The sequence below is a fragment of the Babylonia areolata genome, chromosome 5 (genome assembly GCF_041734735.1).
Source record: "Babylonia areolata isolate BAREFJ2019XMU chromosome 5, ASM4173473v1, whole genome shotgun sequence".
Classification (NCBI taxonomy): Eukaryota; Metazoa; Mollusca; class Gastropoda; order Neogastropoda; family Buccinidae; genus Babylonia; species Babylonia areolata.
In genome coordinates, this window is record NC_134880.1 from 51,244,278 (window position 1) to 51,316,366 (window position 72,089).

Below are 72,089 nucleotides of genomic sequence, written 5' to 3' on the forward strand. Positions count from 1 at the left end.
ATTATTATTATTATTATTATTATATGTACCTATCAAGAGTGGATTTCTTCAACAGAATTTTGCCAGAGGACAACAGTTTTGTTACCATGGGTTCTTTTCCAGTGCGCCAAATGCATGCAGCACACAGGACCTCCGGTTTATCGTCTCATCTGAATGACTAGAAGCTCAGTTTGATGGAAACAAGAACATACCCAGCAATCACACCCCCGAAAACGGAGTATGGCTGCCTACATGGCGGGGTAAAAACGGTCATACACGTAAAAGCCCACTCGTGTACATACGAGTGAACGTGGGAGTTGCAGCCCACGAACGAAGAAGAAGAAGAAGAAGATTTTCCAGTCAAACTTGTGAGAGAAGGGAGAGAGCGGGAATCGAACCCAGACCCTCAACAGACACTGTATGGACAGATAAGCGTCTTATCCATTGTGCCAAATTCCTTCTTTAGGAAAGAAGAAGAGCTAAAGGAAACCAAAAATGTGGGCCAGGGGGGACAACTAACAGGGACAAAAAAAAAAAAACACAGGGTACAACACAACAGTAAGGGCGAGAGACAGGGCACCCACAACACCTAGAGAGCGAAGCCACACAGAGAAAGATGTCGAGGCTTAACGAGATTTATCCCTGCCTGCCCAAGCTCTCTCACTGGTGCCAGAGTCTTCTTCCAGACTTTTCTGGAGCTTTCACGGCACAGCGGTGTGATGCGCTGTGATAGCCGTGTGGCTCTTCCCTTGATTGGACACACGCCTGCACTTTGGACACTTGGCTGTTCCACTGATTGGACACACGCCTGCACTTTGGACACCGGGCTGTTCCACTGATTGTACACACTCCTGCACTTTGGACACTTGGCTGTTCCGTTGATTGGACACAGTTCTGCTCTCTGGCTGCGGGTAATGTACGTAGCGTGTGGTCTGCGTCCTGACTGATTGGTTCTGGATCTGGTCTGGGACACGGCGCTGTCCCCTTCACTCTGCGTTAAGGGTTGTTTGTGTGGTGGTGGTAATAGGGGTGTGGAATCCCTCTCTCTCTCTCTCTCTCTCTCTCTCTCTCTCTCTCTCTTTGAATAGGTTTACATCTATCTTGCTGTCATGGATAATTTCTTTCTCCTTTTTTTCTCATTTTTTTAATGTCTTTCTTTTACTTTTTTTTTTTTTTTTTTTTTTTTTTGCATAGAGGATCGGATGTTTAAAAAATATTGTGCTTATTCCCATACCCTCTCAAGTTCTCTCTCTCTCTCTCTCTCTCTCTCTCTCTCTATCTATCTATCTATCTATCTGTCTGTCTGTCTATCTACCTATATAACTCTCTATCTATCTGTCTATCTTTATATCGACAAACAAAAACAATATGAGGAGGGACAGACACTACCATCCCTCATTCATTCCACGTTTGGACTTTACGCGATGCATTTTTTCATCTGTAGAGCAAAGATCAACGCGAGCCAATTGATATGTGGTTTGTCGCCCCTAGCAAAAAAAAAAAAAGACGTACAGTTTAGTCCAGTGAACAAAAACAAATGTCGCGCTTATTTTGTCGTATTTTGTAACTCAGAAACTCATATAGTATTGGGGCAAGAGCTTTATTTCTCAGATAAAGATGCGTACCCCCTTCTCTTCCCTTTCCCCTTCCCATCCATTCCTTGGCTTTACTACCACCAGTCTCTGTGTCCTTGAAAATTCCACTGGCATGTGGACATCTGTGTGAGGGCTTTGGACTAAAACGATGTCTGCAGGGAGTGACTGGCTCCATTTTACACAGGGTTCCATCCTTTCACAGTACTGGAAGGAAGCTTCTTTGAATGATGGCTTCCAGCTGGAGAGACGGGTGGACAGGGTTGGAATCGACTGGGAGGAGAGCTGTGGAGAGGAGATAGGGGTGGGGGGGAAAGTAATGGTCCCCAGAGGGGAGATAAGTGGCCAGGGTTTCTCTCCCTTGCAGTGGACTCCATGAGGTGAGGACAGAGGGCGGGGTGCTCTTCCCCACAGCGGGCTGCCAGACGGAGGGGGGGTGCAGCAGTGTGGAGCGGCAGGACAGACTGCAGTGGAGGATGTCAGTGGGGGGGTTGCTGTTTGTTCTGGGTCTGTCTGGGAAACAGTCTCTCCAAATATGGGCTTGTGTTGTGCTGATAACTACGGTTCTAGCCTTGCAGCATTTACGTGAATGAACAGCTGACAAGTTTTACTGTTTTCCCCACCGTAACCCCTGTCTTTGAAGTTCGGAGTTCAGTTGTATGGGTTTGTGCTGCGTTGATATTCAGTTCTAGTCTGTCAGTCTCTGCGAATTCATACCCGATGTGTTGTTCTCTTGCCATAAATGTGAGCGAGCGTAGCTGTTTGACAGTGTTTTGAACCAAGACTTTTAAAGTAACAGGGAAATCAAATCCGAAATAATGCGATATTAGTAACATATTACATATGTTGTAAAAGTTAAAAAAAGTTTCACATCAAGGTCCCTATACGCACAATACAACTTCACCCTGGATGACATTACTTTCGTGGCCATACGTATTTCATAGTGTGTTGAGATAACAAGCTGATGAGATGCTAATATATGGTTAATCTGTAATCATTTTCTTTATCGTATCTTCTGAATCATGTGTGTGCAAATAGTTTTTGTTTGTACTGTTTTGTTTGGGAGGCGGGGAGGTTCTTTGGTTAAATTCTTTATTGGACAGATTCTTTGTCAACTAATTACCGATAGTTTTTAGAAGAGCAGATTCAATTACGGTTTTAACAAACATATTTGGTAAATTTTCTACATTGCCCAAAACAGGGCATAGTCCTTCAGCAGTGTTATTCATAGTATCAGTTTCAGCAGCTCAAGGAGGCGTCACTGCGTTCGAACAAATCCATATACGCTACACCACATCTGCCAAGCAGATGCCTGACCAGCAGCGTAACCCAACGTGCTTTGTCAGGCCTCGAGACACAGACTACGCTTAAGAAGACAACTACATTCAGTATAAGGTCTGCACATCTGTTGACCTGGGAGATCGGGAAATTCTCCACCCTTCACCCACAAGGCGCCGTGACCGAGATTCGAACCCGGCAGCCTAAATTTGAAAGTCCAACGATTTAACCACATGGCTGTTGCGCCCGTTAACCTTTGTGGATGAGGCGGTGCCATTTTGAGCGGTCCTGTACAAGGGATTCCCAGGTGGCGGTGTCAGTGTCAGCAGACGTCAGAACGGCCCCCAGAGTGTCTTTGAAACGCCTTTTTGTCCTCCAGTAGCACGCTTTCCTTGTGACAGTTCACATCTGAGGAGTTGCTTTGGCATACACCCGTATGCTATTGCAGTTTTCTACTGAAAGCGGTCATATCTTGCTTCTTGAGCATAGACTGCCCAGTGATCACCAGATCCTTCCCTTTAATAACGTGTGAAACCACCCAGACTGTAGACCTCCATGAGGTTCAACACAAGCCACGGAAATTAACTCACTCAGTACGGCCAGTCCTCTCTTCTCCTCTACACAGACCCCTCGGATGTCCAGTGGGTGTCTGAATGACCCAACCTTTAGCTTCCGTCGTCAGAATTGTGGTATTCTTTGTCAACATTCACCTCTTCAGTATAAGAGCCTTCCGCTTGCAATATTTTGATGATGGTAACTGGGGTGAAACGCTGGTAACGTCGTCTCTTTTGCCGTTCGTATGGGGAGAGTTAAATCAAAACTAAGGTCACAATGAAGACAAGACAAAAAGGTTCACATAAACTGTAACATTTGTTTCTGTTTTATGACGATGTGCCATTACGCACTGTGCATTAACACCTGAACAGATACCCCTCAATGACCAATCAAACACCTATGTATGCATCACAGTCATCATATTCTGTCTTCACTCATGTACTTTTTCGTTTGTGTACTGAATATTTGCGAAATTTGATTAACAAATGGTAAAGAGTGGTAACTTTCTCCACACATAAGGTACATAACTTCAAGCCAATGCTGCTTACACTACCAATTCAGATAGCACACCGGTAAATGAAAGGCACATTGAAACAAACCCAGACACTTCCCCAAAAAAGGAAGCGCTGGCTTGCTCTTATACCGATCATTTGCGAAATTTGATTTTCTTTTCAAGACTAAAAAAATAGGTTTTATCACGGGAAAGTAGTAGCTAGCCTCGGGCTTCATTGGAGTTGGTACATTATCATTAATTTTTAGCAAATTTTCGTTTCATGATGTCTGATTGTTGGTTTGGTTTGGCTTGGTTTGGTTTAATTATGACATTAACTGTTTCCTTACCACAGGCAGAAGTGGGGATACTCTCCACTTCGAAATACATATGTTGGATCCAGGTTACTCAGTGAGTTTGTTTCAGCTCTACCCCCCCCCCCCCCCCACCCCCCCCCACACCCCCTCCGCCCCCCTCTCCACTCCACCTATTCTCCGCCCTCTTCCCATGCTCCCTCTCCTCACTTCCCCCACCCGACCCCCACCCCACCCCACCACCTCCTGATTACACTAACTACCAGAGACGTTGATGCAAGCTTTCCATCTAACTCTCGTCGTCTGTCGAAATCAACACCGTGAGCACCAAAGTTGAACTCACCGTAGAACACGCAGTTCAACAGACAGCACAATGTCTCTTCAGGGCCACACACACAAACAAAACAAAAAGAAAGAAAGAAAGAAAGGAAAAGAAAACCCAACGCCAGCAGATCGGGCAGTGATGTAGAATAAATCACTGAAAGCCATTACAGAGGTGTCAGCCATTGTTCCACAGTCCTCGCATAAACCCTCCCTGCCTATTTCCCGCCATGGCGAGGGGAGGTAATGTTCGTCAATAAATCAAGATCTTCACCGGCCGGGTTGTCGCTCTTGCTGTCCCCATAATGATCTTCATCGTCCAGGCCGCGTTGGAAACCTGAACTTAAAACGTAAAGCCGCTGGATAAATAATGGAGGTGGCTTTTTTTTTTTCCTCTCTCTCCTGAAAGGTGTAACAAATAGGATGGCGGAGATAGAGTGATGGGCAGGTCAGCTAGTACCTGTGTAAACTTCAAGTTACATAAAGTTGTCAAAACTTTGAAACGAAAGAAAAGTTGGTGAAAACAAGCAAGTTGTATGCAAGTTTAGATTTATCTTTCCCATCATTTGGTTGGCTGGTTGATTTTATCGTGAATGTATTATGAGAAATAAAGTGCTCACATTGAACCAGCACACAACTCCATTTTCATTCACACTTTAGACTTGTCTTGTTCAGGTTTCTTCATTTCACACCAAAACGACAGAGATCAATTACTCGGGAGAGTCGGGGAAGTATACGCGTGTCGCACGTGCGCATGCACACACACACACACACACACACACACAGGGATAGAGAGAGAGAGGGTGGAAGAGGTTAACAAACAAAACTTCACGAATAAACCACAATATGAAGACCAGTCGGGAGTGTCTAGGCTTCTGTCTGTCACTCGTCAGACAACAGATTTACACCTTGAACTGCCTCTGTGATGTCTGAACATTCTGACACCCTGGAACGACATTCTCTGTCTCTAATTCAGTTTCAGAACAGGGCGTCACTGCGTTCGGGCCAGTCTAGAAACGCTACACCACATCTGCCAAGCAATATGTCAGCCAGGGTTTGAATGCGTGCATGTTTATCTGTGTACCTTTTAGAGTGGGTTTCTTCTACAGGATTCTGCCAGAGGACATCTCCTTTGTTGCAGAGGGTTCTTCTGTAGTGCGCCAAGTGCGGTTTTTCGTCTCATTCGAATGAGTAAGTTTAATGATCCAGTCCAACTTGGAAGAGACGGCGAGAGCGGGAATCGAACCCAGACCCTCACGGACACTGTATTGGCAGACAAGCAGCATCTTGACCATTTCGCCACCTTCCTCTCCCGGACATTCTCTGTGGCAGACTCACTTTTTCATGGGACTCGTGAGGTGGTCGATGTACTCCTTTTTTTCACGGTCCTCGGCCAGTTTTCTGGCGTCACTCCATCGTCTGCTGGTGACAGGTCTGAGTCCTCGCTGCACTGTTTGCCGCCACTTCATCTTGGGCCGTCCTCTCTTCCTTGTTGCGGACCTTGCATCGGAAAGTTGATGGAGCTCGACAGGCAGCGGCATGTACCTTTCTCCGCCACTTCCTTTTCTTGACAAGTTCTATTATATTATATTATATTATATTATATTATATTATATTATATTATATTTTTGGTCACAACAGACTTCTCTGTGTCAAATTCTGGTTGGGTAAGTCGCTACATTACAGTACCACCTTTTGTTGTTGTTGTTTTTTTTCTTTTCTTTGTCTTCAATGTGTTTGTTCTACTATCACAGTGGGATTTTCAACATGATTTCACTGAGCAGGGATAACCCTTTTGCTGCCGCGTGTTCTTTTACGTGCGCTAAGTGCTTGTTGTACACAGGACCTCGGTTCATCGTCTCATTCCAAAAACTAGCTCCAACACCACCGCTCAAGGTCTAGCCAGTGATGGGGGCCGGGGAGTTGGGGGGGGGGGGGTAGGGAGTATAAATCCTGGTCTGTGTGGGAATCGAACCTGTAAATATTAACGCTTCCCAGTCGGGTTCATTGCCTTAACTCTCTCCATACCAACGGCGAAAGAGACGACGTCAACAGCGTTTCACCCCAATTACCATCATCAAAATATTGCAAGCGGAAGGCTCTTATACTGAAGAGGTGAATGTTGACAAAGAATACCACAATTCTGACGACGGAAGCTAAAGGTTGGGTCATTCAGACACCCACTGGACATCCGAGGGGTCTATGTAGAGGAGAAGAGAGGACTGGCCGTACTGAGTGAGTTAATGCCACTGCTTGACTGGCGTTGTGTGGTGCGCTTTTCCATCTGCTTGCTTGATCCCCCCTCCGCCCCTTCCCTCCCCCTCCCCCGCACCCTCTCGCCTCCACCTCCCGAACAGAAATAAAGCAAACATAGGGAGCCTTGTCATACTTCCGGGACTTAAGTCTCAGCCTTTAACCAGCTAAATAAGATGTTCGCCATTGACAGGAAGTGACGAAATAGTGAAAAACCGGAAACGTTTAAAACGAAAGTATAAAGTCATTTACGTAGAACAAATATTACGACATTCCTGACACGTTTCTGAGAAAAGAAATGTAGATGGGTTGAACTGAATGGCAGAAAGGAAAAGATACCAGAAATGAAATGAAATAATGCATTATAATAAAGAACTGTAGAGAACTGGGACCAGGGGGGGGGGGACACACGATTTCATGAAAGCGGAGACACCATTGATAACTTCAAGAACACCCTCTGCGTATGAAAGGGATTGTTGAAACAGATCGATGGTAATAAATATACAACTCAGGCGTTTAGCTCTTCTTGTATTTTACGATAGTGATTGCCATGACGCCACTGGCAGTAGTAGTGAAAAAGGCTGAACGAGTTACAACTGAACAGTATCCCACAGAGACCACACAGAATCGCTGGCTGGGTCATAAACCACTAACGCCCTATTGTCCTCCCATCCTCCCACCGCACACACACCCCGGCCCCCTCCCCCCCGCTATGAGGAGAGGTGGTTTCACGTTGCAGCCTGTCTCGTTCTGTGTGACTGCCCTGCCTTTCCCTCCCTCCGTGGATGGCGTTGTGTTTCCTGCAACATGATTTCTTCATCCGGCCTTTTGACAGCCCCGTTTTTAACCGACAAGCTTTGCCAATTAAGCCGATTGCGCGCCAACGGCCGTTTGCCCTTTTCCGTGTCCACGCCGTTAGAGTTAAATCCCTTCTGCACTGACAGCCAATGAAATCGTCGCGTTCTGGGGGGCAGCGGGCAAGGTTTGGAGAGTGAGAGAGAGAAATGGAAGGATTGTCTCCCTTTTTCTTTTTTAATTGAGTGAGAAATGGTCAGGGGAGACAGTGGTTGTTCTCCCAGGTCTGTTCTTCATTTCTAAATTGACCCAGGATCGCTGGGGAATAGGGGCAGGGGAAGGTTTTTCGAAGTGCAAATATGGAAACAATGAGAGAAAATAGTGGGTGATCGACGAGGCGAGAAATGAGCCGTCACTCTCAACATACACCCTTGTCTTCCTTTTTTTTTTTTTTTATCTCCCCTCTCTCTCTCTCTCTCTCTCTATCTTTTTCTACTCCTTGTCGCTCTTTGTTTCTGAGTCATTATTTTTCTTCCGGTCGTTGGATGTTTTTGAGATGCTCTTTATTTGTTTGAGTGGTTGTGTTTTTTTTTATGCTGCCAGAATTTATGGCTCCTTCTGCTCTCCAATATCCGCTCCGTTCTACTGTAATTGCCTCGACCTCTTCATTTCTTGAACAAGCTATCACGGATACATTTTGACGAGTTTCCCCAGAGATTCTTGCAAGAAGAATGGGGGAGGGAGGGATGTTAAGGGGAAACAATCAAAGTCAGGACACGATTTTTTTTTTTCTTCTTCTTCTTCTTTTTTCCCTCTAAGTTACCGATCTCATCCAGACTGTTTCACATTAACACATCCAGGAAATTGTGCGTGTGTGTGTGTGTGTGTGTGTGTGTGTGTGTGTGTGTGTGTGTGTGTGTGTGTGTGTGTTTGTTTGTGTGTGTGTGTGTGTGTGTGTTTGTGTGTGTGTTTGTGTGTGTGTGTGTTTGTGTGTGTGTTTGTGTGTGTGTGTGTTTGTGTGTGTGTTTGTGTGTGTGTGTGCGTGTGTGTTTGTGTGTGTGTGTTTGTGTGTGTGTGTGTGTGTGTTTGTGTGTGTGTGTGTGTTTGTGTGTGTGCGTGTGAGTGTGTTTGTGTGTGTGTGTGTGTTTGTGTGTGTGTTTGTGTGTGTGTGTGTGTGTGTGTGTGTGTGTGTGTGTTTGTGTGTGTGTGTGTGTGTCACGTGTGTGTGTGTGTGTCACGTGTGTGTGTGTGTGTGTGTGTGTGTGTGTGCGTGTGTGACAATCACATCAGTGTTCTGTAAGCGAGCACAAAACTTCTTTTCATTCGCTACCTTTGCTTCCAAGTTTTTGAAGATCGAAACAGCTAAGCAGGAAAATTCTATTTTGTTGGATACTTGCTCTAGAAAACTATACATACCCTTGGAAACAAAATCAATACATTAAATATAAAAGACGAGTGTCCCTCCTTTTCAACAATTAAGAATTATTGAATTATTACTTAGGCCCACATTGTTTACACAAGTGAGTCAAAAAAGCATTTCGTTCAGTCATAATTGCCGGGTATGGGGGGCCGTAATACAATTGATGACTCACAACTCAACAAAGGTTAACTCTCTCCATACGAACGGCGAAAGAGAATACGTTAACAGCGTTTCACCCCAATTACCACCATCAAAATATTGCAAGCGGAAGGCTCTCATACTGAAGAGGTGAATGTTGACAAAGAATACCACAGTTCTGACGACGTAAGCTAAAGGTTGGGTCATTGAGACACCCACTGGACATCCGAGGGGTCTGTGTAGAGGAGAAGAGAGGACTGGCCGTACTGAGTGAGTTAAACATCCCATAGCCTTTTACGGCCATCGGGGCAGTGAATCCATATCCACTGTGTCTAGGTCTCGGTATAGTAAGGCGGGGCCCAATCCTCTCCTTCCGCCGTTTTAACCTTCCCCAACTTAGTCAGGTGCCCATTCACACCCGGGTGGAGTGAGAAAAATCGGAGTAAAGTGCCTTTCCCAAGGGACAGAAGACCAGGCCGAAACGGGGGGTTCGAACCCTGACCACTGGATCAGAAGTGCAACGCCTTTACCCATTCTACCACGGTGCCTCCAAGAAAGGAAACCAAAGAAGAAGAAGAGGGGAAAAAAAGAATGAGTGAGTGGGGTGCGGGGGTGGGGGGTGGGGTCAACGCCTGGAGGTCAACGAAACAAGGCATCATAGCCGAGTGGTTAAAGCGTTGGACTTTCAATGTGAGGGTGCCGGGTTCGAGTCCCTATAACGGCGCCTGGTGGGTAAAGGGTGGAGATTTTTCCGATCTCCCAGTTCAATATATGTGCGGACCTGCTAGTGCCTGAACCCCCTTCATGTGTATACGCACGCAGAAGATCAGATACGAACGTATGCCCAGCATGCACACCCCCGAAAACGGAGTATGGCTGCTTGCATGGCTGGGTAAATAAACAAAATGGTCATACACGTGAAATGTTACATGTGTTTCTGAGTGTGTATGTGTGTGTGTGCCTGAAATGTGATTGAATGACACAGGAAACGAAATGATGAGCGCCCAATGGCAACTGTCAGTCGGCTCTACCCAGGCAGACAGCCTGTTGTGCAAATGACCCCGTGTTTGTCAGTAAAGCGCTTAGAGCTTGGTCACCGACCGAGGATAGTCGCTATGTAAGTATCCATATCAAATCAGATCAAATCATTTCATCCTGGATCAAAGACACGTGTGACTGTTCTAAGCAGAACCCAGCACTGGTTACTGGTTACATGGTCTGTTCTTATGTTTCGGCAGACACCTTTGGAAAGAATACGCCCGTTTTACTAATCGAAGACGTCTTAAAACCCCGTACAGGTTATCTCAAGCTGTTTTAACTCTTTCCATACGAACGGCGAAAGAGACGACGTTAACAGCGTTTCACCCCAATTACCATCATCAAAATATTGCAAGCGGAAGGCTCTTATACTGAAGAGGTGAATGTTGACAAAGAATACCACAATTCTGACGACGGAAGCTGAAGGTTGGGTCATTCAGACACCCACTGGACATCCGAGGGGTCTGTGTAGAGGAGAAGAGAGGACTGGCCATACTGAGTGAGTTAAACACCGTGCTCACATTTCCAGTGGTTGGGGCAGATAGCATGGAATACAAGCCATCTCACTGCCCCTCGTGATCACTGCACTGCCACCCGTGCTGGCGTCTGTGTAGTGTAGGAGGGATGCTTTGATAATCATTATTATTTTCTCCCTTGGTTCGTTGATCCAACCACTCTGCCGTTGCTGGGGGTTTGGGGTTTTTTTTTCTGTGGCTGAAACCAGTTTCGGTTTCAAGGAGGTGTGAAAGCGTGTGGACTGATCCATTTTCGCTACACCACAGCTGATGTTAAAAAAAATAATAATATAAAAAAGGAAGAATTACACTTAAACCAATGAAAAGTGAGGGTGCGTGTATGTGGAAAAAAAAAAATAATAATAATAATAATAATTAAACCACTGAAGAGTGAGGGGCGCGTGTATGTGGTAAAAAACATAAATAAAATATTAATAATAATAATGATAAAACTAATGAAGAGTGAGGGGTGCGTTATGTGGTAAAAAATTAATAATAATAATAATAATAATAAAACCAATGAAGAGTGAGGGGTGCGTTATGTGGTAAAAAATTAATAATAATAATAATAATAATAAAACCAATGAAGAGTGAGGGGTGCGTGTATGTGGTAAGGGGGATGGATGGTTGATGTGGGAGCATGACAGAGAAATGGAACGTACGGCCAGTGGATGGCAAGTGGAAGCTTACTTCTCTGTGAAGATTTTTTATGTTGATGATGTTGTTAATGATGATGATGTTGTTGTTGTTGTTAATGATGATGACGATTTTTTCCTTATCTGTTTCAGTTTGGGTTTTTTGTATTTATTTGTATTTATATTTCTTTTTATCACAACAGATTTCTCTGTGTAAAATTCGGGCTGCTCTCCCCAGGGAGAACGCGTCGGTACACTACAGCGCCACCCTTTTTTCTTTTTTTTTCTTTCTTTCTTTCTTCTTCTTTTTTTTTTTTTTTTTCGGGGGGGGGGGGGTTGCATTTTTTCCTGCGTGCAGTTTTATTTGTTTTTCCTACGATTTTCTTCTACCATCCAGACCCGCTTCCATGTGTTATTTTTGCCTCCCTCAATGTACTGGGGCGACATAACATCGTTTTTATGCTTGCTTGCCTTTGAAGACAGGATACGAACACTGTCTCTCTGTCTCTGTCTCTGTCTCTCTCTGTGTCTCTCTCTCTCTCCACACTGTACTTACGAATATGAAATAAATTATAAATCTACACTGATGTTTTCTCGGCTTCTGGGTTTCGGTTAAATGCAACCGTTTGTGTCTGTCAACCTTGGACACCCCACAAACAACCTTCCTGCAAATGCAGAAAAGCAGACGTGAATAATCTAATATAGTGGCGCGCTGGATGGGGTCTTGGGGAGAAATTATTTCATTTTCAATTACAACCCATCATTCAATTCGGAGCTGAAGTTTGGGGTCTTTCCTATGCTGCGCCGTTTTGTGAAATGTGGGTTTGTTGGCGTTGAAGTTTTGTTGTTGTTGTTTGTTGTTGTTGTTGTTTGTTGCTGCTTTCTGTCTGGAGGCCTAACCATGAAAACGTTTAATGATTTGACCTATGGTGAGACGGGCGTAATAGCCGAGTGGTTATAGCGTTGGACTTTCAATCTGAGGGTTCCGGGTTCGAATCAAAGTGACGGCGCCTGGTGGGTAAAGGGTGGAGATTTTTACGATCTCCCAGGTCAACATATGTGCAGACCTGCTAGTGCCTGAACCCCCTTCGTGTGTATATGCTAGCAGAAGATCAAATACGCACGTTAAAGATCCTGTAATCCATGTCAGCGTTCGGTGGGTTATGGAAACAAGAACATACCCAGCATGCACACCCCCGAAAACGGAGTATGGCTGCCTACATGGCGGGGTAAAAACGGTCATGCACGTAAAAGCCCACTCGTGTGCATACGAGTGAACGTGGGAGTTGCAGCCCACGAAGGAGGAAGAAGAAGAAGACCTATGGTGAGACAAATAGATACTATTCAATATATCTGAATTATATGTAAGGATGTCTCGTACTGGTTGAAAACAACACAAATGGAAGTTTGTAGGTTGCCAAGAAAAATGCATGATACATTATCTGGATGCTGGGGGCAAGACAAACTGGATGTCGAGGGTGAGAATTAAGTTAAACTTAACTGGTAACGTATGGTTACAACAGGGAGTTGGAGGCATACATGGATTCATTCGTACATTTCGAACTAGACTGATCGTAGATGGCACGTATGGTCATGTTACGAACAAGATAGAGATCGATTTGGGTTCTGTATGTAGTTCGGTTCTATGCATTCATTTCCGGTTTATCTATCAATGACAATGGATAGGCATTTGAAATATATCATGACAGTGTTTAGATTTGGGACGCCTTCTCTCTCTCTCTCTCTCTCTCTCTCTCTCTCTCTCTCTCTCTCTCTCTCTCTCTCTTCATCATCGTTATAGCAAATTTTATTATCACGATATTATTTGTCCCTTGCGCAGATGTCCTGAAGAAAACGACGAACCACACTTTGTGTAATGTTGCCCTGCCTTGAACGGATTATAGGCATCGGTTAGTTTAACAAAAAATATTTCAGACACCCCGACATCTCTGTTTCGACTTGCCTTGCTCATGTCATCACAAAGGGTACACTACTCAGTTGTAAAACATTTCACTGTTTACTTGTATAAAGCATTCAAAATCTGCAGTTTGGTATGTAGTTAATAAATGATCATTGTCATGTTGTGTGCTTTGCGGTGTTTGTAGCTAATTGTTTCCTGTTGTTGGACACTGTTCTAAATAAATATAAACAAGAGAGGCAAGGCCTTCAAGACTCACTTGTGATACACTTTTTTTTTTAAATCCAAGCATTTTATGTATTGAGTATAATTTCAAAATGTAATGTTTAAGATGAGAAAGATCAGTTTACAGCAAATTAAGTCCCCTCGCATTAATTACAGAGTAATTTCCCTTTTTTACTATCTGCACCAAAACGTTTGCAAGATAAATAAAACTTCCGTGCTTAGCAAAAGAAGTTCCTGTTTGAACAAAAAATGATAATAATGACTGCTCTTGTTGTTGGGTCAGAATATCAGATCAAAGTGCCAAGTTTAGAGGATACAAAAAATATTTATTTTTAAAAAAATGCAGTTTGCATATAATTAGGCTTCTTTTTTTTCTTTTTTCTTTTTTTTTTTTTGTGCCCATCCCAGAGGTGCAATATTGTTTTAAACAAGATGACTGGAAAGAACTGAATTTTTCCTATTTTTATGCCTAATTTGGTGTCAACTGACAAAGTATTTGCAGAGAAAATGTCAATATTAAAGTTTACCACGGACACACACACACACACACACACACACACACAACCGAACACCGGGTTAAAACATAGACTCACTTTGTTTACACAAGTGAGTCAAAAAAGTTACTACTTGGTCTTTTGCTTTGTGTGTTCCCTGCTCCCCTTTCGTGAGGAGCCTCAGCCTTTATTGAATAAAAACTCTCTCTCTCTCTCTCTCTCTCTCTCTCTGTCTGTCTGTGTGTCTGTCTGTCTGTCTCTCTCTCTCTCTCTGGGAAAATTGGGTGTCTTTGTGAGTATGGTTTTGGTTTTGTATGGTTGAACCAAGGTGTCAAAGATATCAGCGAATTTATTCATGTATTTCGTAGAACATTAATTGATTGTGGATGGCAAAACTGGAATTCTCATATTCAGAATAGCGACAGATTTGATTTGTGTCGAATGTTTTGTCATATACCTTATAATATGCCAGTTTATATGTCAATGAGACTTGATAGACACCTGAAATACACTTTGATAAGGTTTGGATTGGATGTTACTGAAATATTTTACGCATTATTATCGATATGGAAAGTCATGTGTCCAAAATATATTTTGTCCATTGTGTCAACAATCTACAGAAGCTGAAGTTCATTTTCTCACTCTGAACTGTAGTTTCCTCAGAAAGTACGGGCGTTGGCTGGCTTTATTGCATCAGGCGTCGATGTTGGGGGTCCACTCTAGCTTGTCATCGATGACGGTTTAGGGGGAGATTACTGCTGTTGCTGTTGCTGCTGCCGGTGTTGCTGCTGCTGCTGGTGCTGCTGGATATAATCATAATAATCTCATCGTGCAGGTTTAATCGGTTTTCATAACACTATACCCATTGCATGATTTTGGAAACAAACCGTTCTCATTCAAATTATAATCTGAAGAAGACCATTCAAAACAAACGAGTAGCAGTAGTAGTAATAGTAGTAGTAGTAGTTGTTGTTGTTGTTTCATTCTTTCTTTTTTCTTTTGTTTCCCCTAACATGAATTGTTTCTTTCTGTGGCCTCGGTTGGCAGTACAGGGGAGATAATCCAAATCCAAATAACTACAGCACAACTTTAGCAAGCGAGTTACTTCCCGTAGTCAGTAAATTTGCAGCTGGATCAAATTCTGGCACAAATTGTCCATTGACACATTGACTTGTAAAAAAAATTTTCCTCTCGCATGCTGAATACATTAACTGAATGTTTTCATTTACAAATACACAAAAATGACTGGTTACTTAAAATCAAACAGATTCTAGATGAAAATGGCCTGTCTTTTGTGTGGTACTATCCACAATCTGTATCAACCGCATGGCTGATAAACAATCTGACCCAAAGGCTTAAAGATAGTTATACACAAAAATGGGTAGAAACTTGTCATAACTCTACAAAAGCCAATAACTACAGTCTATTTAAAAGCCAAATAGCTTTTGAAGATTATCCAGACATTTTGCCATTGTGCTTTTGCATCCCAATGTTGAAACTCAGAACAAGTAATCACAAACTACCAATTGAGAAAGGGAGACACATGAACATACCACAAGAAGCAAGATTGTGTCATCTTTGCGACACAAATCGAGTAGAAGACGAATACCACTTTGTCATGGAATGTCCTGCAATTCAAAATCTCCGCAATCAGTATTTACCAAAGTATTTCAGAACACGTCCCAACTTCCACAAATATGCAACATTAATGTCTATTAGTAGTCAGAAAAAGTTGCAAAATTTTGCTAAATTCATTGAAGAAGGTTTTAATGTGTTTCGTTAGGAGCCAGTTTCAGTCTGGATTCTTTGCCACTTATGCCTTAACTCTCTCCATACGAACGGCGGAAGAGACGACGTTAACAGCGTTTCACCCCAATTACCATCATCAAAATATTGCAAGCGGAAGGCTCTTATACTGAAGAGGTGAATGTTGACAAAGAATACCACAGTTCTGACGACGGAAGCTAAAGGTTGGGTCATTCAGACACCCACTGGACATCCGAGGTGTCTGTGCAAAGGAGAAGAGAGGACTGGCCGTACTGAGTGAGTTAACTGTACTTGTTGAATAGGAATTAGAACAATGACATGTGTTCATCTTGACACTGCATCCCGTACATATCCATTTGTAATTGCATGGTCATATTTTTTATATGTCTTTTTCTCTCCTGTATATATCAAACCAATTCTAGTATTACTGGCAAATGGGTGCTAAAATAACGAATTATTGTGTATTTTATTTTGTTACACCATGTCATTGTTATTGCTATGCTCCAACTAACCCCTCAGTTTCCCAGTTCAGGCTCAACTAGTCAGATACAGAGCCGTATTGTAAATCTAAGTTGTGATCTGTGCATTTGTCTATGGAGTATTGCTTTCGCTATTCCTATTGCATTGTATCAGACTGATGATTACATTGGCCTTTTATTTTATTTCATTTTATTTTTTCCCCATTTGTATTACCCCCCGCTTTGTTTCTTCTTTTTAAATTATCTTCGCTCTTCCTCTGTGGCCATCATCCTCTTATTGTCATGTTTCCTCGTTTCTCTATGACTCAAAAGAGTTAATTGGAATAAACAAACTCTGAAAAACTCTGAAGGCCTCTGTTGTTGGCACAGGTGCAGTTCAGATCAGTTCAGTTTTGTTTCAAGGGAGATGGTGTGTATGTGTGTGTGTGTGTGTGTTGGGGCTCCTGTGCATTTATGTGTAGTGTTGGGCCTGTGCACTTCTGTTTGTGGTTTCAAATATATCTGTGAAAATGCATGCTTGTTGCATATCTGTTGACAAGTGTGTGTGTGTGTGTGTGTGTGTGTGTGTGTGTGTGTGTGAGTGTGTGTAATTGTGTGTGTGTGTTTATTGACATGTATTTGCTTATTTGTATATTTAATTCATTTCTTCTTCTTTTTCCGCAATTTATCTTATTTTATTGTCTATCTGGTCTTTTTTTTTTCAATTCATTAATTTAATGATGTATCTATTTGTTTTATGCTATTTTTTCCCCTCAAGGCCGGACTACGCGCATTGGGTAGTAGAAGAAAACCAGTCTGATATGGACACACATATAATTATATGCATGCACTCAAGATGTGACAAAGCATGTTGGGTAATGCTGCTGGTCAGGCATCTGCTTAGCAGATGTGGTGTAGCGTACATGGATTTGTCTGAACGCAGTGACGGAGAGGAGAGGAGAGAGCAGCCCAAATTTCACACAGAGAAATTTGTTGTGATAAAAAGAGCAATACAATACAATACAGTACAGTTCAATACAATAAAGTTTTAAGGTCCTCGAGGATACATCACAGTCATGATCCATTTCAAGCAACAACATTCTGTTAAGTATTATCAATCACACACACACTCATAAATCTACATAACTCATTTCAAGAGAACAAATGCACACCCTCTTTCCAGAAAAAAACAAAAATATGGAAAATCAACGCTTACAATGTTTATAAAATTTGCATTGAACCAGTTTCATACTACCATTTGGGCAGCTTTTTTCAGTTGTTTTTTGCGCGGGGATGGGGAACACTTTGCCACAGCAGCAGCACCACAACCACTCCCGTTTTTGTTGGGGTTTTTTTGTTTTTGTTTTTGTTTTTTGTTTTTTTGTTTTTTGTTTTTTTGTTGGTTTTGTTGTTGTTGTTTTTTCTTCCATGTTCTCAAGTGTACATGTTTTGCTATAAAAGTGATTATTCTATGAAATTTTGCCAGGGACAACTCTCTTGTTGCCATACAATGGATACATTCTTTTAAAAGTGCATGGTACACACTGGGGCCCCATTTCATTGCCCCATCCAAACAATTAGCACCCAGGTCACCACTCAAGGAAAGAGACTGCAAATGTGTGAGTTTGGTCTCTGCGAAGCCAAGGAAGCTAACTTGCCCAGAACAAAAAGTAACACCACACTGACACTGTTTTGCCTAGCTTCTGTTTCCACTTTTTCTCTTATACTTAATATAACTAAGAAAGGGTATAGTCTGGATCATTCAACATAGAATCAGTCACTGCATCAGCATAGCTGAATGAAATACAGTCTCTCACACATGCAACAGACACATATTAAGAAGTGCAGAAACCAGGGTAAACAATGTTGTTGTTCTTTTTATTATAATTCTAAACAATGAATTTTATGACTATTTGAAATAAAATTAAGACCATATGGCCAGACCTTGAAAACATTTTTTTTTAAATACAGCAGTCACACAAAATCAGAAAACTAAAATGAAATACTGAGTAAAGGCTTATCTTCTTTTTAACTAAAAATACTGATGTTATGTGTGAGGGTTAACTCACTCAGTACGGCCAGTCCTCTCTTCTCCTCTACACAGTTTCAGTCACTCTACACAGACCCCTCGGATGTCCAGTGGGTGTCTGAATGACCCAACCTTTAGCTTCCGTCGTCACAATTGTGGTATTCTTTGTCAACATTCACCTCTTCAGTATAAGAGCCTTCCGCTTGCAATATTTTGATGATGGTAATTGGGGTGAAACGCCGTTAACGTCGTCTCTTTCGCCGTTCGTATGGAGAGAGTTAAAAATGTTGTACATATGTATATTTCCGAATGCATATTATTGTGGGAGCAGTGCATGTTAAACTATGAGTTACTAACTTACAGAGTAAGCAAGCTACAAACAGGACAGAGGCAGAAGCATGTAACACTGAGAGGGGGGTAGGGGTGAGAGGTAAATAGATTACAAATTAACTAAGACAAATATGGTCATGTAGTCGGTGCACAGAGGATGACCTGAAGACATACTCATGATACTGCTTTTGAAGCCAGTCACTAACAAAGTAACATGTCTTTTGTGATGTCTGATGTAAAATGTTTATTTTTTGCACTCTCCCCTCACTTGCTATTGACCAAGCCATGTGTTGTGCAATACAGATCATTCTTTGACAATTATTAATGATAAATGACCCATTCAAGGGACATTGTTTTGTCCACCAACTGTCCATTGCATGAATCAGCATCTCCTGCAGAATATTGATTTCTGTTGGAAAGATACTGTGGATTTTTTTTCATCCATTCGAAACTAGACAGCAAAAAATCTTAAATTTACAAACCAAGAACATTTGTTATAGATTTTTATAGACATAAAAAAATATGACTTTTTTTTTTCTTTTTTTTACAAAAAAACTTGCAAGAATCCTGTAAACTGTTTCACACGTAGAAAGAAAATGAGATGAGGTGCTCAGTTGGTTTTTGTTGGAAGAACAGTGGGGTGTGTGTGGGGGGAGGGACGGGGGGGTTGAGGGGAAGGGAAAGGGAGGGAGGAAAGAGGGAAGGGGTATATTTTCCCTCACCCACTGATTCTGAAAAATATTTTCTATGGTGCATGCCAAATGATGCATGGTGTGCTGAACCAAACCTCTAACTAAGAGTGTACAATGCTGTAAAGTTCAGTTTGGTGATTGTTAAATCACTCCTCCAGATGCGTAATAAAATAAGTTACAAACTATGTGGTGTTTGAACCAAATTACATTTACAAACTTTGAGATATTTCAACCAAATTTACCTTCACAAACTTAATGATGTCTGAACTTAAGACAAAAAAAAATGTGTAAGATCCTTCCGCTCCACCATCAATCACCCATTGCTTATACTGGAAGATATACCCAGATATAAATATAAACAGCACTGCACCAACAACTCAGTGGTTACAACAACTTAAATTCCACAACAACTGTTACTGCTACAGACACTGTTGATACCATTCAAGCAAACTGGGTTTTCCTGTTTTTGTTTTGTTTTCATTTTGTTTTGTTTTGTTTTGTTTTTTTGTTGTTTTTTCTTCCCATTATCTGCCTCCACCTGTCTACTTTTCTTTCAAAATGTTCAGTTTGAATTAACCTCCAGCAACAGTTCCTATGGCTGCACGGCGTCGCTGTCGCTCTCGCTGCCTTTTCAGCCTGAGAACTTGGGCCGTGACCTCTGGGTGCTTGCGCAGCAAAGCCACAATCTCAGTGTGGGAATGTGGTTTACTTCTCAAAATCTGCAGCAGCTGAGAGATAGTGGGTGGCTGAGGCTTGGCAGGTTGCTGGCCTGCTCCCTGTCGCTGCCTTTTCAGCCTGAGAACTTGGGCCATGACCTCTGGGTGCTTGCGCAGCAAAGCCACAATCTCAGTGTGGGAATGTGGTTTACTTCTCAAAATCTGCAGCAGCTGAGAGATAGTGGATGGCTGAGGCTTGGCAGGTTGCTGGCCTGCTCCCTCCACAACAGACACTGTTTGTGAGTGGGGCTGTGGGGCCACAGGATGGGACTGGGGAACCCCGGGGACATTGGGGTGCCTCAACATGTGACGGGATTCTGAAGGATTTTCTTGCTCCATCTTGTGGGGGTGACTTCCACATTTACAGCCGTTGACGCAGAAATCAAAGTCCTGAAACAGAGACATACATAACTTTCACTGAATGCATAAGGGATATTGGTTAGGGACATCTGTTTATATAGGGATATGGGTTAGGGATGTAGGTTAGGGAAATACTATTTATGACTGACCGTGTAGGGCTGTCTCTGAGCTGAAAACTGTCCACAATTAAATCATATGCATTGAACTACAGCCCTGACAAATCTGGAGCGGAAAAAAAATGAAAAAGAATACTGGGCACAATATCAGTTGTCATACACTTCACAGTACTCATGTGTTATTTGCTACTACTCAAGTCACTTATACTGAAATATCAACCCAACAAATGCTTACTTTTTTGCATTGTTTAAAGACCAGTCCATGATCAAAACCAAGTTTTTCTCTATGTGAAGTCTGAAGCTAGTTTTTCCCATTCTGGTTAATGTCCATTTTCTAGAATAAATAGGACAAGCTGATCAGTTACAAGATAAAATTTTGTCAGGATTTATATAAAACAACCTGTTGAGCAAGGGAAACATACCAGCTGACAAAGAACAGTTTCAAACCAGATTTTGTGGTATGAAACACTGGTTAACCACACTGTACATTAGATGACAAAGAACAGTATAAATCCAGCTCTACTTCCTGGTGGAAGAACACTGGCAGACTAACTTTATACAGAAAAATGATACAATATATTTATATTATTTTCATGTTTTTTCAAACACACAGACCTCAAAATTCCTTTGTTACCTTGGTCTGTATCTAATATATTTTTACTTGCTACAGGATCTATAATATAAAAAAAGGTGTTAGTAATTTTTATGTGATATCTATGAGGGGGATGGGGGAGGGTTCTGGTAGAAAGATAAAAGTGTGAGAAGGGAGGCAATTCTGTAGGACAGAGGAGGTAATTCAGGTGATTCACGAGACACAACTTCAATTTCAGTTTCTCAAAGAGGCGTCACTGCGTTCGGACAAATCCATATAAGCTACTCCACATCTGCTAGGCAGGTGCCTGACCAGCAGCGTGACCAACCGTGCTTAGTCAGGCCTTGAGAAAAAAAAGTGAATAAATAATAGATAAGCTTACATAAATAAATAAATAAATAAATAATAATAATGATATAAAAAAAAAAAAAGGGTAGTAGTAATGTAAAGTGCAATGTAAAGTCCCACTTGTGTACCTACAGAAGTACTGACGATGCTATCCTAACTCTCCTTCATAATGCTTCCCTTCATTTGAATAACACGGGATCTTTTGTTCGTATCCTTTTTGTTGACTTCTCTTCTGCTTTTAACACAATACAACCTCATCTCCTTGCCCTCAAACTGCTAGGCATGGATGTTGATCCGAAGCTTACTCTTTGGATAGTAAGTTTTCTTCTCAATAGAACTCGGTCCGTCCGCTTTCATTCTGCCCACTCTTCTCTAAAATCTACTTCTACTGGTGCACCCCAAGATACAGTGCTGTCCCCTGTTCTTTTTACACTGTACACAAATGACTGCAGAGGCACGGAGGAAACTCCTGTCATAAAATATTCTGATGATTCAGCAATTGAAGATCTGTCCAACTCTGATGCTATTTATTTCAGTGAAATTAAAAAGTTCTGTTCCTGGTGTGAGAAAAATTATCTGGATCTCAACGTATTGAAAACAAAAGAAATGTTAATAGATTTTCGGAAAGACCCCTTGCCTGTAGCTAACCTTGTTATTGATGGTCAAATAGTGGAGAGGGTCAATGAATATAGATAGGGACCATCTTAGACAATAAGCTGACTTTTGACAGAAATGTTGATTCCATTCATAAGAAATGTCAATCTAGAATTTTTTGTTTACAGAAGCTTAGAAATGTTGGTATAAATTCAAATATTCTTCAAATTTATTATCGATGTTGTATCGAGTCCGTGCTCACAGTTTCATTTATGTGCTGGTATGGAAGTTTGGGAGTGAGGAGTAAGCGTGTTTTGAACGATGTCATGAGTGTATGCAGTAAAATTGTGGGAGTGAAACAAGCTAGCATGCAAGAGCTGTATGAAAGTCGAGTGGTTAAAAAAAGCAGGCAGATAGCAACTGACGACACCCATATTTTAGCAAAGTATTATGAGCTACTGCCATCAGGACGACGCTACAGAACTTTTAAGTTGAAATCCAGAGCTCTGAAGACTTTTATTCCACGTTCAATCCACCTTTTAAATTCTTGAGAACTGTGTGTGTGTGTGCCCGCGCGCGCGCACTCTCATGTGAGACGTGTGAAAGTCCGTGCATGATAGGCTGTACCTTGTTCTAGTTGTGTGGTGTATGTGTGTGTGTGTGTGTGTGTGTGTGTGTGTGTGTGTGTGTGTTTACTGAGCTTAAAAATGTGACAATTTGTTATAATGAATGTGCAATATGTAGGAGGAATAATGTGCAATATGCAGGATGAATGTACAGTGGAATATGTCTAATGCTAACGTCCATATTCTAAATATATTTCTGTTTAATAATTATGATGTAATGATTAATTACAATGTTTTTAAAAGCGAATATGTGAAATGCTTTTAATTGAGAACATATGTTTATTACTCTTGTTTAATCAAGTAATCCGCGTGTGTGGGGTGGGGGGGGGGTGCGGGTGTGTGCTGATTATCTGGTTGTGGTTTTCCGCAATTCATCTTTATTTTTATCTTACCTGTCTATTATAATCAATGTGCAGTATAGTAGGCTATGTTTATAATTATATTCAAATAATGTTTCTTAATTCTTTCTGTTTTTACATTAAGAATACTAGTTATTACCTGCAGTGTGTGGATGTATGTATGAAACGATGTATGTGATATTTTTTACATTTGTATCTTCGTAATATTCGTAAAAGCTGTTGTTGACTTTTACAGTTATGGTCCCCATGTTGTTTACTTGTCTATGTTGTGATAATGCACCTGACCAAATTTCTCCAGTTGGAGAAAATAAAGTTATTCTTATCTTATCTTATCCGAGTGGATTTATATTGCCAGAGGACAACACTCTCGTTGCCATGGGTTCTTTTTCAGTGCCCAAGTGCGTACGTGCTGCACACGGGACTTCGATTTATATATAGTTTCATCCGATTGACTAGACGCTCGACGGGCGCAACAGCCGAGTGGTTAAAGCGTTGGACTGTCAATCTGAGGGTCCCGGGTTCGAATCACGGTGACGGCGCCTGGTGGGTAAAGGGTGGAAATTTTTACGATCTCCCAGCCTGCTACTGCCTGAACCCCCTTCGTGTGTATATGCAAACAGAAGATCAAATACGCACGTTAAAGATCCTGTAATCCATGTCAGCGTTCGGTGGGTTATGGAAATAAGAACATACCCAGCATGCACACGCCCGAAAACGGAGTATGGCTGCCTACATGGCGGGGTAAAAACGGTCATACACGTAAAAGCCCACTCGTGTGCATAGAGTGAACGCAGAAGAAGAAGAAGACTAGACGCTCAGTTCCATTCAGACCCTCACGAGCCCTGTTTTTATTGGCATACGAGCATTTTAACCTCTCTGCCACCTTCCCCCTGCAGTACAGTACACAGTTGTCTCTCTTACATTCCCAGTACACAGTTGTCTCTCTTACATTCCCAGTACACAGTTGTCTCTCTTACATTAGAACCTAAACAAACACTGTGCATGGTCTTCAATTTGTCTCTTAGTAATACGAATCGAAACACTTTACCTATTTTGAGAGATATAATTATTACACCAAGAGTAATGTCCAATTTTAGCATCCTAAATTCATGGAGCTACTATTTTTAAATTCCTGGAGCACGGTGTATTTAGTGTTTTTTGCAATGCAGGCATGAAGTGTAATCACCTGACCTTTGTCATCCACACTGAGTAGGTAAATTTTGTTGTAAATTGTCAGAAAAACCACCGTCATAACCCCTTGCTAACCTGATAACGACGTCACACGCTTTCCCGTAATTGCATTTGGCATGGCTTCCGGAAGAGAAAATCTTGTGAGACGGCCGTGGCCAGCTCCTGGAATTTACTGACGAGCTCCTGGAACTTGCACAGGGCAGGGAAAACAGACAAACGTCCTTATCATGGCCTACTCCTGGATCATAAAACTCCATCACTACGGAGTTCGCGGACAGACCAAAGAGTGGATCACGGATTTCCTCAGAAACCGGAGGCAAGCAGTGGCAGTGAATGGAGCCAGCTCCACTACACAGATGTGCGTTCCGGAGTACCCCAAGCCAAGGAAAAGTACTGGGACCATGCCTCTTCCTCGTGTATATTAACGACCTGCCTGAGAACGTATCATCGAAAGCAAGGCTGTCTGCAGACGACACTGCAATTTACGAAGTAATAGCAGCACCCCAGGACCAAGCCCAGCTACAACAAGACCTCAACAAACTCTCTGAGTGGGAGAAGAGCTGGGACATGGTTTTCCATCCTGGCAAATGCAATACCTTGATCGTGACAAAAAGCAGGAACCCAAAAGAGCATCAATATACGCTCCACGGACAAACACTACAGAGAGTAGACTCCATTCAATATCTAGGAGTCACGATAAAGAAAGACCTGAGCTGGAGAAAGCACATTGAGAACATCTGCTCCAAAGCAAACAAGACCTTAGGCTTTCTGAGGAGGAACCTGAAAATAAGTTCCCAGACCATCAAGGAACTAGCGTACAAGGAATTTGTCCACCCCATCCTGGAGTTTTCATCATCAGTCTGGGATCCCTACCAACAACAGGACATTGATCTCCTCGAGGCAGTCCAGAGACGAGCAGCCAGATTTGTGCTGAGACGCTACCGGAACACCTCGAGTGTATCTGCAATGCTACAAGACCTTGCATGGTCCTCCCTGCAACAACGCCGCCAAACAGCCAGACCGACCATGCTGTATAAAATCAAGCATAATTATGTGAACAATGAACTCACTGGAAAAAAAAACTGGTACCACCACCACCACGACAGCGACGCACCCACACTGAGCAGCTGGATATAGGCAGGCTGGTTTCCTCCCACGTACCATCCGGGATTGGAACACCTTGCCCCAGAGAGCTGTGGAGGCCAGCTCAGTCGACACCTTTGTGTCGATGGTCTCCAGGATATAAATACCAGAATATACCTTTTTAAAGAAACCCATGTAGACCTAAATGTATCTTCCGCAGACCCCCTTTTATTCAGTGATAGAAGAGTCAGGTCTTGACTCTGTGATCACTCAACGGAAGGAAGACTCCCCTCTCCTCTCCTCCCCCGCCCTCATAAAAAAAAGAGAAGGAGAAGAAGAAGAAACGTTTTAGCACAGAGAGGAAGTAACAAAAACAGACAGACGATCAGACAGAGACAGACAAACTGACACGTTTTAACCCAACCAGACTTGAACCACGACAAAGTAATAAACAACCTACACTGACGTCAACCGGCGCGTGTTCGTGTGTCACAACTGACAGGCGCCTCTTACCGCACAAACCGCAACTGCCGGCTAGCGTTTCCCTGTCGCAGCTTGCTGATTTCTTATTGCTTTGTTTTGTTTCCGGCCGCCCCGGCGTTGTCGTTGCGGAGTGGGTAAAACCGTAACTGATGTATAATGTTGGATGGTAAAACCCAACTTGACCTGGCGCGCGCCGCGTTCGAGGACTAAGAAATTTAAGAACGTACTTATTTTTGTATCAGTGCTTGTGTTCCCATAGAAAACGAACGCACTCGGGAACACTTTTCCGAGCCTGTTTCAAATGATGACACACGTTTTCTGTTTTCGCCATCGCCGTTGTCGTCGTTGTTGTTGTTGTCACCGCCGTTATCACGGCAAATCAGTATCGTCAGTCGTGCGTCATTGTCGCTGTCCGTCACTGCTGTGTTGTTACAGTAGTCAGCCGGTGTTTTCAGTTGTTGTTAGTTCATCATCATCTGTGAAACTATGGTGGAGGAAGGTGGCAGAATGGTTAAGACGCTCAGCTGCCAATACAGAGAGTCCGTGAGGGTGTGGGTTCGAATCCCGCTCTCGCCCTTTCTCCTAAGTTTGACTGGAAAATCAAACTGAGCGTCTAGTCTTTCGGATGAGACGATAAACCGAGGTCCCGTGTGCAGCACGCATTTGGCGCACTGAAAAAGAACCCATGGCAACGAGAGTGTTGTCCTCTGGCGAAATTACGTAAAATGAAATCCACTTTCATAGGTACACAAATATGTAAGCATGCACTCAAGGCCTGACTAAGCGCGTTGGGTTATGCTGCTGGTCAGGCATCTGCTCAACAGATGTGGTGTAGCGTGTATGGATTTGTCCGAACGCAGTGACGCCTCCTTGAGAAAGTGAAACTGAAACTGTGAAACTAAAGCAGTATTACATAATAAATGATAATGATAGTTATATACTGGATATCGGTGTTGACTGAGTCAGTGTCAGTGCCGTGGCCGAAGGTACTGAGACCTACACCTCGCTCTTCAGTGGAACAGGCTCACCGGGCATCAAAGTAAATATTTCAGTTTAAAATGCACACACTGACTGGCAGAGAGAGACAGAGACCGAGATAGTTTGGAAAAAGTTATATGTATACTATGTAAATGTCTGCAAGTTTATTCTAATGTGTGTCAGTCAGTGTGTGGGGGTGGGGGTGGGGGTTCAGTTCATGTACCCGTGAACACTTAATTTTGTTTGAACATGCTCAGTGTGATATACACATGCTCAGTGTGATATACATGCAAGCATAGAGTAATATAACGATTGTTGCATGTGCAGTCTCTGCGCAGATGGAATTAACGTTTGTGCTATACTGTTTCATATATCAATACTTCATGTGACCTTAGGACCGATTCTGTTTCGCACTGGAATTGAAGACCATCGTCGGCATTCGCCCTCAAAGTTAGGTCAAGTCTCTGTCTTGTGGTTGCCGGATCACTGTGACCGCACATCCAGTCCGTTCGTCGTATAACTCCTGTTTCAGCAAAGCCAGTAACCTGACTCGACATGATGTTCAGATCACGCGGCATCAGCGTCTTGACACTCAGTTCACTATGCATGTGTGGGTGTATATGTAAATGTGTGTCTTCATGTTTTACATCTATTTGCTTATTTATCATCATTGTTATCTTATTTATTTATTTATTTATTATTGTTATTAATTTATTATTATTATTATTACTACTACTACTACCTTCTTTTTTTTAACATTATAGTTATTATTTATTTATTTGTGTAAGCTTATCTATTATTTATTCACCTTTTTTTTTTCTTTTTCTTTTTTCCTCAAGGCCTGACTAAGCGTGTTGGGTTACGCTGCTGGTCAGGCATCTGCTTGGCAGATGTGGTGTAGCGTATATGGATATGTCCGAACGCAGTGACGCCTCCTTGAGCTACTGATACTGATACTGATCAGTTCACGAAACTGAAACTGAAACTGCCATTCAGTGACTTTATATAATACGAACTACAGGATAATGCATTACAAAGTATTTCAATTTACATGAAAGTCTACACTGTTGAAAAGCGGGAGGAAGGTGGCGCTGACGGACGGAATGGCCCAGTAGTTAAGACTGACGCGTCTCAATAGGCCCCTACACGGCGGCTGGGATCCATGACAGCTCTGGGTTCTTCTTCTTCTTCTGCGTTCGTGGGCTTCAGCTCCCTCGTTCACTCGTATATACGCGAGTGGGCTTTTTACGTGTATGACCGTTTTTACCCCGCCATGTAGGCAGCCATACTCCGCTTTCGGGGGTAGCTCTGGGTTCGAATCCTGGTCTTGCCCCTTCTCTCCTCACTGGAAAATAAACTGAGCGTCGATCTAGTCAATGGATGAGATGAAAAACGGACGAACTGTATCAGTGCAGCACACACTCAGTGAAGTCAGTTTGCGCACTGAAGAGTGACTGAGGAACACTGACATCAGTCACTGGTCAGCATAAGACTAACTGTATAGTAGCTCCATATGCTAGCAAACGACGAACAGGCCTCTGTCTTGTAAGGGGGCCTAAAACATCGCACAAGTCAAGTCATAAGACTGTGGACTGTGGAGTGATGACCTAGAGGTAACGCGTCCGCCTAGGAAGCGAGAGAATCTGAGTGCGCTGGTTCGAATCACGGCTCAGCCACCGGTATTTTCTCCCCCTTCACTAGACCTTGAGTGGTGGTCTGGACGCTAGTCATTCGGATGAGACGGCGATAAACTGAGGTCCCATGTGCAGCATGCACTTAACGCACGCAAAAGAACCCACGGCAACAAAAGGGTTGTTCCTGGCAAAATTCTGTAGAAAAAATCCACTTCGATAGGAAAAACAAATAAAACTGCACGCAGGAAAAAATACCCCAAAAATGGGTGGCGCTGAAGTATAGCGACGCGCTCTCCCTGGGGAGAGCAGCCCGAATTTCACACAGAGAAATTTGTTGTGATAAAAAGAAATACAAAAATACAAAAATAAGCCTCACAGGTGCGTGCACTCAAGACCAGACTTGTGCGTTGGGATATGCTGTTGTGCGGGCTCTGCCAAGCAGATGTGTGTTGGGTATAATTATCATGTACGCATTGACGTCTCCTTGAGAAACTGAATCTGAACGGAAAAATAATGTCACCTGCTGCAAATAGCAAGAAAGCAGTCAACATCCCCACCGCACCATTCCCCCCACTCTCCCCGCGTTCTCCCCGTTTCCAAAAACACGTGGATACAAACCCGGAAATAAACATATCCGTCCAGCTTAACAGCCAATCACAAAATTCCTCTCTCGGCAGTCCGAAGACGAGGAAGAAAAACAACATGGCCCTTGACAAGGGTAGCGGAGGCTTCCTCATGGTACCAATTTTCGCCGTGGCCACTTAAGCTGTCGACCTACTGTTACTCAGAGCCGAGGTATGATATAACTGTATTTGCATGTGGACAGTTATGGCGACTGGCTTAGCGTTTTGGTGGTTTCTCACCCATGTTTGTGTCAGGGTTAAAGCAGTGTCTGTCAGGTGAACGCTGCAGAAAGAGCAGACGGCAAGTTGACTCGATGGTTGACGTGTTGGTGATCGATTCTCAAGGCAGTGGTATTTATATTACTGATCATACTGTCAGAGACAGGTATCCAGTTTTCACTGCTGTGGCATAGCCCAAAGACTGTGGGACAAAATAGGATGCTCTAGAATTCGATTCCAATATTATAAACCGGTTGCGAGAGCCAATGGTGTGACTGGAGGCGGGTAATTTTGTCTGTCTCAGACCGCAGACACAGTCTAGAGGTTGTTACTATCTGTGTTCAGACACACGCATTAGAACCGGTGGTAGTTCAGTCTGCGTATATATATACTAGTTCAGGGACAGTGCAAACGTGCTATGGTGTTGATGGCCCCTGTTGTGAGCATTAAGTGGGATGGGGACTACACAGTCCTACACTTTAGAGTTTAGTCAGTCACGTTGTAAAGCACAGATTCCAAGGCGAGCCCAAACAAACAACAACTCACAGTCACATGTGTGTGAAGCTTTGCACCCCACAGCTGAAAGCAAGGAGGAAAGCGGGCCCAGAAGGAAACTCAGTGGCGTTCGTGTAAGTTCAGAGGAAGTTTTGTGTGAATCCATCATTCAGAGCCACAGTCTGAACAGCCATTTCAGTTTAGTGTCAAGCGGCCTCTTAAACAATCAACAAGGAAGTTCTGTTTTAACTGTTCGGGTTTCTGAAACACCAAAGAAAGCAGAGCAGGTAGAGAGACATTTTTTGAGTATTTATACACATTTTCATTTATACACACAGCTTGCATTTGAACAAGTAGAGAGGCTTCTGAGTATTTATACACATTGGTTGTTGTTTTTTCTGTGCCAATACTGCTTGCTTTTGCAAGCATTGTTGTTTGTGTAACTTATACCAGCTGCATTACTAATGCTATTGGTGCTGCAGCTGATTGCCTCTCATTTTCTTGCTTTGCATTGTTTTGGTATGATATGAAGACAACAAGACAACAATCCAGTTGAACAATTTAATCTGAAGCACCATTGACTGGAATATGCACAATGTTTAGAATATCTTAGCATTGACTTTCAGCAAGACCTGGCATTGAAGAAACACATTGACTGTGTCACACAAAAAACAGGCCCACAGTTTGCTTGGCTTCCATAACAGAAATCTACATACAGGAAACAGAACCACCAAACCCACTGCATGTAAGACCCTTGCAACTATACAACTGTTGTGCAGTGCAGAACCCATACTGTCAAGGGCAATTGGAAAAAGATTGAAAGTCTAGAGAAGAACTGTAAGAGTATACCCCTTACCATCAAGGGCAATAGAAGATAGAAACTGTCCAGAGAAGTGCTGTCAGAAACATCAACAACAGAAATCAGCACCAGCAGCATCACTGAGGTGCTTTATCATCTGCAATGGGAATTCTTTGTATGTGGTCACCCACAAATCCATCTGAAATCCATCTGCTATTTTAGATTGTGAATCAACTAGCCGACATATTTGTGAAATAGTTCCTTTCCTTACCATATCACTTTTCTTTTTCTTTTTCCATGTTCAGTTTGTTAGAAAAATGGGCAATAGCACATTGTGTGTGTAGATATTTTTTTTTTTTTTTTTTTTTTTCTCATTTTCGGTTTGTTAGAAAAATGGGCACTCACACATTTGTGTGTGTGTGTGTGTGTGTGTGTGTGTGTGTATACTCTCACACAGACAGCATTCATGTACAACACACACACACACACACATGCACGCACGCACACACACACACTGCATGGACATGCATTCTATCTCTCTCCCATCCTGAACGTCCCCCCACTCCATCTGTTTCTCTCTCTGTGTAGAGAATATAGTGCTTTACATTTTAACTGGAACCTTTTTGACAAACATGACATGAAAAGACAATGTATAGACCTGTATAATGTCATCAACAAATGCAGATATCATCAGTGAATGCGGATTTTTTTTTTTTTTTTTTTTCCCAACAAAATTCGTCGCCACAGCATTTAAACAGAAAAAAGGAAGAAATAACCATCTGCATGAATGATCTTGTTGATGCAGAAAGGCAGTATCAAATATATGTGTATGTGTGTGTGTGTGTGTGTAACAATCATAAAATTTTATAAAAAGCAATGGCTGATGACCTGCACTTGAAGAATGTTTGCTAGTTTGTCACTGGAAAAGATTCTGAAATGATACATAAGTTTTTCGGACCAGTGTTGGTCGTTAGTATGATTGCTGGCATGATGGACCCTGGGGGCTACACTGATAAACGAGGCAGGAAAAGCAAAATAGACAGACTGTGATTTGATGACCAGGACAGGAAAGGCAAAAGAAAAAAAAAGTCGGCTTGTGAAGTGATAAATAGGCAGGGAAAAGGAAAAAGACAGCTGATGAAAGTGATGGATGATGGAAGCTTTTTGCTGCGGTCATCAGAGACTGGACTTAGTGGTCATGGCCATGACTCAGAAGCATCCAGGTCACCTGGTTTTGGGGGGTGAGGGTTGGGGAGGGGGTTGGGGGGGGGGGAGGTCGTGATGGGCAGTCTTCCATTCAGGAGCAAAGTGGGTGATGAGTGTGGGCGATTTGTCTTGCCTGACTTTCAGAAACTGCTGTGATCATGAACATGTATGTGGATGGGAATGATGTACAGCTGTTCCTGAGGTGTGACATACTGACCTCTTTTCATTGTTTGATCTTGGTCTGTGTTTATCCTGTTTGTTTGAGGGGGATGGGAGTTTAGGTGTTTGGGTTTGTTTTAGTTAGTCTTTTTTGTTTGGGTTTTTTTTTTTGTTGTTGTTGTTTTTTTCTAGGCTTGCCTTATTGACTGCCATATTGTGCTGTATGAAATGAAATTCAGCAATACTGCTGAAAGTGAAATCATTCTTTTGTTTCTTTGAGGTTGTTAACATTAAAAAAAAAATAAAAAAATTCATCATACGTATACTCATCACTAAATTGATAATCATAGTGTTGGGTGTCATGATATTGATAAAATACAAAGACTTTAATGAAAAAAGGGAAGAAATGTACAGTGCTGGAAGAAGCCATACATCTTTTCAATTTACAAAACAACAACAGACAGATAAACATAGCAGACATGTGTATCTTCCCATACAGAAAAAGAAATCAGTGTAATACTGTTGTGACAAAGTCAAGGATTCTGTGTTTGGTTTAAGATCATTTGGGTGTGAGTCTATGTATTTTCCTGATGGGGTAGTGGGTAGCAGTAACTACAGGAGCAACAATGATAAATGACAAAGAGTTGCCAGTGTTCTGTTCTTCTGTTTGCACCGTGTGTGTGTGTGTGTACATGCATGGGTTTATTTTCTAACAGGCTATTTAACTAGCCATAGTAGTCTCCTTATTTTTTCCTTTCTTTTTTATTTACTGCCAACAGAATCTGATTCAAATCATTTCCTACACACCCCTATCCTAGACCCCACATATGCGTAACACTAACAGGAACAAAACTTCACATCCTGGATCTCACTGTGTTCTGTATGACAGACAGGACGGGCGCAATAGCCGAGTGGTTAAAGCGTTGGACTTTCAATCCGAGGGTCCCGGGTTCGAATCACGGTAACGGCACCTGGTGGGTAAAGGGTGGAGATTTTTCCGATCTCCCAGGTCAACATGTGTGCAGACCTGCTAGTGCCTGAACCCCTTTCATGTGTATACGCACACAGAAGATCAAATACGCACGTAAAAGATCCTGTAACCCATGTCAGTGTTCGGTGGGTTATGGAGACACGAAAATACCCAGCATGCATGAACCACAACAGAGTCATTGGCAAGTCGATGTTGGTCGTGTAACGGAAAGAAGAAGAAGAGGACAGATCGAGCGTGTAACTGGACTGGACTTGTGACATTTGGTACAGAAGGCATGTGTTTGATTGGTGGTGGTCTGTGAGGGAGGGTGAGGTGAAAGAGCATGTGTGAGCCACCTTGTTTTCTCTGATATGTAGATTTGGAATGGCTGATGATTGATGTTTTTTTTGTTTGTTTGTTTGGGTTTTTTTGTTTGTTCCATGCACATGCCAAATTCTTCTGTTTGAAACCAAGAAAGAGTCTTGCGTTCTGACTGCAAAGTGTAAGTCACCCAAGACAGCTTGACAGTCTTTGTGTTTTTTGCTTTGTGTTTATCAGTAATCCCTTTCTCAGTCAGATTCTAAGGTAACTATTTTGACACTAGAGTGGTGCTGTCTCTTGAGAAATCTGTAGTGACAAAAAAAAAAGAGAGAAATACAATACAAATACAGTGCTGTAGTGGAGGTTTTCTGAGATACTTTTGAAAAGGTGGTGGCTGTGCTGTGATTGTGAGCAAGCTGATTGGCCTTTGACACTTCACTCTCTCAGTCAGATTTTAAAGTGATTAAAAGATTAGTAACACTCAAACATTTTCTGAGAATGTACAAGTGCTTGTGTATAGTGTTGTGAAGGCCTAGAGGTAACTGGTCCACCTTGGAAACAAAGAATCTGAGCGTTTGGGATGAAATCCCACACTGGGCAGTATTTTCTTCCCCTTTACTAGATCTTGAGTGGTGGTCTGGATACCATTCATTTGGATGAGACAATAAACCAAGGTCCCATTAGTAGCAACGAACATGTACTTAGTGCACGTAAAAAACCCACAGCAACAAAAGGGTTGTCCTTGGACAGATTCTGCAGGAAACTCCACATAGATAGGTCAGCAAATACATTGGCAGGCACAAAAAAAAAAAGAAAGGGGGTAGGGTGGCATTGTACTGTGGTGACACACTCTTCCCAAGGAGAGCAGCCAGAGTTTCACACAGAGGATCAGTTCTCTTCTTCTTCTGCGTTCACTCATATGCACACGAGTGGGCTTTTACGTGTATGACCGTTTTTACCCCGCCATGTAGGCAGCCATGCTCCGTTTTCGGGGGTGTGCATGCTGGGTATATTCTTGTTTCCATAACCCACCGAACACTGACATGGATTACAGGATCTTTAACGTGCGTATTTGATCTTCTGCTTGCATATACACACGAAGGGGGTTCAGGCACTAGCAGGTCTGCACATATGTTGACCTGGGAGATCGGAAAAATCTCCACCCTTTACCCACCAGGCGCCGTCACCGTGATTCAAACCCCGGACCCTCAGATTGACAGTCCAACGCTTTAACCACTCGGCTATTGCGCCCGTCGGAGGATCAGTATCAGCATCAGTAGCTCAAGGAGGCATCACTGCGTTCGGACAAATCCATATACGCTATACCACATCTGCTGATCAGCAGTGTAACCCAACATGCTTAGTCAGGCCTTGAGAGAGAGAAAAAAATGTTGTAATGAAAATTGTTACAATGAAGTTCTTTGCATTTTGAAATTTAGTGGCCATTTTATGACTGGAACTGAGTGGAAGGGTGTGCACTTTTTTCATTTCCTTCTTGTTTTGACCGTGTTGTAATGAAAAGCAAAAAGTAATTTAAAAACATGTTCACCCATTTAGCAAAAATGAATACAAGGCAATCACTTTTTTGTTTGTTTGTTTGTTTTTGTTTTTGGTTCAAGTGTTCTCACTAACTCATTTGTTCATTGTTTACATTTGGCTTTGTTATTTGTTCATTTCAATGAGCCTGATGGAAATTTTCTGTTTTAATTACTTGAAGCACACAGCAAAGTCATTTGAACAGAACTGAAGCAGTGGAAGCAAAGCTGATTGTTACAACAATAAGTAAACAAACAAACAAAATCTTTGTTTCTCTTTGAGCAGGGAGGTTTTATTTCTTTGTTTTATGTTCTACTCCATTTTTCCCCCTTTCAGTTTGAACAGTTGCAGTCATTTGCGACAAGCGTTTGTTTTTTGGTTTTTTTGGGGGGTTGGGTTTTTTTTTTAATATGATGCTGTTGTCAAAACACTGCACTGAACAAAAAACAAACAAAACAACAACAAAAAAACCCAGATGTGACTGCAGTCCATTTCATTGTCACATGAGTCACCGGAGTGAAGGGTGGTTTCTTGGTGAGTTCTGAGGAGTTAGAGTGCAGGGGTGCGGGGACAGCAGCATAAATTCAAAGCATTTATATTTTTGTGATTATGTGACAGAATATTTTCATGGTATGTACAACATGCTGCCAGTTAAGCATTTTTGCCATGTGTTGTTTTTTCTGCTTGGTTTGAATAATCATTAATAATTATTGTTCAGCAGTACACATCATTTTGTTGTTGTTTTTTTTATTTTTTTTTTTTTAATATGCAAGAAAAAACAAGAGCATCAACAAGCTTCAGACTTTGTTCACTTGTTGCTTCAATTTTAACATGATGGTTGAGGAACCACATTATCTTTTTTTCTGTTTCTGTCTTCTATCTCAGTTCCTTTGTCTCTGCCTGTCTGTCTGCCTGTCTCTAAATATTCCCTGTCTTGTGTGTGTGTGTGTGTGTGTGTGCGTGCGTATGCCATGCAGATAAAGATTTTATCTTCTTTTTTTTTTCTTGGACTTAGACAAGAAAAAAAAGTTTTCTGTTTTGGTGTGACTGTGTGTGTTTGTGTGAAGGTATTGTCGGTCAGCAGAATGGATTGTTAGAAAAACTTCCCTTTAGTCAATACTGTAACATCTTCAGCGTGAGAAAAAAATCATAATAAATTACAACCCAACAGCTGTGACAGCAGTAGCTCAGGTTAGTTTTTGTTATCATGGGTAAACCTATCCAGACATGTGGTATTCTGCAGCGGTATGGATTGAGTATGCATAAATATACATGTATATAATAATATATATGTATCAGTATGTATATACATAAATAACCTACCTAGCTACCTACATGTGTGCATACATACATACATGTGTATTTACATATATACATGCATACATAGAGATATCTAAATATCCAAGGGTTCCAAAGAAGAGTTACAAATTAAAAAGCATGTGCATTTTGGAGTACTAATATGTGTATGTGTCATCCTTATATATGTGTTTGTGCTATGTGCACTTTGTGTGTGTGTGTGTGCAGCTTGTGTACTTTGAATGAATGTGTGTGTGTGTGTGTGTGTGAGAGAGAGAGAGAGAGAGAGAGAGGCTTTGTCTGTGTGTTCATTATTCCTGGCATATTTTTGTGTAGTACAAGTACAGATGGCGCAATCACCTGGTATGTGCCAGCAGATTTTGCTTTCCCCGACTAACACTTTTTCTATTTCTCTGTAGTTAATTTACGCACAAACACTGGGTAACACAAACACATTTCTCTTATCCTCTGAAACTGGTGTGAGGCAGACTACACTTTTAGATGCTCATGAGTAAATGTATAGAGTGTGAGTGTGGTGTTGATTCATATGTGTGTGTGTGTGTGTGAGCACGCACACATATGTTTGTATATGTGAGTATATGCATGTGTGTACATGCATATGTGTGAATACATGCCCTCACACAAGACACAGAGAGAGAGAGAGAGAGAGAGAAACCTCCTTTCCCAAAAGAAATCTAACCAACAGTTTTCTATTAAAAAAAAAAAAAAAAAAAATCTGCTAGGGACAAAGCCTTAGTGAACAGCAACAAGGAAGTATATGTCCCTGACTGTACTGCCACTGGCGTGTGAAGTCGCCACACGCATGGTCAGGCGAAAGCTGAAACGTGACCATGTTGAAACGTGATCACACAGACTGAAACCTGTGCAGGATGTACATGTTACGAATCTCTGTGTGTTGTGGTAAACAGGCTTTGGATTGGGATACTCCTGCATCTCTCTTTCAGTAGCGGTTTCATCGTTACATATGCAAGTGTGTACGTGAGTGTACAGACTGTCTCTCTGTTTCTGTCTCTGTCTCTCTCTCTCCCTCCCCCTCCCTCCCCCCCCCCCCTCTCTCTCTCTCTTTCAGTGAATGTTACAAATCTCTGTGTGTTAACTGTTACGGTGACTTGGCTTCCGATCAGGATACTACTTGGCCTCTCTGCGTCTTTAGCACTTTTCATAGTCAGACATGCATGTGTATATGTGTGTACAAATACTCATTCATAGTCAGACATGCATGTGTATATGTGTGTACAAATACTCATTCATAGTCAGACATGCATGTGTATATGTGTGTACAAATACTTACTTTCTCTCTCTCTCTCACTTCCCCCCCCCCCCACCCCCCCCCTTCTCTCTCTCTCTCTCTCTCTCTCTCTGTTGATGTTTGTTTTGTTTCAAATGCGTGTGTGTGTTGTGGTGATCAGGCTTTGGATCAGGATAATGTGTTTCTCATTTAGTGGTACTTTAACAGTTAGCCATGTATATATCTTGGTACACACACACAACACACACACACACACACTCTCTCTCTCTCTCTCTCTCTCTCTCTCTCTCTCTCTCTATTGTTATTGATATGATTTTACCCCTGTGTCAATAGGGCTGTTAAGCTATTGATATTAAAGGCTTCTGAGTTCTCTCTCTCACTCTCTCTCTCTCTCTCTCTCTCTCTTTCTCGCTATTCTGCCCGCCTTTTGCAGTCCACAATAAACTTTTGGTGAATCCAAATTTATGCTGACACACACGAGGAATGCAAACAGTAGCTGCTGGCAACTAAGAAGGTCAAGGACAACTCAGGAAAGAAATCAAGAGGGTGTGTTATCCAGTTGTAAGGGCAATGATAGCGTAAAGAGTTATACTATGCTGGTGGTTTTTCACTGATACAAAGAATGCCCAGCCCAAAACAGAAATTCAAGGAAACATGGTGTCCATTGTTTCAAGCAGTTTGGGAGAGAGAAGGTGTTCAGTTATTTGGAAAAAAAAAAAAAAAAGTGGGAATTAATACCAGGTGATTGCGCCATCTGTACTTGTACTACACAAAAATACGCCAGGAATAATGAACACACAGACAAAGCCTCACACACACACACACACACACACACACACACACACACACACATTCAAAGTACACAAGCTGCACACACACACACTGTGATTTATTTGTTGACTCTTTTTGTTATTTTATTTTTTCTCAAGGCCTGACTAAGCGCGTTGGGTTACGCTGCTGGTCAGGCATCTGCTTGGCAGATGTGGTGTAGCGTATATGGATTTGTCCGAATGCAGTGACGCCTCCTTGAGCTACTGAAACTGAAACTGTTATTTTATTTTGGGTTTTTTTTTGTTGTTTTTGTCTTATAGGTCGCATATTTTAGTGCATTCAGGTTTGTAGACCTTTCTTCTGTTTGTTCATATCTCTTCAAATCACATTAATAGTCGATATTCTTTGACAAAAACGAACAGCTTTTGAGGTCTGTCACATTATGGTGTTAATATACAACCCAGTGCATGCATGCATCCATGCATCCATAATTATATTGGTCTGCCAGCTGAAATGTTGGTATATGTTCTTTCTTTTCTTTTCCTTTTTTTTTTTCTTTTTTTTTTTTTTTTTTAACCTTCATCTCTGAAAATAGAGACTGACTTCCTTTAGTTTATGATTGACGAAATATACACTCTGGTTTGTCTATTCCATGCTTGCGTTTGTTAAACATTCTGTGGAAAACAACTGAACAAGGGGGTTGAATGAACAGGGACCAGTACATCAACTCACACACACACACACACACACACACACACACACACACACACACACACACACACACACACAGAGAGAGAAACACACACACACACACACAGATAAACACACGCACTCACACACACACACACAAAGAAACACACACACAAAGAAACACACACACACACACACACACGCACACACACACACACACACACACACACACACACACACATAGAGAGAAACACACACACACACACACACACACACACACACACACACAACGAGAGAGAGAGAGAAACACACACACACACACACACACACACACACACACACACAAGTGAACAAACCAAAGCAGCATTGACTTTCTGCAAAACCATCAAGTGTTTTTGTGACCTAAACATTTTCATTAGCATTGTCTTTCCGCAAATCCGACAAGAAGTATTATGATCTGAAATTTTTCATTAATTAGCACTATCATTTTGCAGAACTGACAACAAAATGACCAGAACATTTTCAACAGCATAGTCTTTCTGCAGAAACTGATAAGAAGTATAAGTATATTGTATTGTAATACTCTCTTGTCACAACAGATTTCTTTGTGTGAAATTATGGCTGCTCTCCCCAGGGAGAGCGCTTCACTACACTGAGAGCACCGTCCTTTTTTCTTTTTCTTTTCTTTTTTTTTTTTTTTTTTTTTTTTTTTTTGTATTTTTTCCTGCTGGCAATTTTATTTGTTTTCCTATCGAAGTGTATTTTTCTACAGAATTTTGCCAGTGATAACCCTTTCCTTGCAAGAAAAGGGTCTCATTAGAATGACTAGCATCCAGACCACCACTGAAGGTCTACTGGAGAGGGGGGGGGGGGGAGAAAAGACTGGCAACTGTGGGATTCGAACTAGTGCACTTTGATTCTCTCACTGACGGGCACAATAGCCTAGTGGTTAAAGCGTTGGACTGTCAATCTGAGGGTCCCGGGTTCGAATCACGGTGACGGGGCCTGGTGGGTAAAGGGTGGAGATTTTTACGATCTCCCAGGTCAACATATATGCAGACCTGCTAGTGCCTGAACCCTCTTCGTGTGTATATGCAAGCAGAAGATCAAATACGCACGTTAAAGATCCTGTAATCCATGTCAGTGTTCGGTGGATTATGGAAACAAGAACATACCCAGCATGCACACCCCTGAAAACGGAGTATGGCTGCCTACATGGCGGGGTAAAAACGGTCATACATGTAAAAGCCCACTCGTGTGCATACGAGTGAACGTGGGAGTTGCAGCCCACGAACGCAGAAGAAGAAGAAGATTCTCTTGCTTCCTGGGCAGCCGTGTTACCACTGGGCCAGCACTGCAGGGTTGGTTTTCTGTTGCAGCCCATGGATGATTACATAGAGCCTCGGGACTCGAAGAAGTTCCTGTGGGGTGATCTCAAGTCCCCTCTGAGCACGAATAACTACAGCGATGATGAGGAGGATGAGGACGGCTATAGCCAGCCTTACAACTGGAAGCCAGGTACGGTTCTTTTTGTTTTTTTTGTGTGTGTGTGTGTGTGTGTGCGTGCGTGCATGCGTATGTGTGTGTGTGTGTGCATATGTGTGTGAGTGTGTGTGTGTGTGTGTGTGTGCATATGTGTGTGTGTGTGTGTGTGCATATGTGTGTGAGTGTGTGTGTGTGTGTGCATATGTGTGTGTGTGTGTGTGCGTACATATGTGTGTGTGCGTGTGTGTGTGTGTGCATATGTGTGTGTGTGTGTGTGTGTTGTTGTTGTTGTCGCTGGCGAAATCATTTTTATTGGTCAGTGCTTTGTATTTGCTATGCTGCGTGAGTGTGTTTGTGTGAGATAGGGAGATAGTGGGTGTATGTGAGGGGAGGTTGTGTTTGCGTGTGTGTGTTTGGGTTTTTTTGGTTGGCAGATGTGTTCCATTGTGGTCATTATTTAGTTATATCACACACACACACACACACACACACACACACACACACAGAGATATGCACACACACAGATATGCACACACACACACACACATGCGCGCGCACGCACACACATGCACACACACACACACAGACACACACACACATGCACACACACACAGAGAGACACACACACACACACACACTCACACACATAGGCACACACACACACACATATGCACACACACACACACACATATGCATGCACACACACACACACACACACACACATATGCACACACACACACACGCACACACACTCACACACATATGCACACGCACACACACGCACGCACGCACACACACAAACTGATCAAAGTCCAGGCACATTGTATTGTTACAACAGGTGGTGTGCTTGCCCGGAAACAACCATCACCCACCCAAGCAGAAACGTCTGAGGACCCCTATGAAATAAGCCCTGATCACCCCACCAACTCAGCCACCGCACCTGACTATGATGTGCCCCCTCCGCCCCGAAAGGTGGCCACAGACTCTCACCCAGATGACTACAGCCACTTGAAACACAACGGCGCCCTGCCAGCCAAGACTGTTCCCAGGAACAGCACGTCAAGCGACGAACGCCAAAGCGATGCTGAGGACTACAGCCACGCAGATTCCTGGACGAACAAACACCAGCAGAGCGGCAACACCGCTCACTCCTCAACACCCACCACCCCCACAACAACAACAAGACCCACCAGCCGCCAGAACAGTAACGGCTCCCAGTCCGGAATGCACCACCCGGTGTTCACAAACACGCCCTCAAGGCCACACTCTCAGGAGGGTGCTGGTGGCGCAAGGAGCTTCGCCCGCCAGAAGGTGATCTACTCCAGGAGGAGCAACAGCAGCACCAGCGGAATGCCCACAGAGGTGGAGGGGGGAGGAGGAGGGAGATCCCCCCAGCACAGCCCCGGCCCGGCCATCTATGAGATGGCCTGGGACACGGCCGAGCAGCAGAGGAGGCTGGAGGAGAACTTGAGGCTGGCGCGCAGCATCTCCACCTGCTCCGACACCTTTGAGGACGCCCTGGAGTACCTTCCTGAGGACTGGGCCCCGACACGGTTAAGGAACTCCTCTGCCCACGCCAACAGAAGGTCCAACACCAGCCTCGCCGCCGCAGAGAAAACGATCGACCCCGTCACCGGAGGGGAGTACGAGGCCGCCTGGGATCTGAACCGTGGCCTGGAAGAGAAGCTGCGCAGTTTGGCGGTCGCCCGGCCCGCCTCCGAGTCTGGCAGTGGTGGTGGTGAGGAGGAGGGCAACTACCTGGAGCCGTGGGATCTGAAACAGCGCGAGCTGGAGAAGAAGCTTCAGATGGCCAGCGCTGAAGCGGGAGCACACCGCAAAAGTGCTGGCTCTTCCCAGCTTCCTCCTTCTCCGTCTCATCACCATCATCATCAGCACCAGCAGCAGCAGGGGTCAGGAGGTGGGGCGGACCTGTATGAGACTCCCTGGGACACCAAGAAAGGCCTGGCTCAACTGCTGCAGTGTAAGTACACGCTGGTTGTAGTGTAAGTACACGCTGGTTGCAGTGTAAGTACACGCTGGTTGTAGTGTAAGTACACGCTGGTTGCAGTGTAAGTACATGCTGGTTGCAGAAAGCCGCTGTGTGATTACTACACTGGCTGTTTTCTGCTCATTGGTGTGTGTGTGGTTTAGTGTGGTCCATCTTTTTCAGGCATGGCTTTGTGTGAATGGGCGATTGCCAGCGCATTGAGTCTGACTTTACTTGGAGAAATGTGCCAAACTTCTTCTTCTGCGTTCGTGGGCTTCAACTCCCACGTTCACTCGTATATACGCGAGTGGGCTTTTTACGTGTATGACTGTTTTTACCCCGCCCTGTAGGCAGCCATACTCCGCTTTCGGGGGTGTGCATGCTGGGTATGTTCTTGTTTCCATAACCCACCGAACGCTGACATGGATTACAGGATCTTTAACGTGCGTATTTGATCTTATGCTTGCGTATACACATGAAGGGGGTTCAGGCACTGGCAGGTCTGCACATATGTTGACCTTGGAGATTGTTAAAATCTCCACCCTTTACCCACCAGGCGCCGTCACAGTGATTCGAACCCGGGACCCTCAGATCGAAAGTCCAGTGCTTTAACCATTCGGCTATGGCGCCCGTCAGTGTGCCAGACAAATGCCATTTATTATTATTATTATTACTTGTTACTAGTAGTAGTACTGCTGCAACATGCCTTGACACTTCTGTGCTGTGTTGTGCCCTGTATGTTTAACTACACACATTCTCCTACACACAGACGTACACATGCAGCATATGTTGACACGTAAACGCATGTGTGAGTGATGCATGAATGTTTGAGTTTGCATGTGAGTGTGTGTGTGTGTGTGTGTGTGTGTGTGTGTGTGTGTGCATTCTAGACATACATTGATATGATTATTTTTACTTTATATATGTTTCTGACAGATAAAGGAAATGTACAAAAATTATTTATATTTATAAAGTGATATAGAATCTGCCATACCACTCGCCAACTGACCCAAGTCGAACTACCATTAACATTAATGTCAAGTGCTTTTTGAATTAAGCAAAATAAAGTGGAATGGATTGGAGCATGATTCTATTCTTCTTTCTAATTCTCTTTTTATTTCTTTTCTTTTTTTTCATCTCTTTGTTTTTCTTCATTTTTTTTCTTTTCTTTTTTTTCTTCACCAAACATACTTTCACCTTATTTCAAAGCAAAAGTTATTGAACTTGTGAATGTGAGCATTTATTTTATTTCAAAGCAAAAATTACCGTAGTTCTGAACGTTTATCTTCATTCAAAGCAAAAAATCACTGTAGTTGTGAGCATTTATCTTGTTTCAATCAATAATGACTGTAGTTGTGGGCATTTATCATATTTCAGAGCACAAAATACTGCAGCTGTGTGGTCTTTATCATTTTGTTGAAGCCAAAGAATTACTGTAGGTTTGTTCATTTACTTTAAAGTGAAAACTACAGAAGGAATATGCCCTTAAATCGTTTCAGAGCAAAAAAAAAATGACTCAAGCTGTGCACCTTTGCTGACTGTTTCCTTTATTTTATGTCACAGTGAGAAATACTCCAGGTATGATTCCTTCTCTTATTTCAAACTAAAATTTGATGAAAGATATCTGTCTTGTATTTGTATTTTTGTTTTTCTTTTTCTTTTCTTTTTTTTTATCACAACAGATTTCTCTGTGTGAAATTCGGGCTGCTCTCCTCAGGGAGAACGCGTCACTACACTACAGCGCCACCCTTTTTTTTTCTTTTCTTTTTTTTCTTTTTTCTGGATGCAGTTATATTTGTTTTTCCTATAGTCGAAGTGGATTTTTCTACAGAATTTTGCCAGGAACAACTCTTTTGTTGCCGTGGGTTCTTTTACGTGTGCTAAGTGCATGCTGCACACTGGACCTCGGTTTATCGTCTCATCCGAATGACTAGCGTCCAGACCACCACTCAAGGTCTAGTGGAGGGGGAGAAAATATCGGTGGCTGAACCGTGATTCGAACCAGCGCGCTCAGATTCTCTCGCTTCCTAGACGGACGCATTACCTCTAGGCCATCACTCCACATGACTTTATCTTAGTTCTCAGTGAAAATTAATTACTAACCTCGTGTGCCTTTCTTTCATTTCTCACTTAGAATTGCTCACTTTCTTGTGGCTTTTACCTTAGTTCTCAGTGAAAATTAATTACTAACCTCGTGTGCCTTTCTTTCATTTCTCACTTAGAATTGCTCACTTTGTTGTGGCTTTTATCTTCTCAGTGAAAATTACTTTAAGGTCTGAGCCTTTATCTTGTAATTCATAGTGACAGTTAATGAAGGTGTGGGTCTTTATCTTGAAATTCACAGTGACAGTTAATGAAGGTGTGGGTCTTTATCTTGAAATTCACAGTGACAGTTACCCAAGTTATGTTCCTTTCTCTCATAATTCACAGTGACACTTACTTATGGTGTGGGTCTTTTTCTTATAATTCACAGTGACACTTACTTATGGTGTGGGTCTTTTTCTTATAATTCACAGTGACACTTACTTATGGTGTGGGTCTTTCTCTTAAAATTTGCAGTAACAATTACCTTTCTTAAGGTGCGAGTCTTTATTTTACAATTCACAGTGACAATTACTTCAGTTGTGTGCCTCTATTTTATAATTCACAGTGACAATTACTTCAGGTATGAGCCTTTATCTTAAAGTTCACAGTGACAGTTACTTATGGTATGTGCCTTTATCTTGTAATTCACAGTGACAGTAACTGAAGGTGTGGTTCTTTATCTTATAGTTCACAGTGACAGTTACTTATGGTATGTGCCTTTATCTTGTAATTCACAGTGACAGTAACTGAAGGTGTGGTTCTTTATCTTATAATTCACAGTGACAGTTACTGAAGGTGTGGTTCTTTATCTTATAATTCACAGTGACTTATCTCTTTTTTTTTTTTTTTTTTTTTTTTTTTTTTTTTTCTCAAGGCCTGACTAAGCGCATTGGGTTACGCTGCTGGTCAGGCATCTGCTTGGCAGATGTGGTGTAGCGTATATGGATTTGTCCGAACGCAGTGTCACCTCCTTGAACTACTGATACTGATATTGATAATGATATTCACGGTGACAGTTACTTAAGGTGTGTTTTTTTAATTTTGATTCACAGTGACAGTTACTTCAGGTGTTGTTCTTTTCATATAATTCACAGTGACAATTACTTCAGGTATGTGCGTTTATCTTATAATTCACAGTAATAATTAGTAATTAATTCAGGTTTGTACCTTTATCTTATAATTTACAGAAACAGTTATTTAAGGCATGTGTCTTTTACTCTTTATCTTGTAATTCACTGTGGCAATTACTTCAGGTATGTGCCTTTATCTTTTGATTCACAGTGACAATTACTTAAGGTATGTTACTATGTCCCTTTATCCTATAATTCACAGTGACAGGTATGTAAGGTATGCCCCTTTATCTTATAATTCACAGTGACAGTTTTGTAAGGAATGTGCCTTTATCCTATAATTCACAGTGACAGGTATGTGCCTTTATCCTATAATTCACAGTGACAGGTATGTAAGGTATGTGCCTTTATCCTAATATTCACAGTGACAAGTATGTAAGGTATGTCCCTTTATCCTATGATTCACAGTGACAAGTATGTAAGGTATGTGCCTTTATCCTATGATTCACAGTGACAAGTATGTAAGGTATGTGCCTTTATCTTATAATTCACAGTGACAGGTATGTAAGGTATGTCCCTTTATCCTATGATTCACAGTGACAGGTATGTAAGGTATGTCCCTTTATCCTATGATTCACAATGACAGGTATGTAAGGTATGTGCCTTTATCTTATAATTCACAGTGACAAGTATGTAAGGTATGTGCCTTTATCCTATGATTCACAGTGACAGGTATGTAAGGTATGTCCCTTTATCCTATGATTCACAGTGACAGTTATGTAACGTATGTGCCTTTATCTTATAATTCACAGTGACAAGTATGTAAGGTATGTCCCTTTATCTTATAATTCACAGTGATAGTTTTGTAAGGTATGTGCCTTTATCTTATAATTAACAGTGACAGGTATGTAATGTATGTGCCTTTATCTTATAATTCACAGTGACAGGTATGTAAGGTATGTGCCTTTATCCTATAATTCACAGTGACAGGTATGTAAGGTATGTCCCTTTATCCTATAATTCACAGTGACAGGTATGTAAGGTATGTCCCTTTATCCTATAATTCACAGTGACAAGTATGTAAGGTATGTCCCTTTATCCTATGACATCCTATGTATGCAGTGTGCGTGCGTGCGTGCGTGTGCGCGCGTGCGTGCGTGCGTGTGTGTGTGTGGTCACATTTTGGTGTGTGTATGTAACATAGATATAATGTTTTATGTTATCAAAAGCGTTTTTGTAAAGCACCTAGAGCAGATTTCTGGATAGTGTGCTATATAAGTATCCATTATTATTATTATTATTATTATTATTATTATCCTATAATTCACAGTGACACGTATGTAAGGTATGTCCCTTTATCCTATGATTCACAGTGACAAGTATGTAAGGTATGTCCCTTTATCCTATAATTCACAGTGACAGGTATGTGCCTTTATCTTATAATTCACAGTGACAGGTATGTAATGTATGTGCCATTATCTTATAATTCACAGTGATAGTTTTGTAAGGTATGTGCCTTTATCTTATAATTCACAGTGAGAGGTATGTAAGATATGTGCCTTTATCCTATAATTCACAGTGACAGGTATGTAAGGTATGTGCCTTTATCCTATAATTCACAGTGACAGGTATGTAAGGTATGTGCCTTTATCCTATAATTCACAGTGACAGGTATGTAAGGTATGTGCCTTTATCTTATAATTAACAGTGACAGGTATGTAAGGTATGTCCCTTTATCCTATGATTCACAGTGACACGTATGTAAGGTATGTCCCTTTATCCTATGATTCACAGTGACAGGTATGTAAGGTATGTGCCTTTATCTTATAATTCACAGTGACAAGTATGTAAGGTATGTCCCTTTATCCTATGATTCACAGTGACGGGTATGTAAGGTATGTCCCTTTATCCTATGATTCACAGTGACAAGTATGTAAGGTATGTCCCTTTATCCTATGATTCACAGTGACAGGTATGTAAGGTATGTCCCTTTATCCTATAATTCACAGTGAGTTTTGTAAGGAATGTGCCTTTGTCGTATAAATCACATGACAGTTTTGTAAGGTATGTGCCTTTATCTTATAATTCACAGTGACAGGTATGTAAGGTATGTGCTTTTATCTTATAATTCACAGTGATAGTTTTGTAAGGTATGTGCCTTTATCTTATAATTCACAATGACAATTACTTAAGGTGTGGGTCTTTATCTCATAATTCATAGTGACAGTTACATAAGGCGTGTGTGACTGTGTCTTTATCTTATAATTCACTGTGACAATTGCTTAAGGTGTGTACCTTTATCTTCTAATTCACAGTGACAGTTACTGAAGGTGTGTGCTTTTACCTTATAGTTCACAGTGACAATTACTTAACTCACTCAGTACGGCCAGTCCTCTCTTCTCCTCTACACAGACCCCTCGGATGTCCAGTGGGTGTCTGAATGACCCAACCTTTAGCTTCCGTCGTCAGAATTGTGGTATTCTTTGACAACATTCACCTCTTCAGTATAAGAGCCTTCCACTTGCAATATTTTGATGATGGTAATTGGGGTGAAACGTTGTTAACGTCGTCTCTTTCGCCGTTCGTATGGAGAGAGTTAAGTTATGTTCCTTTGTGCGTTTCTTTACCCTTTTTCAAAATGTTCTTTTCTTTTATTTTAAAGTGGAAACTACTACAGATGTGTGCCTTTTTCCTTCCTTTTCTGTAGCTGTGAGCATTTGTCTTTTTTCAAGGCAAAGATTTCTGTAGTTGTGAGCATTTATCTGTATTCAAGGCAAAGATTTCTGTAGTTGTGAGCATTTATCAGCATTTATCTATATTCAAGGCAAAGATTTCTGTAGTTGTGAGCATCTATCAGCATTTATCTATATTCAAGGCAAAGATTTCTGTAGTTGTGAGCATTTATCTATATTCAAGGCAAAGATTTCTGTAGTTGTGAGCATTTATCTATATTCAAGGCAAAAATTATTGTAGTTGTTAGAATCCATATTATTTCAAAGTGCTAAAAAAAATATATATATATATACTATCGTTGTTGCTTTTATCTTTTTGCTGAAGCAAAAATTACAGTACTTGTTTTCATTTACCTTATTCAAAGCAAAAATTAATTTAATTGTGTGCATTTATATTATTTCAAAGCAAAAAAAAAACCTGTAGTGTGAGCGTTCATCGTATTTCCAAACATTTTTTTCTGTTTCGTGAGCATTAATTGATTGATTGATTGGTATGGATACTTATATAGTGCCTATCCACAGTCGGAGACAAAGCTCTTAGTGCTTTACAAACACGGGGTCATTTGTACATCATGCTGCTTACCTTGGTAGAGCCGACTGACGGTTGCCACTGGGCACTCATCATTTGTTTCCTGTGTCATTCAGTCAGATTTCAGGCACACACACAAACACACTCAGACAGACATGTAATATTTTACGTTTACGACTGTTTTATTTACCCTGCCATGCAGGCAGCCATACTCCGTTTTCGGGGGTGTGCATGCTGGGTATGTTCTTGTTTCCATAACCCACCGAATGCTTTAGTTGATTTATGTGCGTTGTATCTTATAAATGTCAAAGTGAAAATTACTGTCTTTATTTTAGTTATTAAGCAGAAATTTCTCAAAGTGTTGCCTTGCATTTTGTGTCAGAGTGAAAATTACTGTGGATGTGCATCTTGGTCCTATTTTTAAAGGAGAAATTTCTTGAAGTCTATGCCTCTTTTGTCGAAATGAAAACTACTGCTGATATGTGTCTTAATCTTTATCTTACTTTTAAAGGATAAATTTCTTAAAGTGTGTGCCTTGTATCTTTTGTCAAAGTGGAAATTTCTGTGGATGTATGTCTGTATCACATATTTTTAAGAGATACTTCTTAAAGTGTTTACCATTATTCATTCCATTGTGAAATCTGTTGTGTGCTGTTATTGTATTTCAAAACAAAAACCACGAAAGCTTTATGACTTGGTTTTATTTTAAAACATAAATTACTGAAGTTGTATGTCTCTTTTATTTCAGAATTCAAAGCAAGAATTTCTGAAGCTGGTGTCTGTATTTTATTTCAAAGCAGAAATGGCTGTAACTTGTGAAAGATGAGCACCTTTTATCATGCTGGAAGCACAGAAATTACTGAAATACATGTGCAATAATCTTATTTTATTTCAGAGCAAAAATTACTTTAAAAGATGTGTGTGTTTACTGGAGATGTGTGCCTTTATTGGGTACAGTTAAAGAAAGAATCGAACCTTTTATCCTTCTGTCACTTTGCGCAAGTTATCATGCTTGGTTCATGGTGACGGTTGGCTGTGGTTGCAGCGTCTCACAGTGTGGAAGGTCACAGGGGGTCCCCGGGGTCTGGCGGTTCTCCTGTCTCCACCCGCTCCAACCAGTCTGTGTCCTGTGCGGTCGGCGAACCCATCAACGCCATGATCCCCCTCAACAACCAAGAGTGAGTGGATAGGATAAGATAAGAATAACTTTATTATCTCCAACTGGAGAAATTTGGTCAGGTGCATTATCACAATGTGGACAAGTAAACAACATGGGGACCATAATTGTAAAAGTCAACAACAGCTTTTACAAATATTATGAAGATACAAATGGAAAAAATATCACATACGCCATTTCATACATACATCCACACACTGCAGGTAATAACTAGTATTCTTAATGTAAAAACAGAAAGAATTAAGAAACATTATTTGAATATAATTATAAACATAGCCTACTATACTGCACATTGATTATAATAGACAGATAAGATAAGAATAAAGATAAATTGCGGAAAACCGCAACCAGATAATCAGCACACACCCGCACCCCCCCACCCCCACCCCCACCCACCCCACACACGCGGATTACTTAATTAAACAAGAGTAATAAACATATGTGGGGTGTGGTGTGGGTGGAGCAAGGGGGTGGGGGTGTGGGGGGTGACGATGGGAGGAAGAAGGGGTTGAAAGGAGGATGGTGTGTTGTATGTGTGTGTGTGTGTGTGTGTTGGCGCGTTTATGTGTGATGTTGTTTATATGAAATAAAAGGTTGATCCGACAGACAGTGAATGGATTCCGATTTGACCTCTGTGTGTGTGTGTGTGTCAGTGTTTGTACATTTGTGTTCACTTGTATGCATGTACTTTTTTTTTTTTTTTTTTAAACATCTGATATGTTTTTGAAAAATTATCGCTATATTGATTCCCCCCCCCCCCCCCCCTTTTTTTTTTTTATACTTTTTTATTTCCCTATTGAAAACACATGGAATTTTAGTGTAAAAAATAGTACAACGTGTTTTTAACTTAAAAAAATGGGGGGGTTGTTGCAAGGAGAAAAAAAATGTGTTCTTTATCATACATGGAGTTCCATGTGTGTACATGTGTGTTGGTGTGTAAGTTGGGAAGAGGGTTTGTTTTTTGTTGTTGTTTTTTGTTGAGGGATTTAGTTTGATGTGTGAGTGTGAGGGATAAAATGTGTACTGTTGTGTGTGAGGGATTATATGTGTACTGTTGTGTGTGAGGGATTATATGTGTACTGTTGTGTGTGAGGGATTATATGTGTACTGTTTTGTGCGTGTTGGGGAATACATGTGAACCGTAGTGTGTGGGTATGAGAGAATACTTTTGTACTGTTGTGTTTGGGTGTAAGGGATTACATGTTTACTTTCGCACGTGAATGTGAGGGAGTACGTGTGTACTGTTGTGTGTGGGCATGAGGGAGTACGTGTGTACTGTTGTGTGTGGGCATGAGGGAGTACGTGTGTACTGTTGTGTGTGGGCGTAAGGGAATACATGTGTACTGTTGTGTGTGGGCGTAAGGGATTACATGTTTACTTTCGCACGTGAATGTGAGGGAGTACGTGTGTACTGTTGTGTGTGGGCATGAGGGAGTACGTGTGTACTGTTGTGTGTGGGCGTAAGGGAATACATGTGTACTGTTGTGTGTGGGCGTAAGGGAATACATGTGTACTGTTGTGTGTGGGCGTAAGGGAATACATGTGTACTGTTGTGTGTGGGCGTAAGGGAATACATGTGTACTGTTGTGTGTGGGCGTAAGGGAATACACGTGTACTGTTGCATGGTAGTGTTAAGGAATACATGTGTTCTTTTATTTGTGTGTGGCGCAGGAAAACATCAATGTATCACATAATGTGCATATATGGGATGGGAGATTTGTTTATTATATATATGTCTCAGAAATTGTATTGACTTTAGCTTGCAGTTGGTCCAACAGCAAAGTGAGATCTGTATGACCATATGTATATGAGAGAGATGTGTGTGTGTGTTTTTGGCCTCATTATGATATTCTATGTAACATGTACGTTAAAGGTGTGATATCATTAGGTGGTATGTGCATTTGTGTGTTTTACAAAGGATAAATGGCTAAGCAATCAATATACAAAGTTTCACAGTGATTATTATACTTGTGGCAGGGTGGCAGGCAGTGGAAACAGCTGCGGTGTCATTTAATGGGCAAAACCAGCGATAGACAACAGCGACGGGCGCAATAGCCGAGTGGTTAAAGTGTTGGACTGTCAATCTGAGGGTCCCGGGTTCGAATCACGGTGACGGCGCCTGGTGGGTAAAGGGTGGAGATTTTTACGATCTCCCAGGTCAACATATGTGCAGACCTGCTAGTGCCTGAACCCCCTTCGTGTGCATATGCAAGCAGAAGATCAAATACGCACGTTAAAGATCCTGTAATCCATGTCAGCGTTCGGTGGGTTATGGAAACAAGAACATACCCAGCATGCACACCCCCGAAAACTGAGTATGGCTGCCTACACGGCGGGGTAAAAACGGTCATACATGTAAAAGCCAACTCGTGTGCATACGAGTGAACGCAGAAGAAGAAAAGAAGACAACAGCAGGAGTGTCCTTTAATTGGTAGAACCAGCGATAGACAATAGCAGGAGTGTCATTCAATTGGTAGAACCAGCGATAGACAACAGCAGGAGTGTCATTCAATGGGCAAAACCAGCGATAGACAACAGCAGGAGTGTCATTTAATGGGCAAAACCAGCGATAGACAACAGCAGGAGTGTCATTTAATGGGCAAAACCAGCGATAGACAACAGCAGGAGTGTCAATTAATGGGCAAAACCAGCGATAGACAACAGCAGGAGTGTCATTCAGTTGGTAAAACCAGCGATAGACAACACAGGAGTGTCATTCAGTTGGTAAAACCAGCGATAGACAACAGCAGGAGTGTCATTTAATGGGCAAAACCAGCGATAGACAACAGCAGGAGTGTCATTCAATTGGCAAAACCAGCGATAGACAACAGCAGGAGTGTCAATTAATGGGCAAAACCAGCGATAGACAACAGCAGGAGTGTCATTCAATTGGTAGAACCAGCGATAGACAACAGCAGGAGTGTCATTCAATTGGTAGAACCAGCGATAGACAACAGCAGGAGTGTCATTCAATGGGCAAAACCAGCGATAGACAACAGCAGGAGTCTCATTCAATTGGTAGAACCAGCGATAGACAACAGCAGGAGTCTCATTCAGTTGGTAGAACCAGCGATAGACAACAGCAGGAGTGTCATTTAATTGGTAGAACCAGCGATAGACAACAGCAGGAGTGTCATTCAATTGGTAGAACCAGCGATAGACAACAGCAGGAGTGTCATTCAATTGGTAAAACCAGCGATAGACAACAGCAGGAGTGTCATTTAATGGGTAAAACCAGCGATAGACAACAGCAGGAGTGTCATTCAATTGGTAGAACCAGCGATAGACAAGAGCAGGAGTGTCATTCAATTGGTAAAACCAGCGATAGACAACAGCAGGAGTGTCATTTAATGGGCAAAACCAGCGATAGACAACAGCAGGAGTGTCAGTTAATGGGCAGAACCAGCAATAGACAACAGCAGGAGTGTCATTCAATTGGTAGAACCAGCGATAGACAACAGCAGGAGTCTCATTCAGTTGGTAGAACCAGCGATAGACAACAGCAGGAGTGTCATTCAATTGGTAAAACCAGCAATAGACAACAGCAGGAGTGTCATTTAATGGGCAAAACCAGCGATAGACAACAGCAGGAGTGTCATTCAATTGGTAGAACCAGCGATAGACAACAGCAGGAGTGTCATTCAATTGGTAAAACCAGCGATAGACAACAGCAGGAGTGTCAATTAATGGGCAAAACCAGCGATAGACAACAGCAGGAGTGTCAATTAATGGGCAAAACCAGCGATAGACAACACAGGAGTGTCATTCAATTGGTAAAACCAGCGATAGACAACAGCAGGAGTGTCATTCAATTGGTAAAACCAGCGATAGACAACAGCAGGAGTGTCAATTAATGGGCAAAACCAGCGATAGACAACACAGGAGTGTCATTCAATTGGTAGAACCAGCGATAGACAACAGCAGGAGTGTCATTCAATTGGTAGAACCAGCGATAGACAACAGCAGGAGTGTCATTCAATTGGTAGAACCAGCGATAGACAACAGCAGGAGTGCCATTCAGTGGGCAAAACCAGCAATAGACAACAGCAGGAGTGTCATTTAATGGGCAAAACCAGCAATAGACAACAGCAGGAGTGTCAATTAATGGGCAAAACCAGCGATAGACAACACAGGAGTGTCATTCAATTGGTAGAACCAGCGATAGACAACAGCAGGAGTGTCATTCAATTGGTAGAACCAGGAATCGACGTACAAACTGTGTCAAGCTTTTTTTTTTTTCCTTCTTTTTTGTTGTTGTTGAAATACACAGTATGTTGGTGCTCTGTAGTTTTGTTTTCTTTTCTTTTTTCATTTGAACAAACCGATACCTACATATCATCTCTTTAGCAATAATCAAAATGTGGGAGAATGTGAAGTTAAGAGAATAGAACCGTAGCCACACACAGCACGACATAAACCTGTCTCTGCACATTCCAGATTCCTTCCGGCAGAGTGTGATGTCACCTTTAACGTGCTTTTCAGGTGGTACCATGGCAACATATCGCGTAGTGACGCAGAGAGGATGCTGGTGGTGTGTAAGGACGGCAGCTATTTGGTGCGGGACAGCTCGGACCGCTGCCACTACACGCTTTCCATCAAGTGAGTCGCCGTGTGAAAATGGTGTCTTGTATTTCGTGTCGTATGCTGTACCGTGTCAAACTGATGCAAGCTGGGCCTGTGATTTTGCTCTGCTCGGCCAGGTTTTGTGTGGCTGACAGTGAAAAGACCCTGGCCATGCCTAGTCCGCTCTTAGCCAACCAAACGCCTCTAAAGGCTTCGAAGCTCCGCCTCCAGTATTTTGGTTTCTCTTTTGTTTCTTTACTCCTTGTTAATTTTTTTTTTTTTTTTTTTTTAGCATGATGGGTTGAGTTTTGTTTAATTTGCTGGTTTTGGTTGTTGTTTGTTTTTTTCTCTTTCTCTTTTTTTTTGGGGGGGGGGGGGAGGGATGGGGGGGTTGTTAGGTTTTTTTTGGGTTTTTTTTTTTTTTTGCATCATTAGTTGAATTTTGTTTGATTTGTTATGTTTGCTGGGGTTTTTTTTGGTTTTTTTTTTTTTTTTGCTTTGGTTGGTGACTTATTTTCTTCTTGGAATACACTGCAGTCATTGGTTCTTTCTCTGCTGCAGTCATTGGTTCTTTCTCTGCTGCAGTCATTGGTTCTTTCTCTTTCCATGACCCAGCTGGAACCAACTACCTCTGCAGATCAGGAACTCTTCTTCTTCTTCTTTTTCTTCTTCTTCTTCTTCCGCTTCATTCAAGTCTTCCCTCAAATCCTACTTCTTTAAACTAATGTAGAACATCACCACACCACTCCATTGTTTTCATTCTGTACTTCTTGTCTGTGTGTGTGTGTGTGTGTGTGTGTGTGTGTGTGTGTATTTACCTGTTTTTGTAAAGTGCCTAGAGCCCTATTAAGAGAATGGGTGTTGTATTAAATTACATCATCATCATAATTATCATTATCATCATCATCATCATATATATCATCATTATTGTTATTATTATCATCATATTATTATTACTCTCAGTATTATTATTATTATCATTATCATCATTATCATCATCATTAGTGTTGTTTTTGTTGCTGATCTACCCAGTTCAAAGTAACAGCAAGTGCCTTTGGCTTGCTGTGTTGAGCAGGAGTATTTGTATTTGTATTTCTCTTTTTGTTTCAAACAGATTTCTCTGTGTGAAATTTGAGCTGCTCTCCCCAGGGAGAGCGCATCGTTACACTAAGATTGCCACCCCCTTTTTTTTTTTTTCCTGCGTGCAGTTTTGTTTGTTTTTCCTATCAAGGTGGGTTTGTCTAAATAATTTTGCCAGGGACAACCCTTTTGTTGCCGTGGGTTCTTTTACATGCTGCACACGGGGACCTCGGTTTATCATCTCATCTGAATGACTAGCGTCCAGACTACCACTCAAGGTCTAGTGGAGGGGGAGAAAATACCGGCAACTAAGCCGTGATTTGAACCAGCTCGCTCAGATTCTCTCGCTTCCTTGGTGGACGCGTTACCTCTAGGCCATCACTCCATGAGTGCCATCCAACCTATCTACATCCAGATCGACCAGTGCCGTAAATCGGACAGCAGCATGTGATCTTCTTATGATTATCATCATTATTATTATCTTCTTCTTCTTCTTCTTCTGCGTTCGTGGGCTGCAACTCCCACGTTCACTCGTATGCACACGAGTGGGCTTTTACGTGCATGACCGTTTTTACCCCGCCATGTAGGCAGCCGTACTCCGTTTTCGGGGTTGTGCATGCTGGGTATGTTCTTGTTTCCATAACCCACCGAAAGCTGACATGGATTACAGGATCTTTAACGTGCGTATTTGATCTTCTGCTTGCGTGTACACAGGAAGGGGGTTCAGGGACTAGCAGGTCTGCACATATGTTGACCTGGGAGATCGTAAAAATCTCCACCCTTCACCCACCAGGCACCGTCACCGTGATTCGAACCCGGGACCCTCAGATTGACAGTCCAACGCTTTAACCACTCGGCTGTTGTGCCCGTCATGTGATCTTATTATGATTATCATCATTATTATTATCATTATTATTGTTATCGTCGTTGTTAATCTGTCCGTTTCAAACTAACGTCAAGCGCCTGTGGGTGGCTGTGTTGAACAGGAGTCCCACCCAGCCCATCCACATCCAGATCGACCAGTGCCGGAAGTCGGACGGCAGCATGCGCTATATCCTGGGCAGGAACAGCAAAGCGTTCCCCACCATCCCCAGCATGATCGACCACTACACACACCATGTCGTGCCCATCAAGGGGGCCGAACACATGACCCTCCTCTACCCTGTCCACTGCAAGTACTCGGGTGGCGAGGAGTCGTCCGCTTGATTGAACCTTTTGGCACCACTGGTTGGGGGTGGATGGAGGGGTGCGGGGGGGGGGGGGGGGGGGGGGATAAATAAAAAAAAAGTTTAAGGAAAAGAAAGGGTAATGTTTATGACAAAAAGTTTGTAAAAGAAAAAAGAAAGAAAAGAAGAGGGATGTATTTGTGAATTGAAATCTTTCAGCACCACCAGCAGGGGGAACAGAAAAATGAAGAAATGGATTTTTTTTTTTTTTTTTTTTTTTTTTTTAAGGAAAAAAAAGACAGTAATGTATATGACAAATAATTCGTAAAAAAAAAAAAAAAAAAAAAAGAAGAAGAAAAAGTGTGATGTATATGTGAATGGAAATAAACCTAATGCAACTGTGTATGAAAAGAGAGATGGGAAGGATCACGCAGTGCTCAGTAATCAGTCAGTGCTTGTTTGCCAAGCTTTCCCTTGGCAAGAATCATAGACTCGTGCTGCAGAAATTTTGAAGAATTTAGATGTAAATGGAGAGATATGGATAGAAGTTTTTTTTATGATGGACCAAAAAAAAAAAAAAAAAAAAGTTTTTAGACTGATGTGCTCTTTTAAAACTGTTGTCTGATTTAATGGTGACGAAACTAGAATGGAGAGGGACGGGTGAGGAGAAGGTGGACTGCAGACAGACTTTACAAAGCCTTTAGTTTGTTACAAGCAGCTCCTTCAGCAAAGGCACCGAAAGACAGTACCGTTGGGTACCACTGGCTGCGCACACACACAGGGAGATGAGGAGACGTTTCACTGGTGCACAGCCCTGGTCGCGACTGTTCCTTGTTCGTCAAAGGCAGAGACAGGTCCCTGTGTGACTGTTGCACCTTGGCGCGGTTTGACGGTTATGTCACCTGTCGAAGTGCCAGCCAGGTGTTTAGGGCAGACTTTGTAAAGAAAACCAGTTGACACTGCTTGACCCAGCGTTGTGCCGTGGGTCTCTTCTTTCACGGTGATGAGTGGCATTAGCTTTTGGAGGTTTTTTTAGCACCTGTGTTTGCTTGTATTGTGTCGACAAGCTCCAGATGATGAATTATAATTTTGGAGTAGATATGTAAAAAAAAACAACTGCTCGCTTCGATTTGAAGTATACATACTGAACTGTGATGTATGAATTGCACTGTAATGTAACATTTGTATTTTTGTTTGTGTCCTTTCAGATTCAAAAAAGTACCAGTCTGATAATATTAGTCTTGTCAAATGTGATGAATGATTGATTTTTGTGCTCATTGGCTCAGACTGGCACTTGGGTTGATGAGTGTTGTAAGAGTATTAAGTAACAGTATCAAGTGTCATGCATTTGTTTTTACTTTAAAATTTACAAGTAATTGTGGAGAATAGCTTGCATGGGTGTACATGGGTGTATTTGAGGATACATAGTTACAATATAGTTATCCATTTGTCAATTTTTTTTCAAAGACTAGTAAGTAATCTGGTTCTACATAAGGAAAGAAAGAAATATAAACCTACATAATCTGTTCATATCAGAGAATACTGCAGTAGGTTAAAAAAGAAAAAAAAGAAAAAAAAAAGGACATATTGGAAATCTATAAATTTTTATGCTTGTATATTATTCTTTTCTTCCAACTTGTTCGAATCGGGGATTTTTTTTGATTTTTTTTTTCTAATCTCTGATTACGATTCACTAGCAGTTCCAAGATTTTTGTGATTATATGCATCATCCTGTTAAACAGCACTTAAACAAGCCTCTCTCTTCTACTTGTTGATTTATATATCTGCAGCAGTTTGCTTGTAATTGTCCAGCTTCTGCCCAGATTGTTATAGATGAAAGAAAATAATCACATTAGTCCATCTTAAGTTTATGATATAACAGAACCAGTATATCAGTGCTTTAGCTTCTTGTAGATTCACAGCTTTAAATGCTTTAAACAAGGTTGTTGTTTCTTCTTCTTCTTCTTTTTCTTCTTCTTCTTCCATCATCACTGTTTTCTCTGAATGGGCTTAACATGATTGGCCAACATTCACACTCAGTTGGAAAGCCACTCTCTGTTGTTCTTGGCGGGATAACTCTGAACTCAAGAGCATAATGTCATTCACAGGTTTTAGAGACAAGAAAAAGCACAAGATGGATTGTACTATCACTCAGGAATACCTCACGTTGTCAACCTCACTGACAGTCTCATTTGAGAAGACATATTCAGCGTTGATTGTTGAGATTTTAGATGACGTAGAAAAATACTGAAAGAGTTCTCAGCGTATTGTTTTGTGTAAACTCCACAGTGTAACAGAGTCATTGATGGTAGCCTTCCTCACTCGCCCTCTCTCATACTCTCTCTCTCTGTCTCTCTGTCGCATTCCTTCAGCGTATTGTTTTGTGTAAACTCCACAGTGTAACAGAGTCATTGATGGTAGCCATCCACACTCTCACTCTCTCATACTCTCTCTCTCTCTCTCTCTCTGTCTCTCTCTCTGTCTCTCTGTCGCATTCCTTCAGCGTATTGTTTTGTGTAAACTCCACAGTGTAACAGAGTCATTGATGGTAGCCATCCTCACTCTCCCTCTCTCATACTCTCTCTCTCTCTGTCTCTCTGTCGCATTCCTGCTGTCATCTTTCTTACACCCTCTTTCTTGTAATATTTCTATGGGGGGAAGTGAGAGCCCCCATAATTGTATAATAATAATAATAATAATGGATACTTATATAGCACACTATCCAGAAATCTGCTCTAGGTGCTGTACAAAAACGCTTTTGTTAACATAAAACATCATATCTGTGTTATACACACACACGCGCACACACACACACACACACACACACACACACATGTTGCCTTTTTTATATGTCACATGGTTATCAGAAAAAGCATGAAGTGATTTAAATGTGCAGAATGTGTCTGTATTTTCCAGGCTCATTCAGATCATGCAGACAGTAAGGCAGGCAGGCATGCACACACACACACACACACACACACACACACACACACACACACACACACACACACACACACACACACACTCTAACACACACTAACACACACACTAACACGCACACACACACACACACACACACACACACACTAACACACACGCACGCACGCACACACACACACACACACACACACACACACACACACACACACATTTTTCTTTTTCTTTCTTATCATGATAGGCATTTGTGATTTAAAAAAAAAAAAAAAGATATATATCATGTAAAAGTCATAGGTTTTTTGTTGTTATTGATGTTTTTTTTGTTGTTGTTGTTGTTTTTGCTTTTAATGTGATCTGCTATCACAAACTGTCTTCCATGGAGATTTTAAGTCAGAACACAATTTGGTGACCCAACATTAATGTTGACAAGTGAATAAGAATACAGGATCACATACTGGAGAAAAATTGATGAGCTGCAATAATACTTGTGACATAAAATGTCCTGGAAATATTTGTTAAAAAAAAAAAAAGAAAGAAAGAAAGAAAAGAGAATTTTGAAAGGTGCCATTTCAAAGAATACAAAAGTTGTGCCTTAAGCGTTTTGACACCGTTTACAAGTACAATCAGATTTGGTTCCAGGTGTGTGAAAATAACATTATAGCAGAATGTTGAGCTGTCAAAGCAGGTGATGTTGGTTTGAGGTTGGGGGGGGGGGGCTGGGGGGGGGGGGGGGGGCGATGGGGGGCTCTTTCTTTTTTTTTTTTTTGCATCAGAGCTCTTTCATGCACAGTTGCAGGTAGACTTGATGCAGAAAGGGAAAAAAAAGCAGTTGCTTTGACTTGAGTTCACAACAAACTGTATATTGTATAATGGTGCTTCCTCTCGCCCACTTTCCCACTCTCCCACTGTCTGTCACAGTCTGTCCATCTGTCTGTCTGTCTGTCTCTCTCTTTCTCTCTGTCTCTCTCATACCATAGCCCTGCTGCTGTAAGCAGTATTGAAATGTGGAAATCATTCAAACATATTTTAAAGTGATATTTTTAAAGTTTACATGACAAAGAAAAATGGAAGCCATGTATTGGTACACCTGGGTTATATCAGTGACATATGGATATTTGAGTTGTTTGCGTTTCTCATTGGTTCATGAATGAGAAAGGTAAAGTGCCCCCCCCCCCCCCCCCCAGCCCCTCCCCCCACCCTCCATGGGGATGCCGGGGGTCTTTAAGTATAAATAGCATCCCCGCCTTCTGGAAATTCTGTGCTAGAAATTTCCTCTTTTCTATTCCTCTCTTTGTTTCTGCCTTTTTTCTTCTTTCTTCACTGTTGTCTCCTTTTTCTGCCTTCCCAGTCCATTCCCCTTCCTTTTTTTTCAAGCAAGCCTGGATACTTTTTTTCTCTTTTCCGCAATCTATGATGTACTGTCAGTGCTGTTTTGCTCTGGTGATTAGGTAGTGAGATGTAAGCACTGGGATGGGCACTAGCTGCCCATTCTGCAGTGTGATATTTGCCAATATGGATGTTTTATACATTTCTTGTTTTGCTTTGAAGTATTGTTATTTTTCCTTTTTTATGATTTTATGTAATCAAGGAGTGATGAATTAAGCGGAAGGGCTCAAATCCTCAGCATGGCCTAGTCTTATTTGCCATAAGGAGCGAAATGGTTGGGATACTTTGTCATGAACTGTGTTTTGTGGGCTTGTCTTAGTGTGTTTTTGTAGATGTGACAGTTTTATGCTGACTCAGTTGAGCATTTGTATGGTTTGACAGTCCTGATATGGGCCGTGTCTGGTCGGCTGTACTCTAAGGAACATGAATAAGAATAAACGAAAGTGGTCCCCTGTGTATTTGTATTGAACTTGTCTCAAAAACCCTCAGTTTCTTAATAATCATTCTCTTCCATCCATTTGTATTATCACATCAGTTTGATTGCTCTTAGTGGGATTGGTCAAGACCTTGAAAACATAATCTTTTGTTTGTTTTGTAATGTATTTGAAATTTTGTTGTTATTGCATATCAAAGTATTATGTTGATTGCTTCTCCTCACCCACTATCCACATTATTTCTTTTCCACTGGAAATATCAAAAGATGGGGAGGATGGCCTATGTTTTTGTGGCTGGGTCTCCATGCGTTTTTTTTTTGTTTTTTTTCTTTATTCTGAGTGTTGTAAACAGTGTTGGAAATGTTTTTGATGTGGTCTGTTGAATGTCAATCTCTGTGGTCCGTTAGGTGATGAAATGCATGTTTTTGTGGTCAGGTTTGTATATTTGTTGGTATGTATGTTTGTACATGCATTTAATATATATATATATGTGTGCATAAGTGTCCCTTTTAAATGAATTAGTCTTTTTTTTCTGTTGTTGGTGCCAAAGATGTGAATGGCAATTTTTTTGTTTCACATTCACAAGACTTTCCAGGGAAACCTAGAAATCCAGACACCATTCCAGATTACTGTGGTATTTTGCATTTCTTTTTATCACGGCAGATTTCTCTTTGTGAAATTCGGGCTGCTCTCCCCAGGGAGAGCACATCGCTACACTACAGCGCCACCCATTTTTTTGTATTTTTTTCCTGCGTGCGGTTTTATTTGCTTTTCCTATCGAAGTGGATTTTTCTACAGAATTTTGCCAGGAACAATCCTTTTGTTGCCGTGGGTTCTTTTACTTGCGTTAAGTGCATGCTGCACACGGGACCTCGGTTTATCGTCTCATCCGAATGACTAGCGTCCAGACCATCACTCAAGGTCTCGTGGAGGGAGAGAAAATACTGGCGGCTGAACCGTGATTCGAACCAGCGCGCTCAGATTCTCTCGTTTCCTAGGCGGACGCGTTACCTCTAGGCCATCACTCCACATATGTACACATATGTACACAGACTTAGCGATGTTCCAGAAATGTGTTATCCGGTTTTGGTACTGGGCACTGATATGACCACCAGGTCAGTGCCGATTCCAGTGCCTGTCGTTGAATTTGGAGTAGATATTTGTTCACTGCCCAGGATGCCTTCTGGTGAATGGGCCAGCAAGACACAGCCTCCGTACCCATCTGTCTTTGGCATGGGTGTGGTTTTTTGTTGTTGTTTTTTTTAAGTTCCACTTCTTTTCTTTCCTTTTTTTTTTTTTTTTTAAAATCTTTCTGAATCAGAGATATGCTTGACTGTTGTGAAAGTGCTTTGATTTGGCTCTGCATATGATTCAGCAGAATATAGATGAGTTTATTGTTGTAATTATTATTAGATGCATTCATTGATGTTGTCAGTATTGTTGTTGTTGGATTGTTTATCTTCTGTCTTTGCCTCCTTTGTATGAAATCCATGTTTTTCTTGGTCATCCTCTTTTTTGAAGTTTTCATGAGATGCCCGGCCAAGGGCAGTACTAATGATGGAACCTGCTTCTCTGTGTTCATACCTGACTTCTCTACAACATTATTGCACCGGCATCTTACCCCAGGGTGTGAAGGGAAGTAACCCATTGCTTCCTTGTGTTCACCTTTCTCTTCTCTCTCTCTCTCTCTCTCTCTCTCTCTCTCTGAACTACACATTTATGTTGACTGGAGGCAGGACCATCACAGTCAGTCTGGTATGGACACTGTACATATTTTGCAGATGTTCACATTTCTGAAAACTTTTGTTTGATGTTGTTTTTTGGGTGGGGGAGGGTTGGTGTGGGGGTGCCTCAGAGATAACAGGTCTCTGCTGGCAGATTTATTTCCTTTCACAGGTTTGGAAGAATCTGGTAATAGGTAATCTCTTCTTTTTTTTTTCTTCTGATTTCAGGCCTTGTTACATCTATTTCGAATATCTGTTCCAGAACCTTCAATGACCGAAGAGGGGAGGGTATCTGTGGACTGAAGATAACTGTAAATAATAGTAAACTTTCCAGGAATGTTGGGTCAGAATCATGTTCAAAGTACTTTGTTGCTTCAGCACAGTGTTTTCATTGTTGTCCCAATTTGCCAAAGCTGTTTGTGTGTGTGTGTGTGTGTGTGCGTGTGCTTGTGCTTGTGTGTGTGGTTCTGTTCTGCTTTTGACTGCTTTTATTAGGTACTGAAGATACTTTAAATTGTTCGAGTTTGGTACATTTGTGTGCTTGTGTAGATAACCAAAAATTCATTTTGGGGTATGTTGTTATGGCTAACATATTCATGTTTTGAAAGATATATATATAAAATTTTTTTTAAAAACAACAAAACAGTACCACTCCTTTGAAATTAAGTCGCTATATTGATACTGACATCTCTGTGTGGTTCTGTTCTGCTTTTGACTGCTTTTATAAGGTACTGAAGATACTTTAAGTTGTTCGAGTTTGGTACATTTGTGTGCTTGTGTAGATAACCAGAAAATCATTTTGGAGCATCATGTCATGGCTAACATATTCATGTTTTTAAAGGGATATATAAAAAAAAAAACAACAACAGTACCACTCCTTTGAAATTAAGTTGCTATATTGATACCGACATGTCGAGTGCTCATTCTCCAGAATTTATTTGTGATGTTGGTATTTGTGGAATACCATTCCATCACAAGTTGTTATGTTAATCTTAATGGAATTCTACTCTTTCAAAAATTAATGATGTTGGCCGAACACCATTCCTTCAGAAGTTTATGTTGATGTCCATGGAATTCCATTCTTTTAAGATGCAATTTTGATACCTGTGGAATGCCGCCCCTTCAGAAGTTGTTTTAATGATACTTGTGGAACACCATTCCTTTGAAAAATTGTAATGATGTACATATGGATTACCACTTCTTCAGAAGGTGTGATAGATATTCTGTTCTTCCAGAAATTGTGTTTACAGTATCGGTAAAATAGTGCTGTCTGTGAAGAAGTGGGCATCATATCTTTGGAACGCTGCTGCTAAAATTTGTACCTTTCACATTCTAGATACAGGTCTACTGCCTTTAATGCAGTGTACAATGAGGAGCTGGCATCATCTTGCCATCGTTTTCAAGCCTTTCGGTGGTTTGTTAGCTTCCCGAAGCAAATGTCACTATGTAAAACAAATTAAAATGAATATAAAAAAGAAAAAATGTCACTGACAAATGTGATTACATGTATGTACATCCCAACGGTCTCAAGGTGAAAACCACTACTGGAATCAAACAGATAATTAAAAGGAGGCCTTTGCATCCATGCTGCTTGAAAAGGACTACTCTCCCTTCAGTGGCCAGATGCATATATTGTTGATTAACATTCATTACTGAAGAATGTAGGCTGAAAATAAAATCATTACCAGAATTCTGTTTTCATGTGTGTGTTTTTTTAATTTAAAAAAAAGAATATATGAGCAGTGTTGAAGAAAACACATCTCTGTGATTGAGAGTAGTTTTGCCGATTTTTGTTTTAACCTGTCTGCTCCAAGGTTAAATGCTCTGCCTCATTTGCTGGGATCCAAGGAAGCCCAACACCAAAGAAAAATGTTGATTTTGAACCTTCAAGAAAGATTCAAAGACTTCATAATGATTTGTTATACCTGCATGAATATTACATTCAGAAATCAAAATTAACAAAGATCAGACCACATTGTGTTGGGTCTTTTATAGTTGTACTGTGTTTCATGTTAAGAATGTATGTGATAAATTCTGTGGTTCAGTCTTTAATTCATTCTTGTTGATGATTTTATTTCATGCATATTTTAATCTCCAGGCTTGTCTTCCACACACGGGTACCTGTGTGCTTGTTGTCAAAAGAATAAATACATAGTGGTGAGCTTTTCACTCTGGGTCATGTGGCTGAATAAGTCTCTTAAAAGAAAACTGCCCCCAAACTCCAGTTTTTAGACTTTTGAGACTTCGCACATTTGTAACTTGATTCTTCATCTACAATAAGAGCAACTGAGATTAACTACTCTAGCAGTTTTCTCACTTCGTGAATCACTCGAACGAAACAAGAATCAACGAAATGTACAGCAGGATTTCTTTCAAGTTCACAATACATAGATTGGATTATGCTTTTTTTTTTTTTATTGTTATGATGGTTCATCTTTTCTTGATGTTGTGCTGATATTTATATTTGATAATCTGGTTTTGGTTATTGTAATCTGTGTTTAAATCAGTTTCTTGATGTAAAATGATATATTTCAGTTTCCACAAATGGATATATACAATCCAACATTTAGAAGCAGATAAACACTTTGGGTATTATTCCTTCATTATTTCAGTTTCCACAAATGGATATATACAATCCAGCATTTAGAAGCAGATAAACACTTTGGGTATTATTCCTTCATACGAAGGAACATTGTGAAAGGAATGTCCCAAGAGCTGTGAAGGTTTTTGATTGATGGAGGATTATTTGGTTACCCACTATTTTTCTATCCTATGATTAATAAAGGTCTTACATTTTGTGCGAATCATGTCCCCAACTTTTGTATATTTTGTGCTGTAATTTGTTTGAAATTTGTCAAGGATGTTGTTACATCCTTATGAACATATTCTATAAGTATGTCAGAGCTTGGCTTAAAAAAAAAAAAAAAAAATCAACAACAAAATATGAATTTGAAAAGTGGTAAGAAAAATGACAGGTAGTGTAATATTCAACTGCACGTCACCAATAGTCTACTTGTTGGTTCACATGGTAAGAGTTGGTCATGGTTATTTATAGTTGTTTGCATGTATCTTACTATCAAGACAAGCTCAAAGTGTGTAAAGGGTGACAGTGCTGATGTAAGAGGTAAACCAAGCGTCAAATCACAGACAGGGAGGGAAAAAAAAAGAAATTCAAACAAACATTTCGTGTGGCTTTATGCTTCAGCAGTTCCATGAAAAAATACCTTGGTCTTCTAATACATTTTGTGGAAAGGTGTTAAGCTGAATAGCAATTCCACTGAGTAAAAATAAATAATCAGAACAATATAGAAGTTGATGGAAAGAAAGGAGATGGCCAAATATTGAACAAGGAAAATGTTCAACATTTTAGAAACAGTGATTATCACAACAGCTCCTTTTGGCAAGTTGAGAGCATCTGCTCTCACTATTTCACTTCATGTCATTACTGTGATGCTATATTGTGATTCCATATCATGATTTCATATTGTGATGATGCATTAATTTTTGTTTTGTTCATGTCATGCTCTGCACTGGAATGCTTTGAATCCATAGTGAGCTCTTGCATGTTGTGGCTCAAGAAGTCCTTGATAACTTTGAACCACTTGTGGAATATTCTTGTTGCATTGGTACATCACAACTACATTTCCTTCTCACAAACATGGTCTCTGGAATCAGAAAACAGTGGGTCTTTTGTCAAACGTTTTGTTGCGTAATGTGTATTTCATGAATGGGCGAAACTGATTTCAAGGATATTTATGTTCACTTTGTACCATACTGATTATCAGTGATGCCAAATGTCTCCTTTTGAAATATCAGTTTATATCAGAGGTACACTAGTGTGTGGAGGGGACAAGGAATATGATCATGTTCATTGGTTTGTATTGTAGCGCGTCTTGAACCTCTGGTGGTTTGTGATGCTGTGGCTTCCATCAGGCGTGTATTTTACCAGTACTTACAAGTGTGTACATCTGTTGCGTCAAAAGCGATATTTTGTCTTATTGTTGTTGTTTTTGTTTTGTTTTTCTTTTATTGTTGTTTTTATGGTGGTGAGTGTTGGGGTCGAGGTTATAGGTGTAAAGTGATATTTGTGTTGTTGTTTTAATTTCTATTTTATGTCTGTGTGTTTTTGTTCGTTTTTTGTGGTTTTCTTTCTTCTTGTTTTCTTTCTTTCTCTCTTTTTTTTTTTTTTTTTTTTCATTCTGTAGAACTACAGATTGATTTTTATAGGAGTCGTCACTATCTATGTGGCATTCAAACTGTCTGTCAAGGCTTGGGAAGCCATTTTAATTTCCATGCAGGTTCTCAGAAATCCTGTAACTGTAACTGATAATCAGTGGAGGGGGATACTGTAAAATATTTTTCAGCCATTATCACTCAAGACATTTGTGGGTTGTCCCCAAACCCCCACCACCCTCCTCTTGAAATAAGGGAGTGGCAGTCTTCTGTGAGGAGAAGGTATTCACAGAAATCAGAACTGACATGACCTTGACCTTCAGTCAGTGTAACTGAGGTAATTTTACTCATTTTGTTGCAGTCATTCCGTGGATAAACCTGTGAACATCAACATTAAAACAGAGAACCAAATCATCAATTTTATGTCGTCCAAGTGTAACATGTTGACATGACCCTCAGTGGAAGTCTCTGCCCCCAAGGTGGAATTCTGTGCATATATATTTATACAATGTGACCCGTAGGTTTGGGAGGGTGGGTTGATATAACACAGTTTCTTTAGCATGTTGCTTTCTCATGTTCATCAGATATTGTGAAAGAGGTTTGCTTTTTTTTTTCCTGTCCTTGTTTCAGTTAGTAGAGCCCATATCAATATGCAGATCCCTATGTCCTTGTTTCAGTTAGTAGTGCCCATATCAATATGCAGATCCCTATGAGTGAAGTGTGTTTTTTCAGTACCCCCCCCCCCCCCCAAAAAAAAAAATTAATAACAATAATAATAATCATCAAGATTATTTTGTACTCTATCAAACATTGTGATAATAAACAAGCTTCACTTATGAACCTGTTCTTGTGTGTGTGTGTGTGCAGCTGTCTTTTTGTTTCTTTTTAATAGAGGAGAGGGTGAATTTTGGGATAAGGGAGTCCAGGGGAAACTGTCATGAAGAAAATGTGAATAGAGTTTCATGTGATGAACAGCAAGCATCCCCACCCATCAACCTTCACTTTTTCTCTCGTCTCTCATAAAGAAACATCCATCCAATTGAACTTTTTTTCCCCCACAGACACAAAAAAGGCTTTTATCTTCATGTAAACCTTCACACAAAACAGGGCGGTTGAACAACCAGAGCAAAAAGCATGCATGAGAAAGGGAAAGTACAAAACAAACCAAAAGATGATGTAAAGTAACATGCCCATGCTTCCCTGAAATGGCTCCCCCTTTTCAACAGTGTGTGTCTACCAGTGATGCACAGTTGTGAGGGGGCAAGAGTGCTCACAGTTTTTCATTCACAACTCCTTGCTGGTTCCTGAAAGACCTGACACAGAACTTGCAATTCCTGCTGTCATCCTTAACCGCTGTTCTGCCAATCAAGGGCCGCAGTATAAATAACCTCTACTTCTTCTTCTGCGTTCACTCGTATGCACATGACGGGCGCCATAGCCGAATGGTTAAAGCGTTGGACTTTCGATCTAAGGGTCCCGGGTTCGAATCACGGTGACGGCGCCTGGTGGGTAAAGGGTGGAGATTTTTACGATCTCCCAGGTCAACATATGTGCCGACCTGCTAGTGCCTGAACCCCCTTCGTGTGTATACGCAAGCATAAGATCAAATACGCACATTAAAGATCCTGTAATCCATGTCAGCGTTCGGTGGGTTATGGAAACAAGAACATACCCAGCATGCACACCCCCGAAAGCGGAGTATGGCTGCCTACATGGCGGGGTAAAAACGGTCATACACGTAAAAAGCCCACTCGCGTATATACGAGTGAACGTGGGAGTTGAAGCCCACGAACGCAGAAGAAGAAGAAGAAGACTCGTATGCACACGAGTGGGCTTTTACGTGTATGACTGTTTTTACCCCGCCATGTAGGCAGCCATACTCTGTTTTCAGGGGTGTGCATGCTGGGTATGTTCTCGTTTCCATAACCCACCAAACGCTGACCTGGATTACAGGATCTTTAACGTGCGTATTTGATCTTCTGCTTGCATATACACACGAAGGGGGTTCAGGCACTAGCAGGTCTGCACATATGTTGACCTGGGAGATCGTAAAAATCTCCACCCTTTACCCACCAGACGCCGTCACCGTGATTCGAACCCGGGACCCTCAGATTGACAGTCCAACGCTTTAACCACTCGGCTATTGCGCCCATCATATAAACAGCCAATTGCACAGGTATTGCCGGCTTTGTTTAGCAAGACCTAGCAAGCTTTCTTGCCTGGCTGAGATGGCAGTACACAAGACTTGCACATGGCGGAAAAATCACCTGGCAACCAACGTCATCGTTATGGTCAGAGCGAGTCTGACCAGCGTTATACTGAATGAAATGAAGGTGGTGTTTTCTTTCCAATTCCAGCACCAAAAAACCAGGCTGGGAGACAACAAAATGTAGAGATAAAAGTGTGTAACCAACACCACTATCATCTGAATCCACACATTATTTTCTTTTAATTTGCCAGGCAAAGGGGCAGAGCTTAGCGCCTTGTGCAGACAGGTCTGTTAATCGCATATGGGCATTCACACACAGCAGAGGGTGGGAAGGGAATGAAATAAAAAGGTGAGGGGGGAGGGGGATGTCACAGACCACACAGCAAAAAAACTTTTGTTTGTTAAACAGAGTGGAATTTTCCTCTCTTTCTTCCTTCTGATGAAATCCTGAATTTCTGATGCAGAATTTTTCCCGTACTTTGTTTCTGTATTTATTCATACCAGTTTCAATGTATCTCATCTGAAAGAGTGACTAATTCCCTTCAATAAGACATGTTTAATAATCAGTTTTGTCACAAAATTCTCTCACCTCTGTTATTATATTCATTTGTTTGAATATTTTGTGGACACGTCTGTTTCTTTTTTTTCTATATGTCTTTTTTAAAAGTTTAATTCAGAAAGCAATATCCTGCTGATTGTGATTGTTTTTCCATCTCCCATCTCATCTTTTTCTCGCAAGGACAGGTGAAAACAAAAGGCTAAAATACTGTTAGTATCAATATCAGTGTCTATAGTATGACTAAAGTGAATATAAACAGGTTACAAGACTACAAGTACAACAATATACCATAAAAAACGGATTGCAAGACAAGAAAAAGAAATAAAAAAATTTCTCAGCAGCAAATACACTAATGTAATTCTTTATCATAAAGTGGAAACTACAAGCGTTACAAGTCACTGACATGTAACAAAATCACTAAGCAGTATGGAGTCACTGTTGAAAACAAAACAAAAAACAATTCAGCAATACAGGTCTGTAAACAAACAAACAAAAACAGCAACAAAGGTATGCAAAAAACAGATGACTGAACAAATGAGAAGATGATCCACAAAATTCCACATAAAATCAGGAATTAAGTAGTAGGCAGCTATGTGCAAATTCCACATAAAATCAGGAATTAAGTAGTAGGCAGCTATGTGCATAAAAGTAATTCCTGATCAAAACATCAAGATCAAATAGTCATACCACAGTAACAATTTCCACCCTTGATGAAAGATAAAAATGGACCGTCATACCATGTTCATAATCCAGTGGCAATGTTTCTTTCAAACCATCAACAATTTCTCCTGCTGAGTAATAATACATGTAAGCAGGGCTCCTAGGCTGTATTCCCTACAGGGTTTAAAAAAAAAAATCAAAAAGAAACGGTTGAGACTGATGAACTGCACAAACCTGCCAACCCCTGACAAGATTCTGAAGTAGCATTTCATCATTTGAGCTCTTCTAACCAGTTTCTGACAGTTCCAGCAGTTCCAAAACTTAATTGTAGTCCCAGTGGCATTATTTGAGAGTGAATAAATCAATGATATTGCCGCTTTTCCCATTTAACCTGACTGGAGGTTTTAGCATGTCATAAAACATCATTCACTGTGTTCTGTGACACTTTGAAGTCAAGCTGATACACCATGCACAAAAATGATTTAAACTTTTGGATGAAGGTGGACTACACTGGTATTTTTTGTAAAAAGTAAACCTAGGTCCAGCTGGCTCAGGCCTGAACATGAGCCACAGAACAAAAATTCTTGTTGGCTAAAGTACCTCCTCCTTCCCCATTTGTGCAAATTTAGTTTGTTCACGTACTATTATTGATTAATTTATCAACAATAACAACAACAAAAAAACAATGCTTGTTTTTTACAACTCCAAAATAAGATTTTTTGTTGTGGCCATAAAAGTGTAGCATTCTGTAGCAAAGTGGAGCATGCTACACTTAAAACATAACAGTTGGCAGGTCAGCCTGCACCTACTGCTGATCAAATAACAAAAACAGATGGAACCATGGTGAGAGCTGAAGTCCAATAATTTTAGTCACAATAAGACTGATCACTCATAAAGGGCTGGGTAAATAAAAGTACCATTTAAATGTATATATGCACAGAGACCAAAAAAACAAACAACGAACACATTATACACACACAGCAAAATCTACAACACTTGCGATAAAGTAGTAATTTAAGCTACCGGGACAATGTAAAGAAGAACGCTAAAAACCTGAACGGCCAGGTAGAAAAAAGCACAAAACTGTTCACAGTGATGTAAAATAGTGGCAGACATCATAAAAGTAAAAAGTCTGTTCTTAACAACAGAATCAAATATAAAGATATTTTTTCATAAAATTTAATCACAACGGTCTTCTGCAGCCATCACTCATCTGCATCAAACATAAAGAAAGAAAGTTGTCAATGTTGTACATTTGACTGGTATCAGATGATCTGCAATATAAATCTAAAATTTCTGTTATAATAATAAAAATGAATACCACAATTAAGTTGACAACTAAGTGAATCGGAAAATGATTTCTTAAGAAGTTGTTTTATTTCTCACCAATATATAAAATAAAACAGCAGAGCAGGTAGCTGTTGTATTTATGGCGATTTGTCAGGACTTGTATTTTTCATCA

At 41.3% G+C, this 72,089-nt stretch overlaps 2 protein-coding genes across 3 annotated transcripts; one reads left to right on the forward strand and one right to left on the reverse strand.

Annotated features, from left to right (window-relative positions):
* Positions 1-18,046: 18,046 nt before the first annotated feature.
* Positions 18,047-20,978, reverse strand: LOC143282144 (uncharacterized). The gene is made up of 2 exons (XM_076587685.1): positions 20,851-20,978; positions 18,047-20,342 (listed from the first exon to the last, which is right to left on the reverse strand). The coding sequence occupies exon 2, from the start codon at positions 20,289-20,291 to the stop codon at positions 19,809-19,811; it is 483 nt and encodes a 160-aa protein (XP_076443800.1). The 5' UTR covers positions 20,292-20,342; positions 20,851-20,978; the 3' UTR covers positions 18,047-19,808.
* Positions 20,979-28,998: 8,020 nt separating this feature from the next.
* Positions 28,999-56,595, forward strand: LOC143282515 (uncharacterized). Of its 2 annotated transcripts, XM_076588179.1 has the most exons (7): positions 28,999-29,111; positions 40,051-40,189; positions 40,995-42,137; positions 43,707-43,721; positions 49,605-49,737; positions 54,219-54,335; positions 56,366-56,595. In XM_076588179.1, the coding sequence occupies exons 2-7, from the start codon at positions 40,054-40,056 to the stop codon at positions 56,583-56,585; spliced, it is 1,764 nt and encodes a 587-aa protein (XP_076444294.1). In that variant the 5' UTR covers positions 28,999-29,111; positions 40,051-40,053; the 3' UTR covers positions 56,586-56,595. The 2 variants fall into 2 exon arrangements, with proteins under 2 accessions (XP_076444294.1, XP_076444295.1); XM_076588180.1 differs by lacking the exon at positions 43,707-43,721.
* Positions 56,596-72,089: the final 15,494 nt, after the last annotated feature.

What these genes read in the sequence shown, in the direction of transcription:
- LOC143282144 (XM_076587685.1), bottom strand. Translation starts at nt 20,291, where the DNA reads ATGGAGCAAGAAAATCCTTCAGAATCCCGTCACATGTTGAGGCACCCC.
- LOC143282515 (XM_076588179.1), top strand. Translation starts at nt 40,054, where the DNA reads ATGGATGATTACATAGAGCCTCGGGACTCGAAGAAGTTCCTGTGGGGT. An exon ending in ATCCCCCTCAACAACCAAGA is followed by an intron (nt 49,738 to 54,218) that starts GTGAGTGGATAG and finishes CGTGCTTTTCAG; the next exon opens with GTGGTACCATGGCAACATAT. An exon ending in CACTACACGCTTTCCATCAA is followed by an intron (nt 54,336 to 56,365) that starts GTGAGTCGCCGT and finishes TGTGTTGAACAG; the next exon opens with GAGTCCCACCCAGCCCATCC.